Raw genomic sequence first — 60,396 nt, 5'->3', positions numbered from 1 at the left:
AGCTTAAATGATTAGAAAATACTGAATGAAATGCATGTTAATGGGTCCCATGTGCAAGCAGGAATCAACATATGATGTGCCATTTTGTCACCATGGTACCCATGTTTCTTTTCTTCTTTTTTTTTTTTATTGTGATGCCAATTAATGCTGTGATGTTTCACTTTCTTTGTCCCATCTAAAATTTGTAATCATAAATAAATGCACTGTTGGTGGAAAAAAATAATATTTCCCATATTTGGGAATCACTAACCAATTGAAGTGTTTCTTTAGGAAATGATGTTGACATATTTCCATAATTTGTTGGAATGTAGATGCGGTGCTCTGTGTAATATATGTGACTGAAAAAGGGACACACTGCAGGCAACAGTTTTGGCAAAGTCTCTCCTTAAATATGAAAATTTCCGTCTTGGTGTCAACCTTTGATCTTAATGCCACAAACTATACATTACATTTATAAATTTCCTCGCAGTTTTGCTAACAGCTGTCCAAAAAGAGGTTGATTGAGGGTAAAAGCCCACCCCTCATGGACAGTGGCGGAACCTATTGTGTTCAATTGCCCACACCAGCCCACAAAAACTGTTGCATTTATATATGGTACAACTTTAAAATTTTAGCGATTTACATATGAATGCCCCTTAAATTTTAAAATTTAAACTCTTAGTATTCCTTAGCTAAAAATTTCGGACTCCATGAGCAGACAGGCTAACCTGTTGTTGATGAAATGTAAAAATGTATCCTTTCAATTTTATCAAATGCTTCCAAATAGAATTCATTATTAATAAGTATTTAAATATCTTTCATCTGAAAAAAAAATGACAACGGCTTGTTCCAAATCGATCCCCGAGTTATAAATAGACAATGGACCACTCATTTCTGCGGCAAATACATTTATGGCGTTTAAGTTTAAAAGAGAACTCATCTATTTATAACATGGGGGTGGCAACCGGAGCTGAGCCAGAAATTTCTGGTTGAGGGGCAGTAGTACTCATACTTTAGATTCTGAAGAGGCCGATTCATTTAAAATGGCTGTGATGTATGAAAATGAAAATATCCAAATTTTGTGTGTCCATGTTGCCTGCACGAGCCCACACCTGCTGCCGCCCCTGGGTGAAATGGCACTCCTCCTTCTGCCAAACATCCTCTAGCGGAGGGCTGGGGAATAAGAAGAAACACCCATACATGCCCTCCTATATTAGAGAAACTGCCCTCGTTTAGAACGATTAAGTTAGGGAAAGAGAAAAAGAAAAGGGGCGCCTAAATGAAAATCTTCTTTGTGTCTGCTAGTGAAAAAGTTGACCATGTCTGCCTAAACAAGTAGGTCTGAAACTCTAAAGGCCGCTCAAGTAAATGTGTGTAAAAGCTTCTCTAGTTTGTCCCAGTGAATTTTGGGCACGTTCACGAGCATCTTGTGTTTTCCATGGCAGCCAAACCATTTTCTAGAGCAAGGGAATCACTACTAACTCTGACTTCTCTTTTCAAGAATTGAGATGAGGTCACTGCTGAATGACAAGATGGGTCTTCTCTTCCCTCACTTGTCTGGCCGTATAGTGATTTTTATGGTCCACAAGTAAAAGTATAGTGTTTGGTAAATCTGTCTCAAAGATTAAGCAAGATTCACGTAACATCAGTTCTAATGTTCTATGGATCATACTTACAAAGTATGATTCTTATGGTCCACAAGTAAAAGTATAGTGTTTGGTAAATCTGTCTCAAAGATTAAGCAAGATTCACGTAACATCAGTTCTAATGTTCTATGGATCATACTTACAAAGTATGATTTTTATGGTCCACAAGTAAAAGTATAGTGTTTGGTAAATCTGTCTCAAAGATTAAGCAAGATTCACGTAACATCAGTTCTAATGTTCTATGGATCATACTTACAAAGTATGATTTTTATGGTCCACAAGTAAAAGTATAGTGTTTGGTAAATCTGCCTCAAAGATTAAACAAGATTCACGTAACATCAATTCTAATGTTCTATGGATCATACTTACAAAGTATGATTTTTATGGTCCACAAGTAAAAGTATAATGTTTGGTAAATCTGCCTCAAAGATTAAACAAGATTCACGTAACATCAGTTCTAATGTTCTATGGATCATACTTACAAAGTATGATTTTTATGGTCCACAAGTAAAAGTATAGTGTTTGGTAAATCTGTCTCAAAGACTAAGCAAGATTCACGTAACATCGGTTCTAATGTTCTATGGATCATACTTACAAAGTACTTCTACTGCCAAACAGTCGTTTTATGGATAATGGTGATATGAGTGAAAAAATTACAAATAACCATCTAATTTTTAAATAAGTAAAAGATTAGTACTCGACTATGAAGAATCAACAATTGGGTGTTCAATTAAAAAAAAAATCATGAACTAGTGTGTTTGTTAAACTACAATGTTCGTGTTATGAAGTTCTAGTTGCTTACGTTTCTCCTCTTACGAAACGGAAGAGAATGACAACTTCTAAAGACTGGTCAGAGTTTATGTGAAGCTAAGACTACCGTCTAATCCTAATAAGCCAACCAATAAAAGCATCAGATACAAAGAAAATAGACTTGTAATGCACAAAAGCAAAACACCAAACCACAAAATATAAAGAGTTGGGTTATATGTCTACATCGATATCTCGAAAATTAAAGGGCAAAATTCGCTTTTCCTTTAAGTAGAGCTCTCTAAGTACCGTGCTTTTCTGCTTTTCCCAAGAAAAAGTAATCTACTATTTGGCTTGTTTCCCCTCATCCCCTAATTTAAAGGGACGAATATTCTACCCCTTCTTGCCCAATTAGTTTGTTCTGCATCCTCATATCCCTGCTTAGTTTTGTTAGTCAAGAGCCAAGAGAGGCTGGAAGAGCCTATTAGCTAATGCCCGAGGGGGCAGATGTGACACATGGTCTCTTCAAACCAAAGCTTTTCTGGGTAAGTAGGAAAAGTATTTCATCAACTATGAAACAAAATCTTCACCCTTCTCCTCACTTTTTTTAGGGTACAAGGCTTTTTTTCGGGTTTTCGAGGTAATGTCAGCGTTATGTATATTGATGCACAATCTTTTACAGCAGAGATATTTGAAATCATAGGAGCTCGGAATGGAGACTCCTGTTAATTGTGCCAAACCAAAGCTTTTGATCAAATCAATAGGTTGAACTCTCAATTTCAAATACAAGTATTTCCTTCACCCCTCTGGAGTCCTTGTACTTTGTAAATTTGCTCAATGGATACATCAATATTTTCACATTTCAGGCTTACCAAGAAACGAATCTTTGTCCTTTTACATAGGCAGGTCCATGGTCGGTAAAACTCTCCATGGAAGGTTAGATCTTCTGGCTTGACTTCTGCGGGTTTTAAACATATCATGACATTCATAACTGCGTGTATTGTGATGTGATCTACATGTCGGAAAACCTAGATAATGACATATACTACATGACTTTTTGTTGTGTATATTAGATTCCTAATTATGCCAATGTATAGACCACTGCTTTTTTTCTTTTCAAAAATTTAAGCTGCACGTCAAAAAGAGGTACACTATTTGTTGATTTCAGATGTAGATCGAATCTGTACGGTTGTTTTTTGTCAAAAAAATTAAGAAATAAAGTTAAAAGTTCACAGAACATCAATTTTGCTCAAGATCTGTATAGTGCAGGCAATAAAGGAAGGCAAGGGAGAGGATCAGTTCAAATATGCGGTAAATGGAGATAGGCCCTCAGCTTTTATTAGCGAAAAAGTTTTGAGAGTATGTACATCAGAAAAATATAGAAGGAGTCTGCAACCTTAATTTTTCGAGGGAGCTATAGAAGCATTCTATGTATGTATAAATATGGAGACCACTTCAAATATGCAATGGGTTTTTTAGTAGCACAAAGTATGGTTGTACACCAGCCGAGTCAAGCTCGAGCATGGTTAGATTGACTCGACTCGACTCATATATTGCTTAGCTCGAGCTTGGTTCGATCTCAAGTCAATAGCTAGAGTCTGAACTCAAGCCCGACTTGTTTAAACTCATTTACCAACTTGTTTAGACTCCTTTACCAACTACCCATTTGACTTGATCTTATTCATTGCTTTTAAGTTTGGAAATTACAAAAAAACAAAAGACAACCTAATTGGTTACTCGAGTTTGAGTTGACTTGACTCGCTGTACAACCCTAAAAAAAACTATGTAGTCTGTTTTCATGAGTTGTTGGCCAAAAGGAAAGGGGTTAGCTTTCCTTGTCGGTGGTCCATTGAGGCATCGGCGAATAACGCTTTCAATGATGTCGAACCCCTGACGCCACTGTAAAAGGAATTAACAGTGACGTTTTTGGCACCTTCTTGATGAAACTGGCCGGCACGCCGGGAGACTTCCGTGCCGCAGGAGATCACCTGTTTTCTTCCCTCTTCCTTCTTGTTGTTCTCTCTCGGTCCTTTGCTTGCTCTCATTTCAACCATTGAAAGGTTGTTTTATTGGTGAGTCATATGTGTAGAACACATTCAAATAAATAAAATTGTTCTTCCATCTTATGCTACCGAGAGATCATGCTAATACACTGAGCTTCTTGTTCGACCAACAAGCATGCTTTGAAAGATCTTTTTTTTCGAAGAAACGCTGTGCCACTTAGCAGAATGTTTCCATTCATCAACACCTGTTAACATCTCTGGATTGACAGTAATAGTCCTTCTTGTACTAATCTTTCTGCTAAATTAACAAATGGAAAGCAATAACAGATTCATCGCGGAGACCCTAAGACAGGATCAAGGCGCCAAAACGTTTATCTTCATCCCTGAGCCAAAACCCCATATCTCAAGGTTGTGACATCAAATCGGTGGAGAGTTTAAGTGTGGGAATGTGTGGGCAATTGCCCACATTGACCCATGCATTTTGGCGTATTGTTGCCTTTTAAAATTTAAATTTTAAACTATTAATGCAGCTTGTAGGGGCCTAACCCCAGCACCTTCCATTGAAAAGTATTAGTGTCCTTTAGTTAGAAATTTCTAGCTATCCGCCGCGCCTTCAAATCCTTATCAAAGATCCTCGATAAATTTCAGTCACTTCCAATCTCTGATTCGACGTAAACAAATCTCCCCTTGATATGTTTTGCATCCCAATGCAGACTTCTTTACAGCCGTAGCGCGAACACAAGTCCATCCTACGGTAAGGTCCTTTTTTACCGGGTTTGAGAGAGAGAGAAGCCAAAGTCTTCCATTTACAGCGCTTTTGATTTTGTGAAAGCCGTAAGTGGCAAAAGTTTACATTGAAAACACCAGACATGGTTTTAAAACACAAACTTCATCGTCTAAATTCTAAAGCAAGAAACATAAGGTTTGATTGGCACACTTTTTTTTTTTTTCTTACGGTGCCATTTTTTATGCAAGTTTGAAGCTGTTAGTAGTTTTGAAATACTAATTTAAGTTCCATTTTTTCATTAATCATAGTAATAGAATAAAGAATTTACTGTAAAAAAAAAATCACATGGGGAGGTCTGTGTGGAAATGATGTCCCAAAAAAAAAAAATCCAATCTAGAAAGAATCAGATTTTTGATGGTACAATAGAAGCACAGTACTGCAGTTTAAATTTTTCTCAAGGGAAAAGATCTTGAAATCTAAATGTGTTTTTGTTATGTCATTCAACATTAATTTTTTTTTCCTTCTAAACTATAGAAAATTCTCTTGATTATTGCAGGGCCCACCTATTGAACCAGGCTGCGCCTAACTCCCTCTGCAACCCTTCCCCCTCCCAAAAGAAAACGAAAAGATGAAGTAAAGAAAGAGCTTCGTTTCCCTTTTAGACTTCAATCGTAAAAAAAATTATTCCGTCAACTTCCGTCCCTTGAGTGAAGGAATCCATGAAAGTTGCCATGGCCAACTCGGGGGTGTTCCTGTCACAGAGGAAGTCAAAAGTTATGGCAGTCCTTTCCTGTAATGGATTCTCTTCAAAGAAAAAAAACAATGAAAAAGAAAAGAGAAGTTTGTTTCTTTGTTTTTCTTTTGCTTCTGAGAAAAGAATTGGGGCAGAGGCGAGGAATTCCATGGAAGGAAGATGACAAAGCCGTGGGGTCAGGGGTTGTGGACAAATTAGCCAACTTTCATGGGGCTGCTTCTTTGGTTTTGGTGAAACGACCGTTGCATTTAAAATTATAAAATAAAATTGACAGTTCTCTCTCTGTGTGAAAGTAACTGATCAAAACCGTGTGTCTTCATCACTCTCGACTTTTTTACTCGTTTATTTCCTTTTGCTAGTTCTTCCTCTCTGCCCAATGGTGTTGCTTCGAGTTTCACATCAATGCTGGAATCCCTGTTCCCACAATGTCAAAGATTTGCCAGTTTTATGATCCATTAGCCTTACATGTTCAGTGACGATGCTAAAAAATCATGTCACCCGCAGTCGTTCACAAAGTTTTTCACACTGTTTATTCAGGGTTAATTTCGACTTAAACCTTAATTTAAAAACATCAAGAGTTTGATCCTCGAGGTGCATTTTGATCGCCATAATATCTGGTAAGGGTCTGCCCAATCCCAATTTTTAGAAAAATATAATGCTTTACATGCTCCCGCACATGCCAACAAAGAAAAGAAGCATGTTTTTTTGCGTTTGTGTGTGTGTATATATTCGTAGTTTAGAGATGATCATGTACTTTGGATGGTAGCACAAAATTAATAAGAGAATTCAGGTGAGCAGGGTGTGAACCATAATCCAAAGAAGGCCGAAGCCCTCATCCCTCAAGATACGGGCTATGTTTTGGTGCTTTGAGGTGCTATCCTTACCATGCTTCAACTTATGCATCGGTGACTCTTCAGTTGCAGCATAAAAAGTTGGCATGCTTCAACTTATGCATCGGTGACTCTTCAGTTGCAGCATAAAAAGTTGGCATCCTGAAGATTTGAAATGAAAATTGGTCGCCTGTCAGGCCTACTTGATCCATTGTGCCAACCCTTTTGGATATAAAATCATGAACAAAATTGCTCAAAGTCGGTCAAGAAGATGTGAACTCTTTAGGTTGAAGGATTCATCAAAAGTTTTGAAGGGGTTAGACATCGACACCATCACTGAACGGGAACACAAAAATAGGGAATTGTCCACATGGGTTAGTGACAGTAAATCCATGTTGCTAAAAAGTCGGTGGCAGACATTTCTGTCGGTAACAGTATTGCAAAATGTTTCGCGTTCACTGACCAAATGCGAGCCTAAGCTAGTTAACGACAACCACAGGGTTTAGCTCTGCCTAGAAACTTGTATAATGACAACGAGAAAGCCTTATAAACCAAAGCTAGCAACGAAAAATCAATGTGTTGAGTAAAAGAAAAAATATCTAGGGGATCTTTGACAAGAATACATTGTAGCACTATACGGTCTTGTTTGCATTATCAAACATTATTACAGCAGTACAAATTTTTCCTACCGTGAAAAATTACTTATAGGCTTGTACCTTGTTCCTGACTAGCCAAGCTCAAGTAGGCACTTATGTTTTTAAATTTTATCCACATAACATTTTAATAATTATATAACATATACATTACATGCAATATAATTTCATGTGTGAACATCTATAATATATTAATAAAATAGCATGGCTGTAGCCTTACAATTTCAAAATGGATTAGGTGCAGTAAAAAACAAAAACTGTTGGAATTCAATAAAATAGCATGAATATCGCCATTTTAACATTATCTATTTTTTTTTTCAAGGCAACAAGTTCTAAGCCCTGCGGGTGCAAAGAAGTCTTAACTAAAATAATGCTCGTCTTTTGAACCTTTAATTGTTTATAGATTCCTAACTAACTGTTCCATAATCATAAGGGGCTACCAAAACTAAACAGGCATTTCAAAAAAAAGAAAAAAAACTACCAACATTAGATGTATTATCATAGCATATAAATTATATCTCATGAAAACAAAGTACAACTAGTTCCCAATCGTTCTTTCATCATCTTTTCTTTCCAATGATTCTTTCATCATCATTACAAACATTAGAAGAACATTTATTTTCCCCCTCCCAACGTGGAGTCAGTCATCCCAATAGGTACAGCATTTTGTGGACTATCTATACAAATCTGTGCGCATATAGTATAGTATAAACAGACAATCTGTCCCGGACTTGTTGATGCGATTTAGATCACTAAGGATATAAAGATATTGTACGAAAGCTTCAATCAATCTCTCTCTCTCATAGCCGCGGGAGAGCTCTTTAAGTATATACATTTAAAATTTAGCAGGCAATGGGCAGCATTCATAAGGTTTGATCTGTGGCTGCCCATTTGACAGCCGCAGCCTGCCTTGACTCTGATTCTTCGAGTCTTAAGATCTTATTATATACAATATGTCCCTACTGGCTTCCACGAGTGATTGCTTTAAAAAGACTTTTGAGTTACCGTAGCGCCTGAGTCTTAAGTCCAAATCCATGTTCTTCTTTTCCGCTGTAAATCTTGACAACCATCCATGTGACCAAAGTCGTGCTTACCCTTGTACCATAATGTTGAAGGAATGATCCTTGCTTTATCCTTCGGAATTCTTTCAGTTCGATCAAATTACGGGGCAGCCAATCACCGCTCAGAGTGTTGTTTTCAGCTGTCTATTTTTGATGGTCTATGCGCCGTCTATTGAAGGGTCAATTGAAATTTGCTTTTTATCTCTTTGTAAAAGGGAAGGTAAGAAAAGAACAATCTGCGCGTGGCTTTTGTTGGATGGCAAATTGCAGTTTGTTCTGGTCATTCTAAAGAGGGTTTAAGTACCTGGTTCTCTTTCGAACTTGACAGGAAAGATTAAACGAAAGGTTTCATAGAAGTGAAAAGACGGGCAATACAATGGGGAGAGGGAGAAAGAAGAGGCCGGGGAGCAGTTGGAGAGGTGGTGGTGGGGATGGAAAGGGAAATGATGGTGCAGAAGCAGGAGAAGGAGAAAGAGCAGAGTCGGTAGCAAAAGTCAAGGGTGGGTTATGACTTACGAGAGCGGAGAGTACGTAAGAGGAGCCACAGTGCGGCGTCCTGAATGGGAGGGGTCCCCATGTGCAGTGCCAACAGTCCCACATGCAGCCATAGCCTTCATCCGGGAACTTTTCACTTGAAGGAAAGGGGAAACTAAAAAATTATAACCCCCATATCTCTCCCTGTCGCTCTCTCCCTGTCTCTCTTCTCTCCCCCCCCCCTCCTCTTTTCCCTGCACAGTGTTCAAAAAGCAGCGCAGAAGCCATTGTATAACATAAAGGAAATCTCTTCCTCTCTTTCTCTCTCTCTCTTACACACACACACTCTCTCTTTTCTTACACGCGTATTGGTTCAGATTGGCTCGCCACGTGCAAATCCACATTGTGGACAGTGAAAACCTCTCTCTCTTTCTCTGTCTGCATTGTGAATCTCTGTCTCGACAGAACGAAGTTTCCTATTTCGTAAACAATCACCATTCCTTCTGCTGCATGTTGGTCTGAGAAAGGAGGAGGAAATAAAATATAGGTAACAGTGCAATGAGGTGAAGCAGATGGGTGGCAGTGGTGAATCTGGAAGAGCCACGCCTCTGAGAAGAGACATTGAACAGGTCCCCGGCCTTTCTTTTGTATTATTTCAAGAACTGCTGTAAAACTCCATCTTGTTCTCTGTACTGTTGTTCTTTCCTTTTCCTGGCTTTTAATGTTATGGGATGAGGTGAGAATATTCATTTATTTTATAGTATTCGCAGATTCGTACCGTTATGCCCATTCGAACTCTAGGAAATGCTTCTTCTTCATTGATGGTATTTTGGGATGAGAGTAATTCTAGGTGGGCAAGTCTCATTTTTTAGTATAGGGTACAATAAAGAGATAATCTTGCATGTCTTAAGGGGATTCAGGTTTACAAATGAGTCAGTTTCAAGTTAGATTGTTCTTTTATACTTTATTTTTTCTTATGCAGATCCATTTTTCATGTTATTTCTTCATTTTCTTGGGTATCATGTATGCCCAACTCGTAGAGATGGAGAATGGCAGCTGAGAGCTGACTTGCCATTCGGATTGTCAGGGAGAGTTCTTTTCGTATGTAAAGAGATAGACAGTCGTTTTGGTTTCTGATTATGACTTGTTTCACGTTGATACCTTAACCCTTTTCATTTAGGAATAAAAAGTTCATTAAAAAAAAAAATCTTGTCACTGCTATTGATCATATGGTTGGAAGCAGCTCCCTTAGCTGCAGAAAAGAACTACTTCAGAAGAGCAAAGCCCGTTGCTTCCGTGGACCGCTTGACTCATATTGGCGAACAAGTGGAAGTAGCTATGCCTGTACATGGCCAAAGGAGTTTGATCGCTCAAGATTCTCGAAGACGAGGTTAATATATATATATATATATATATATATATATATATATATATATATATATATATATATATATATATATATATGTGTGTGTGTGTGTGTGTGTGTAGATAGGAGCGAGAGAGAGAGAGAGAGAGAGAGAGAGAGAGAGAGAGATACGTGGTCCACTATCCTGGTTCTTGGAGATTGGTGGAATGAAGAAGGTTGATATGAAGTTGTCGCTCTCAGGATTTAAGTTGTTTCCACGTTGGCAACTTACCTTCTTCGTCATAGGTGTGTGTGTATATATATATATGTATACACAGTTACACACACACACACTGCACACACTTTCATATGTCGAATAAGGTTAGCTGTCAATGTATGTGTATGTATGTATTTATATATATATATTTATGTACGTGTTTATATATATATATATATATATATATATTTATATATATATATATATGTAAAGGTGGCTTTATTGTTTAAGGCTCTGATACTGACGTTTCAAGTTTTTACTTTTAATGTTTCTACTCTGGATTTCCTTTTTTTGTTGAATAGTTGAACATGAGCAGTTTGTGTCTTATCGGTGTAGCAACATGAAGTAATTTGATACTTCTGCTAATTAAGCATTATCATGATGCAGGCCATTATTGCCTTAAAGAAAGGTGCGCACCTCCTGAAGTATGGAAGGAGAGGGAAACCTAAACTGTGTCATTTCAGACTATCTGTGGTATTGTTCATCATGATGACTACCTATCTTCTTGTGGATATTAACTGGATGTGGTTATGCATAATTAATCGGTTTTTCTGTTGCATCTGGTTAAGTTGACTGTCTGAGAAATATTTAGGAGGCCTCATAAAAATGATTATTGAAATGTATTTTAAATAGATTATTTTCTGTGTTTACCTAAGCTTGTTAACAAGTAAGAACCTTCAATGTCTTTCTGTTTGTTACACAATCTCATGATGACTGACTACGGTGCATATGACACCTAGCTAATAATGGTTAAATCTAGAGCTAATCTAAGTTACTTGTCTTAGTTTCCCTTTCTCATAAAAAGTTTTCATGCAGCTTTTGATAGGGGGTTCCAGTAGTTCACAATCTGAGTTTGCTTTCCCATTTTTCCTGTTTGACCATAGTAACAGATCTTATTGATATTTTGAAATATTTACAATTTTGTTGTGTGATATTAGGAAAATAATATGAAAGTTAAAATCATGCACTAATGTAGGTTTTTTTCTTTCCCATATTCGTCATTTTCTCTCATTGTTTAGTGACCAAGAGTTTCATGAAATCTACTAACAATTCAAGATTTTTCATTGCCAATATATGGCTGAAATTGACACCTGTAGCCCTGATTTTGACATCAAGGAAATGTAAATGGAACCTCTTGTACTTCTCGTAGAATATTTGTACTGTTCATTTTGCACAAGTCATTCCTTTGAAGTTTGAACGAATTTAAATTTAAGAAGTTCAAGTCTTAGTAAGAGAAATGGACAAAGTTCTAAATGGATTTTCTTACATGTAGTAATCATCTTTCCTGAGATGCTTCATTTGATTATGTAGTTTCCTCTTGGAATTGACTTTGAAAGGTTTGCTTTCCTTGTGAAAGTTATCTCAGGAGAACTATCTCCCTTTTCTGTCTCCAGGATGAGAAATACCTGGTATGGCTTGCTGGCAATGAAGAGAAACATGTCAAGATAGGCTCTATTACAAATGTAATTCGTGGTCAGGTTGGAACACATAACTAGATTTACTTATGATGTAGATGAATCATTTGATGTATTTTAAAGTTTAGCACAAAATCAGCTTCTATTTTTTGGCCTATAGGTAAACTTTCAGCAACAGACTCGACCAGAGAATTTGTATCAATCGTTTTCGCTGATCTATGGGAATGGCCAGAAGTCACTTGACCTGGTAAGCTTTCACTTTATACTCTCCGAAAGACCTGCATAAACATTTTTCCTTGGCCTCGTATCTTATCTCCTCCTCTAATATAGTACTGAAGAGTGTTCCTGTAGTGTATGATGCCTCGTTTCTTTATAAGAATGTGACTTATCTCATGTGTCTGTATGAAAACAAAACCATGCCTATGCAGTTCTTGGAATTAACTAAGAAGTGTGATCGTGTAACAAAATCATGCATGAAATTCTGTGAATCTGGTATTTCACTAATGTTAATGAAATATCTGTGATGTAAAAGGTGGTAAACAAACAAGCTCTGGAAATCCTGTTGGAGTACATCAGTCAAGGTTCTAATGTTAGACCATTCATTTAGATGTACATAAATTTAGCATACTGTGGCATGTTGATGTTCCCATTATATCCAAAGCTTGCATATCCCCATTGAGAATGATTCACATGTATCAATTTCTGATAATGCACTAAGGTTACTTATGGTATATGGCCAGAAACTTTGCTATGTCGGCCTTCATAGCATAAAAATAGTGTCTCCATTTAGTGAGTCCAATGGAATCATTTCGTGTCAAAACCTGACCCAACCTTAGACACTCTAAGATCCTTTTTCAAACCTGCTCCCGTCTTGAGTCGATATACATGAATAGACACATCCCATTGCACTGGTCGGGGGGCGCTTGTAGTGGCTGAGGGGGTCGGAGACCAAGAAATGAGTTATTTATACCAAGCCATGTTCTTATGGCTAGATCCAATCTCCTGGTCCCTGCAGAAAGGAAAAGGAATTTCACGTTCTTCCTTTCATTTTCAGGAGGGGAAAATTAGGGAAATCCCATTGATTGCTGCTGTCTTCAGACCTCCTGGAAAAGCATGAAAAGAAGCTCGAATGGTACGGTCCCTCCATCGTATCCTGTAGCATCTTACCATAATAAACATCTTATCCTACATTAGAAAGTGCTACACTTCATCTTAGAAACACTGCTGATGTAATTTCAGGTCTTCAACAACAAGATGCTTTTCTGTCAATAATAAAGTTCTTTGTACCAAAAGGCAAAAAACCTTGGCCGATTGGGCCAGTCTATCCACCCATTGTTATTATATATTATCTTTTCAAATGTTGCTTGCTAGGTACTCTGATTATTTATTGAGCAGCTTCTTCTAGGGATTTACTTGGTATTTGTTGGTACACTGGGTAACCATGCCTTCTCCATGGATCAACAATGTGTTTATATTATTGAGATTTGATAAGTTAAGTTTATACAAAGATATTTATTTTCCTTCCTGCTTGCTCTTTTTTCTTTTTATAATTTTGATATCATGTTTTTTGAATTTGTCCAAGAACGGCTGTTCTTCTTTGGAGATCTCCCATGTACTCGATTACATGGCTTCCGATACAAATGATATCAGCAACAAATGTAGAGACGAGCAACTAGTTTAGGAACTGCATTTATCTTTCCTCCATTGCATCGAAAACAAACAAAAGCACCGTTTGTATAGCTTTCTACAATGTCATGGTAGATGGATCTTGCCACAATATATAATTTTCGAAGTTTTACTTTTCCAGTGAATTCTGGTAACTAATTTGCCCTTAAAATTCTTCTTATATCGCGGACAAGCTCATTTTAGTACATAAGATACCATATGATTGCAATTTTGACAAGGTTTCCAGTTTTATTATGTAAGAATAGAATGTCCTTCAACACAAAGGGAAACTCCCTCATAGGGGTAGCATGTCTTGTGGAATAGATATAAAGAAAAGGACATCATGTGGAATGTCAAGGATGTACCATTATACTCTCCTATCATGTCTGAAGCTCTTTCCCATCCTTGGTTCTTGAATAACATGATAATCAAGTGAAACCTTGGGGACAACTTATAGTTGTTGCGATGGAACCAGAAGTCAATTATGGTGAAGACCTATGCAAAATTAGCTTGGGTATTCTCCTGGTGAAATATAACCCTGCCTCTTAACGATTGGCTAGGGCATTCTCCTGTTAAAGACAACACATTTCACTCCAGAAATAGCTTATCCTGGATAAGCTTTACAAAGAATAAGGTACCCAAGATAAGTTGTCCTTGGTCTCCACCATCAAACACTCCCCTAGGGAAACCAGCCAAGGGATTTAGAAGATGCACCTCCCTGTTCGGCAAGTTTGACACATGCAAAAAGTTCAGCGGTTTCACCAACCATCAAAAAGAAAGAAAAAAAGCCAAACATTTTGCAAAACTATTCCTTGGTGGCTCCTGGATGTTGTAAACAGAAAGGTACTTCCTCACATATTACCTGTCTTATTATTATTGTTGTTTTGTTGTTGTTGCTGCTGCTATCATTATAATTCTAGATTTTTCTTTTTATTATTTGGAAAGATAGTCATGGTCGAGTTGCTTATGCATCGGGAGACACCCATGCAAAAGAAACATTTTTCAGCAGTATTTGTTCCTATGTGTATATATAGCTTACATGAAGGTGTGGCATTGCCATTCTTTTTTCCCTAGATATGTAAAGACAAGGAACAGGCAGAATCTTGGTATCTAGGTCTGAAATCACTGGTTTCTGGTTCAAATCATTGGAAAGTTTCTTCAAATTTGAGAAATGATGGAGGTGCTCGGTCTTACTCTAATAGCCCATCCAGCTATTCTCGAAAGAAGCATATTCCCGAAGTTCTCAGAGGATCAACTGAAGTTTCACAGGTTCACTGCCCATGAAATTTGAAATTATTATAGTCTGCTAGCACCAAGGTCCCAAACATATTGATCATTGGTTCATATTTGCAGGAAACTGAGCGATTGAAGGTACACAGTTTATGTGGTAGCCCTTTGGTATCATCCACAGGGAAGTGCTTCTCTGATGGCCTTCAGTTGTCCCCGAGGATCTGGTCTTTGTCAGAAAATGTCCCATCCCCTGTTATGGGTTCCTTAACTGATTACATGCTTCCAGGTTCTCACTTGGTTGAACCAAGCTATCATGCAGAACAGACAAGTGGAAGTACAAAAGGTGAAGGGTGTCGGATGAGCTTGTCTAGTGCAGTTAGCTGTGCCAGCAATGCTTATCTGGTTGATGAAAAGGACAACCTAAATGATGTGTTGGTGTGGGGAGAAGGGATAATGGGATCCATTTTAGGGGGTGCACCAGTTCGAGCATATGGCTCCTTTGGATTGCAGGCTGATTCTTTATTTCCAAAGTTACTAGAATCAGCCATGACATTAGATGTATTTAGTATTTCTTGCGGAAAAAATCATGCAGCACTTGTTACCAAGAAGGGGGAAGTCTTCTGTTGGGGCAAAGAGAGTGGTGGCAGATTAGGCCACAAAATTGACATGGATGTATCTTGTCCAAAGATTGTTGAATCCCTTTCTGATATAAATGTACAGTCAGTGAAATGCGGAGAATTCCACACTTGTGCCTTGTCACATTCTGGTGAAGTTTACATGTGGGGTGGATTTGGTCATGGTCTTGATCCTTCAAATAACAAAAGCAACAGGAACATTTGGCTACCCCTTAAGATACAATTGGAGGGCATCTTCATTTCAAGCATTGCCTGTGGGGATTGTCATACAGCCCTTGTTTCTTCTTCTGGGAAGTTGTTTACATTTGGTGAAGGAGCTTTTGGAGCTCTTGGTCATGGTGATCTTAAAAGCAGTGCACAACCAAGGGAAGTACAATCCCTGAAGGGATTAAAGGTAAAATCAGTGTCTTGTGGCCCATGGCATACTGCCGCTATAGTGGAAATTCATCACAACAATTCAAATGTTAACCCTTCAGGTGGGAAGTTATTTACATGGGGTGATGGTGATAAAGGAAAACTTGGGCATGCTGATAAAGAAAGGAAGTTGTTTCCCACCTGTGTGGCATCACTTGCAAAACATGACTTTCTTCAAGTTTCATGTGGACGAGCAATGACTGTATCATTAACTGTTTCTGGCAGAGTCTTCACCATGGGAAGTTCAGTTCATGGACAGCTGGGGAATCCAAATGCAAAAAATGGGACTATTGCATGTGTTGACAGTGCATTAAAACATGAGTCTGTCAAAGAGATTTCCTCAGGTTCATATCATGTGGCAGTTTTGACATCAAAAGGTAATGTTTACACATGGGGAAAGGGTGCAAATGGAAGGTTAGGATTGGGTGATGTTGAAGACAGGAACTCCCCATCTTTGGTAGATGGACTCAAAGATAGAGACGTTAGAAGTATCAGCTGTGGGTCAAGTTTCACTGCAGTGGTCTGTTGTCATAGAACTATTTCAAGAAATGATCGATCATCATGCTCTGGATGCAGAATAGGATTTGGCTTTACTAGGAAGAAACATCATTGCTACAACTGTGGTTTCACATTCTGTCATGCATGTAGCAGCAAGAAGGCTATTAATGCATCTTTAGCACCAAACAAAAGTAAGCCATACAGAGTATGTGGTTCATGTTTTGTTCAATTAAGGAGTACTACAAGTGCTGAATCTGCTCAGGAAACACCTAGTTCCGAACAGTATTCTCTGATGAATAAGCTGTCCATTTCCAGTTTAAAACTTCCCAAGTCAGAAGCACCATTTGCAATGTCACAGATATTCTCTCCAAGGATTTGTGGTCATGAGGAACTGCAACGTTATGAAGGGAAGAGCTCGAGGCATGGTAGAGAGGTGGAATTGCTTAGTCCCTTTGCATCATTCTCCTCTGGTACAAAACGATGGGGGCAGGTGAAATGCCCCAAGCATTTTACTGCATTTAGAGAGGTTTCCACCCTTTCTATCTCTCATTCCAAGAAAGAAGCTGTTGCACCTTCTCCTTCATATGAGAATAGATGGCAGAGCTTAATCCCAAATGCAGCATACCCAACCTTCCAAGGATTTGAAGATGTGAAAAAAAAAGATTTTACTTTACAGCTTATTGAGGAAGTACAACGACTTAGAGTTGAGGTAAATTTTCTTATGCAACAGTTAGCACTCATTATTGTCCTTTTTCCTTTTTTTCTTGCTTAGTTTAGTTTGTGATTTACTGGAATTTTACGATCCTGAAGCAGTTATTTCTTATTTTTCTTTTATTCTTTTCATCTTTTCATCTTTGTTTTGATCTTGGGGCATGAGACTCAGGGGTCCTTCTGATTAACTTTTAAACTGGACCTTTTTTACATTGTGAGATCGTAAAGCTTTTGTGGCTTTTCCTGCTAATTATAATTTTCAGAATTTTTATAAACAAAAAAGGTCTTCCTCTAGAAGTTGTGACAAGAAGTTTACAAGAATTTAAGTGAAACCAAGTTTCCAACTTGGCGTCCAGTTAACCTTCTGCAGGCGACCCTTCTAGTCTTTGTCATAATTTCTTCTTGATTCATGATGCTTGTTGGTGACTGGTGCAAAGTCTCTTTAGCCTAGCCTTTACCCTGTTTCTTGTTTAACTTTTACTGATGATTGGTGGAGAGTTTGCTTCGTATTGTTATTAATATGAGGCTATATGAAAGAGCTACATGAAGTCCTTTCTACACCTATAACATTATTCTTCTCTTCAGATGGTATTTTAATTATTCTCATGATATTGGATTTTTGGATAGGCCAAGAACCTGGAGGAACAGTGTAAAATGAAAGATGAGAAAATTCAGCAGTACAAAAAGGGAATCAAAGAAATTTGGTCACTTGCAAGTGAAGAAGTTGCAAAGTGTAAAGCAGCGAAAGATGTCCTTAAAGTATTGACAGCTCGAGTAAGGCTTTTCATTGTGTGGTTTTAGCATTATCTTGCAACGTGACTTCTATTTTGATGTGATTCTGATGTTCAGTATAAACAAGTCTAACTTTATGACTGCCTATTCTGTGTTAATTTTTCTATGACTGACCATGTCTGACACATCTGGTGCTGCTGGATCCAGTAAGGAAGTTTTGGCACATATGGCTGTACCAGAACCAATTCTGACCCAATAGCAAATGTATTCAAAGGTTCCAGATCTGGCCAGTTTGTAACCCTACTAACATATGGTTACATATCACTTTGCATCTTCCTGTTTTTAATTCCAGAAAGAATGAAATGTTGATGAATTTCTTGTGAATGTTCTGTTTTTATCACTGGCAAGGTGACTCTTGCATGATGCTATGCATGATCCTGGATTGGTGATCCTATTCATCTTGTTCAGTCTTTGACCTTCAAGCATTATGCATCTTTCCTTCAAGCATTATGCATCTTTTCATGTATCCATCCAACCCTTATTTGGTCTTCCTTTTGCTACTGCCTTGAACTTCATTACTTTCATATGCCTTCTATGTTATACTGTTTGTAATAGCTGGCCATGCCTGATATGAGTTTACTTGTTGCTTGCTCTCTATATTTGTGCATCATATATTTCTGTCATGTGATGAGAACTTTACACATGCAAAGGAAAAAGGTGTAGCATCTTGAGGGTTATGGAAACTTTAGACTCACACTTCTTAAGCTGATAACATCAAGCTTAATTGTCTAATTTTAATGAAAAAAAGCAGTATAAAGACCAAATTTTCTTAAATGACAAATCTGTAAGGTTTTTTTGGAGTTTGTACTCTTCTTTCCTTTTTGGTTTCGTTGGTTGAAATTCTTTTAGAATGGGGGATAACATTCAAGGATTGTCTTTGGAGTAAATTTGCTAAATATGATGCCTTTTCATGTATAGTCACAAAAACAATTAGAAAGTGATTCTGATAGTGCTACTTGTTTTTCCTGCACTTACAGGTGGACATACCAGACAAATTTGCAGGTGAAAAAGAAATTAACATTAGTAAGAGGCTTTCATCTCATATGGAAGCAGAGATCAGCGATGACTGGTCTCTCGAGGATAACTTACTTTTGCCATCCATTCTGGAACATATGAACAATAAATACAGCATCACCTATTCATCTAATGACTGGCCCATAAGTGCATCTCCACTGGATATGCAACAGCACGGTACTGCTCTGGTTAATGATGAAGAGCCTGAGAACAGGGAGCACAGCCAGAATGGCAGAAAAACATTGAAAATAGATGATGTGCATCCACCGTTCTCAGAATGGGTGGAGCAAGATGAGCCTGGAGTATATATCACACTCATGGCCCTACCAGATGGCCGGACAGACCTCAAACGTGTGAGATTCAGGTACTTTTTTTATGGATGCCTGGACCTATATTTTGTATTATAGGTTTCCTATAGATTTTCTGAGGTCAAGATGAAACCTCTGAAAACAGCTCCAGGACACTGGTGCAGACCCCTGAAGTTTAGAAAGCTAAGTTGTCCATTGATTTTTTTCAAAAGTAGCCTCCATGGCTTTCTGAGATTGATATAATAATGATCCCATTACATTAAATTTCTGGTTCTGTCCCTCTTTGCAAAGGTACCTTCTTTCTTACAATGTTGTTACTGTGTTCCATGTTGCAGTCGAAAGCGATTCACCGAAGAGGAAGCAGAGATCTGGTGGGCAGAAAATCGGTTAAACGTGCACCATAAGTACAATGTTGTAGGAACTACTAATACATGAAAAAACAAACACCTGATTCTAGATATATGGTATTCAGATAAAGCAGTTATGCTGGTAAGAAGATGTGATCCGGGCATTTCAGATACTGGTCTTTCTTAAACCAGCAAGTGCAAAAATATATTCTTGCTCATTCACATTAACAAGTTCAGTACGTTGACAGCAATTTTTGGGTGTAGTGATAAGGGAGCAATTAGAATGAACTCCCATGGCATTGGTACAGCAGGTCTCTGAAACCAACACCCCCTCTTTTTTTCTGTTGGTTTTCCAACATTGTTGTAACATAGGATTTCCATAGAAGAAGTTCTCTGCTTTGTACATTGATTAAAAATATAATGAGCTAAAAATTGAAACCTTGTACAAATTTCATCTTGTACTCTACTTATTAAATGATAGCTATACAGAGCTTTTCTTGTCCAATTTTTGTTCGGATCTGACTGCTTATTTTATAACTATCATGCATCTCCAGTACAGTTGGCAAACCTGGTGCCTGGCTTTACTCAGATCGCTATGGGATCGATGAAGTACTGAATCAAATGAAACCGAATTTTTGGTAACTCGTTTTTAGATTGATTGAATCAGTTGAACTAATTGTTGATTAAGTATTGTTTAATGTCACAAATTTGTCATTGTTCTAATTTCAGTATGAGCACATTCGTGGAAATAGTCATGTTCAGATTTCAGCTACATATAAATGAAAGTTTGGACATAGAACACATGGAACACCACTTCCATGCATTTTGAATTGATATTCCTCGGAGCTTGCTCAGTCTTCTCTTTTTCTCCTTGAACCCTTGTTGGTTCTCGTCTGGAAGGCAGAGACCGGTACTCCTTTCTCCTTTTCACCTCCTTCCTCGCAAAGCATTTCATCAATGTTGATCCTTCCTCCTAAATGGGCACCAGTAACATCTTGCTTCCTTATTTCTCATTAATTGGCTGAAATTTGGAGGAGCACCACCACCTGCTTAGTGCCAAGGGGGCCTCCTTCTCAGCCCATGTTTGGCCTCTTTCTCTCACTTTCGTCTCTTACTTATGTTGCTGCCATTTGTCTATTTTCTATGTTTTCTTGCTTTCGTTTGTGTCTATATCTACGTTGTCAATGGGATTCACTGCCATTGGATGGTTTTATGTATCGACATTCTAATTTTTGTTTCCTCATATGCTTATGCTGGTTACATTGGAAACACGTCTGTTCTACTTGAGAATGATTGGATGTTCTACTTGAATATGATTGCGTATTTTCTCACTTGTTTGAATCATTGCTCACCGAATCCAGTTTGGAAGTTCTCATGTAGCTTTCCTCTAGCCAATGGAAGATATAAAGTTTGTTAAGATTAAGCTGTTGAGCCGTCATGATATTGTTTACAGCTGCAGAAGAATAACACATCAATGAGTCGCATAGCATGAAGAAGACAACAGACTCTTTGTCCAGCTCTATCATGTAAAATTGCATCTAATATCCACATGCATGCTAGACATGATAAGCAGCAGTAGTACTTGTGTCAATAGTACAAAAGCAGTTTGTACAGAAAATAAACTTGGTCCGAGCCCTTCAAGCTGTAGGTCAATCTCGTGCCATGTATACGACAACCACTTCGTCAGGTGTTTGAATCTTTGGTAACTGAATCATATTGACAAGCTGTGAAGTTCCTTGCTTTGTGAAAATGCTTCATCTTATTCTTTATTCCAGTTCTAGTTTCTTGAAATATGATCAAAGAGTTTCTTTTGGCCAATGACTGAGTTTCATCTATAAAATTTAGTTTGTCTATTAATTTGTATACACCATTTATTTTCTTCTTGATAAATCTTCAAACTTTCCCCAAATCTAACTTGCATAGTGTCAGTGTGAGCTCAAAACATGTAAGCATGCATCTGGAAAATTCACCTACCATTTGGAACGCATATAGCCAATAACTGGTTATGAATTGGAATCTAACCTTGAAACTATTTTATTGTCAGCAACAACTAGCATTCAGCATGATGACTTTAGGAGTATAGCGGATAAAGTATAGGTTGTATCATGCAGCTTTCAAGTCATGCATGTGTCCGGTATATGATGCCTATTGATACCTGTTGAAACACATGCATCGATGATTTTTGTTGATTAAGGTCGTATTACATCGTGTGCAGCTTTCTTCAAATGTATGGTTTGAACTTTGAAGTGTGTGAAAAAATGATTTTTCAAGGTTATAAAGGACAAACTTATTTAGGGTGATAATATTTGTTTGACTATATGCTAGAATAAACCCACGTTAGTGAGATGTGAGAATCCAAGGTAATTTGAGGGACTGTACTATGAAAGAGGTGAAGGGGATAATGATCCAAACTTATGGCCCATCTTATACACTGGAGAAAATGAGGATCAAACTTAAGCATGCAAGACTGATTCTATCTATTATGGATGAAATGGTGTTTACTCCTGAATTTAGATGGAATCTTAATGCTGTGGTTCAGAATGATGTGTGGGTGGAATACGTACAAAAATATCAGACTGTAAATAAATTGCTTACATGTAAGTATTATGAACATGTTTTGGAGATACTACAGTGGGAGACATTAAGAGTGCTGTATCAAGCCAACAACAAACTCTTTTTACAACCGCAAAAATGACACTCCTCATTAAGGTGATGTATGCAATCTTGGCTAACACATGCATATTCACCAGCTGAAAATATTTCTCAAGCTGAGTCTTCCACCAATACAAGAGGATCTACCAAAAATAAGAGAAAGAGTAGGCAGATATGGCATTTATGACTGGCTTGCCGACATCATTGAATAATTAAAATAGTTTACACATTTGGCTCCATTTAAAGTACAACAAACTGTGCTCAATTTTGTCTGGGTATATACAAAAATGGAGAAATTGATGCTATATTCTGTGCCTCAGAATTTCTGAATCCTTAGGTAAGCTAGAAAATGCAATCATATTCCTCTTGGTTCCATGAGATTTGAGGGCTTCTTGGATGCAAATGAAGCTTGAATGATGTTTGGTACGAATATACTGTTTGTTATAACCATGTAATCGTTGTTTTTTTGTTGACTTGTGAGTTCTTTTCATTAATGTGTGGCTGTCATTCATTCTTAACTATTTTGAATTGTTGATGAGCAATTTCAGTCTTTGTTGCGAAAACAAACTCAAATTTATCCTCACCTTAATTTTATCATGTCATAGGTGTTATTCATGAGATTTTTCACATTTAAATGTTATGATGTCTTTTTCAGGGTGTAGTAATCTATGTGAAAAATGGCATTTATGACATGATTTCTATGATGATTTATCTTATCTGTTTTGTGTTTGTGTATATATTTTAGTATGGAGTCTCTAAACTGTGGCTGTTTTGTTTTCGTGTATATATTTAAGTATGGAGTCTGTGAACTGTCGATACGCGGATATGATGATTTGTGTTATTGTCATGGGACTTCTTTATGTTTATACTTTGTTTCTTTCGGATTATGTTTATACTTTGTGCTGTGTTTTGTATTGTGTATATGTGTAAGATTGCCAGTTTACATGCTTATTTTTTATCAGCTAAATATGTAATCTTGAAGTCTGTTAGTGTTTTTATCATATGAATATATGAATGTGATCTGATTTGGGCCTTTGGCTCTTATGATCTTATTTTAAAGTCTGTTTGTCGCTTGCTTTTTTGATTTTATCAGGTTTTGTTTATATTTATCCGTTAGTGTCATTTTATCATATGAATACGAGGTTGTTTGTTTAAAGACTTGTTGTATATTTGTGTATGGCCATATCCTGTACCCATGTTTTTTGAAACTATTCTGCACCCTGGGCACACCCATACCCATGTGACATAATCTGCAAATTGTCATTGATTATATTACAGGGCATCCAAGAAATTATTTTGATCTATTGAAGATGGAATGTGAGACTTCTACTACTATATAACAACTATATTTGAAATGCTAAGGCATGGTACTTCTTGCATAACGCACATCAAAGAAATCATGGTTGAAGGGTAAGTCACTAATTTTCCTCAGACTAAGACTTGATCAGCTAAACGATACACAATTTTTCTTTCAGCATTTCGGGCAAACTATTAGCAAGTACTTCATCCTAGTTTTGAATGTTACACTACATATTGCTCATGAATACTTGAAATGTCACAACAATGACAAGCCAGCAAGACTTAGGGGGCTTTTATGCTTATTCTGTGATTATTAGGTGATGTGTCAGCCTCAGGTCAATAGTCTAATGTATGGGACTTGCAAGTTCAAAAAATACATGGTCATGACGAAAATATGCTCCAGGTGGGAACGACTAGCTCCCGTTTCTTGTTCTGGTCCGACAACGAGGACGCTGCCCTTCTCTTGTTGTGGAAGGACTGTAGCCTGTGGTCCAACCCATGGATCCCGGGCGGCCCCTGCTTCTTCTTCTCATCCACTCACAGGGGCGCGAGACCTTTGTGGGCACGTTCTGTAGCCCGAGCGCTGAACTACGCTCGGGCACTTTTCACTCCGCAAGCAAGAAAAGCGATTTATGTTTTGTTGATTCAACCAGGACGGGAAAGGGGTCAAGGAACGGTTCATTAGGGCGGGGAGAGAAAGCGGATAGCAGCCAGTTAAGTTTCAGATGCTTCATTTGGAGGTTTCAGAAGTGGGGGTTGTTATATTCCTAGCCATAATTTTCAAGTGCTGGACATTTATCTAACTGAATGTGATTTGCACCCAGGAACATTGACTTATATGTGGTCGACAAATGATTTGTTAAAATTCCTTTCAGTCGAAGCTTTTTCTTCTTCCTGTTGTTAAAAGTAGCGCATGATTGTTAAGAACAACACTTCATGACCACTTCTTTTCATTAAAATGTTTTATGTTAATCCTGAACTATTGCTTTCCGCTTAGTTTTGGCTGACACATTGTTACTACTTACTTTCAGGTTGTAGGTGATGCGTGATGAAAGCTTGCAGCAGAAACAAAATGTCACAAACTCAAGGGGATTAGTCCGGTGCGCCTGATTTCATACAGACTGTCTTCCAGGATTTTTTTATTGTATGTTGTCAGAATTATGTAGTTTCTTATCCATCTTTGAGATTTGGGTAAATGTTTGTACAGTTGCAATTTATGTCAAATGAAAAATGCATTTCAGCTATTAGTTTATATAAAAAAGGTTCTGTATTTTCGGGTATCTCTTTTGGCTTTCTTCACAAGCACACGTGATGCCGTCCTGGTTGCAGCCAACTTATCAAACAATAAATAACAAGTGAGCACAATGCTGCATAAGGAGATGTTTAGTCAGGACGTTTGCGGGTATAGCTCTATCTCTCGCGCGCACGCGTGCTCTAAGAAAACGTGCTACTGAAGGAAGACTAAGCATACCGACCAAACCAACTTAAATCACACATATTGTCACCAAATCACGTGAAAATGGTAAAGACATTCAGTTTCAAACAGCTTTTGCAATTTTCTTGGAACGGGTTATATTTTATATGAAAACACTGTCAAATAAGGGGAAAACAAAAATGGTCAGTTAAATTAATAAGAATGTAAACTACTGATACGAAAGAAAAAATCCACTGTTCCTGTTTTTTCAAACTAACAAAATTCACTTTAGACCTCTATTTGATAGATTTACATGAAAAGTATGGTCTATATTAAGAAGATCACAAAAAGGTAGCCCCTTTTTAGAATTATGAGTAATAGATAAGCCTGAAAATGAAAATTTTTCAAATGGAAAAGGTACTTCTTTCTCCTGTTTTGGCAAGAGAGAAAAGAAGCAAACACATGATTTTACATAGTTCGAGCTAAAAAAATGTCATTGTTACGGTGAATCTGACTGCAGCTAAAAACCTTAGAACTTTGGGGAACGCTGATGATGTTTATCACCTCGACTTTGTTGATCTCTGGTTTCATCGAGGTTGTCTCTCCAAAGTCAGAAGGTTATTTTCATTTCCTTTTCTTCTTATGTAAATTCTTTCCTTGTATATGTCAACGCATATATTGCGAAGACGTAGACAGGAATCGGATTTATTTGTAGGCAAAACCAAAAACGCCCCTAGCTGATAAAGGCACTGGCCAACCTGCGTCACTCAATCTTGGAAGTTCTAAGATTTCTGTTCCTACCTTTGGCTTTCCATGCTAATAGCTGATTGTGGCCCCTTGAAATGGTAACTACCATGGATGAGATGCATAGGGTAGGTAAAACCTTTACATGTTCCATGGTACCATCAAAGCGCAACTCAAACATCTCACTTTCGTTACAGAAGATTGGTTTGCTGCTCTCCAAACTAGTCCTGTTTTCAATGGTCCATATGTAAGATTAGAATCTCATGCAGTTTTAACTTTTCCGCCTGATACTAGAACGGCAAACTATCCATGATATGTTGGCGAAAGACTTCAATATTTTTGCTAGTTGCTATTGGCATCATGAAGCAGCAGCCTATTCGTTTTTACGAAGTTATTGTATTAGATCATCATAAGACTGCACTTGAGATGTTCGGAAAAGATGATACCTGCGAGATCGACCTCCAAATAGCTCATGCCATTGAAGTTTTCTAAGAAGATATGAATCCGATGGACATTCCTGATTTTCATGGAGTGATATCACATTTGTTAAATACAGCGTAGTTCTAAACGCAATGCTGTTTCGATTTAACAGATACCTTGAATCTCACATAATAAGAAAGTCATACTCTCAAATATTTTAAAATATAACCAATATTTGTGCGTATTGGATTCACCATAATTAAAATCACTACAGCCTTACCAACAACTGCCTGTGGGTTAGCAATTGTCGACCCATAGACCAAATGATTTCTGTTGTGAGCTATCCAGGGCATAGTTAAACAACCTTCCAATAAAATTAACAGTAAGAAAAACAGATACCAGAGAGTTAAAACAAAAATAAAGAAAATAAAAACTGATCGCAAATTTCAGCGATCAACCTTATTTTTCAGAACACAAAAATAATCTTATGCTGCAAACCCTTAACAATTTCATTAACAGTTACCGTTTGCTTATTTACTTACATCAGACATAACAAGGAAAAGCTTGTATCTCCATACTGCTATCTAAGAGAGACACATATATTGCTACCAATCATATAGAGGAATTAAAAGGATCCATAATCGACCAAAAGAAGAAACAGATGTAACAAATAATTTTAAAGATCATATTTTGAAGCTTGTAGGAGTTGATTCTGGAGTTGGATCATAACCCATTGGTTATCTGAGATGATGAATATACATCCACCACCAGGCACATTCAGGATGGTGGCAGTGACCTTGGTTGCAAGGAGAAGCATCCCAATGTTTCCCCATGCTGCATAGCCCGTAATTTTTTATGTGTTGTGCTCTTACAAATCATCAACTGATTAGTGATATGGTTCTGAGCTATGCTTTCAGAAACAAAGAGATCATATGCCATTGATTTCTTGAATTCCAGACTCTGGGCCTTAAAACCATGGTTGGAAGCCTGAAACTGCTGAACAGGTGGAATGGGTAGCCATTAATCCAATGCCTCCTCAAAGCTAGTTTATTAGCTGGACTGGATTAACATAAAGCCAGTAATGACTGTCTCCTGTATCCATGATCATGCAGGAAAATCCTCCACAGACCTCTCTTTTCTTTCTCAAGCCATTTAAAGGAGGAAGTTGGAATTTGAACTCTCATAGAAGCAGCAATAAAACCAAACCTGAACTGCCACAGCTTGAAAAATCAGTTCAGCTAGGAGCTAATTTGGTTCAGGGAGCCAGGCAAAAACAAGAACTTATCTGTGATAAGTGGCACTGGCAAAAAAAGAATTCATCACCCTTTCTACTGCAAATAACTTAACTATAAAGTATAAACATATGACTATTTGCCAGGATGAGGATCGGTACTTTTCCAGCAAGCTCAGTTTGTGTTGTCAAACTAACAAGATACACCAGAAAGACTGAAGCCATATGCCATTGGCTTCTTGAATTCCAGACTCTGGCCTTAAACCATGGGTGAAACTGTTCAACAGGTAGAATGAGTAAGACTAACTCCTCTGGCTCCTCAAGCCAAGCTCATTATCTGGAGTAACATAAAGCCACACTCGTGCCAGCCACTTGCTTTCCTTAGACATAGTCGTTCTGATTAGCAAAGACAAAAATCAAACAGGTAGAATGAGTAAGACTAACTCCTCTGGCTCCTCAACCCAAGCTCATTATCTGGAGTAACATAAAACCACACTCGTGCCAGCCACTTGCTCTCCTTAGACATAGTCGTTCTGATTAGCAAAGACAAAAATCAAGTAATATGAAAATACAGTCATTCTCCTCTGTCTCAACAGAAATACATGCAGTAATTTGTGTTGGAAACTGCAGCACATACTGCCATTTAAGTTGTGATGAAGAGCTCAACAAAAACCACTAAACATAGGTAATGAAATTCAGGAAGCACCATGAAGAAAAAAATAAATAGTCAGTGGTTTGATGCACACATATGCAAACACATTATATTTGAGATTCTAGGACAGGATTAGATAGCAAACTAGTAATACCTTGGAACAAGGCATGCCCACCAATCCAGCAGCAAAGCCACCATGAGAATAATGGAAGACAAACGTGAGATACAAAATAACTGGAACTTTGCACATATTTATACAACCAATTGGCGATGGTATATCCAGAAAGCTTAAACTATGCTACAATACAAAATTCACAAAGGAGATCAACATAGAAAATAAGATGAACATTTCATTGACATCTCAAAATACACATACCTTAGAGACTCTTGTTGGAGGACCAGATTTAGCAACATCTCTGCCAAAAGGCTGGCATCGCATGCTACAGGCCATTTCGCATAGAACAATGACTACCTCTATTCCTTAAGGATGGGATGATTTGATTTGGACCCACAGCACAGAATATGTATGAGACTTTCATGTTTGAAAACCTAAGAAACAGCTCAAATTATGATTCCTCACTGTATAAATCAGACATTGTAAGGACTTAAAAATCAAGAATTCAAGTTTTCCCTGCTTACAAAATTTATTCTCTTTACTGTAAGAACATGGTTATTGGGTGGATACATGAAGTGCAGATGGTTTTGCAGAAAAAAAGAAAAAAACTCTGGATGTAAAATGTAGCTAAGCTGCATTTCACTCAAGTGTACAGGAACAGTTCTCATTTCAAGATTCATTTTGCAAAAAGGCTTCATCCAATAACTTATACTTTCATAAAATAAATTTACCAAGAGTTGCTATGCAAAAGCATTTTCTAACAAGGCCTAATTGTTTGGCAGTTGGAAACTTTTGGACCTGAGAGCCACAAATAAAAACTAGGTTTTACCAAAGGTATCCATGATTTCTGAGGCCGATGAGACTTCCTTAAATGTACTGTAAGTAAACATGGATTGATGTATAAATTCCAAGTGCAAACCCTATCTAATGGATTGCATGATAGTAGTAAGTTCACAATACAGTATTGCAAATTTAAAACATTATGTTCAAGTTGCCTTAACATTAAAAGATCTGAGAACAGTTAAAACAAACAAGTTAACCATGTAAGCAGAGCAACTATTTCATCATACATTTTGAAAGAGAAAAAATGCTGATGTGATTAGGCACAACATCTATGTTTAAATATCATGAATATTGCTGAGAGTGATTCTGTTTATTTTCAAGTTCATTTCTTCGACCCAATACCATTACAGGTGAAAAACAACAATTGTGATACAATACAATCACCGCCATCATGGAGCATTATTCCAAAGCAGATAAAGCTAGCTATATTGGAAAATCAGAAACCCTGTCCAGTTCGTGCAGATGTAACATTCAATAAGCAGTAAAATGTTTTTAGTTGGCAGAATAAAGCAGGTGATCATGATTTCCAGCACCAATAGTTGCAGGGTACAGATACTTGAAGGTTACATCTCCAATCATTGAACACTAAGGAATTTCCTTTGGGGCAATAATGCCAACAAAGTACAGCTGGATTTAGAGTGAATTGCATTGCACGACCGAAGGTTACAAAATAAATAATTAGTTACATCATAAACTACCTGCAATGGCATTGATTGAAAAAGGAATTGCTTTGGAAGGAATAGAAGAGGCTGCTTCATGAACTAGTGGTAACTGGTACGGTTACAGAAAAGCAAGCTTACAACATTAACTAGCAGTATGATAACAGCATAGTACTGCAACTAGATTATCTAATGGATTACATGAACAAGTGTTAAGATTACAACAAAGTATTGCACGTTTAAAACATTATGTTCAAGTTGTCTTAACACTAAAAAATTGGAGAACAGCTAAACAAAAAGGTTATCCTTGTACAACTATTACGTCATACATTTTGGAAGACACACAACACCCATAGGGGCACTATGTTTAAATATCATGAGTGTAACAACCCGATTCCTCACAATCTTCAATACAGGACTAAATTTTTGAGTTGTTACAATGAGTATAGCTGACAGCCATTCTATTTTTTTTCGAGTTCATTCTTTGACCCAATATGATTACAACTGAGAAACAACAACTGGGAGACAATAGGATCACAGCTATCATGGAGCATTATCCCAAAGCACATAAGCCTAGCTACCATGGGAGCATCATAGGCCCAGTCCAGTTCAGCCAGATGTAACATTCAACAGGCAGTAAAATTTTTTAGTTGGTGCAATAAAGCAAGTGGTCATGATCTCCAAGTACCACTAGTTGCAGGGTATAGACACTTGTAAGGTTACATCTCTGATCATTGAACACTAAGGCATTTCCTTGGGGAAAAAATGCCCATGAAGTACAGCTGGACTTACACTTTACAGTGAATTGCATTGCGTGACCATAGGTTACAATACGGTGATTAGTTACATCATAAACTACCTGTGATAACATTGATTGGGAAAAAAAATGATTGCTTTGAAAAGAATAGAAGAGGCTGCTTCTTCAATTAACCAGCCACCAAACCTTATTCAGAATCTGTTCCTCTTAACCTCTTCATCACCACCAACTGCACAGGTCGCTCGCCCTTCAGCTGCTTCCAAAAGAGGAAAAATGGAGACGATAATCTTCATATGCTTTGTTGGGATTGAATTATCAATGCGTTTAACATGATTTGAGCAGCTGCTTCATAAATAGCTGTATTATAGTGCATCCCGTCGGTTGTACATCCTGGACCACAATTATGTGTCACAGATCCAACATCCAGCAGCATAAGTGGACCTCCTGATTGCTTTAAAAGCCTACTTTGGCCAACCTCTTTGTTATAATCCTCACACACCCTATCTGTCATTTTTTCCCTCTTTTCCTGTGTGTTCAACATGGAATTGATCAATGTCGGCATACCCAGCCAAAACATATGAGGTGATTTCACGGAGACGGACCCAGAAATTGGTCCATCACTTCCAACTTCAGGCGTAAGCGGCAAGAGAGAATCCAACAACCTTCTAAACAGTTCCAGTGAAAGACCATAATCCGAAGAATTTGTGTAATGTAACATATGCCACAAGCCAGATCCCATGACCAAAACATCCGGATATTGATGGCTGATCTCAAATTCCTTCAACACGTTAGTTAAATTCGACACGTACGGTGCCCAAACGAAATCTACCTTCACACCGTGATCCTCAATCACCAAGTGATAATCGCTATGCCGTTTAAAGAGATCTCCTTCAATCTCACTAGTGGACTCCAACATCACCATCAGCAATGACAGGACGAACAACCGAGCTTCCGAATCGCCAGCAACGACAATCCACGACCCATTAAGGAGTTCCATTGCATCCAATCTACCTAATTTCAGAAACCCGCATCGGGCAACAGATTTCGATCTGGACCATCCCCACGAAGGAGACCAACTCGAAGAATTATTCGACGAATTGTGTGGTACTTCAAGAGGCCCATCATGGGCATCCTCGTTCCCAAGCTCCCAGTCGATCTCGTTAAGAAAAGAAGCACAAAAATCTCTACTCTCTACAGCAAAAGAGAGCGACGATACGATATCCGAAACGGACGGGAAGTAGGGAGTTAGATGAACACTTACGGCAAGGGTAATGAAGAGCGCACAACTGAAGAAGAGAAGCCTGTTTCTGCTGAGATGCCAACCAGCCATACCCATGGGAACGAAGACAACCAGACAAGCAGCTAGGATGCCAATCTGAAGGGCACCCACCATCTCTATTTGGGATGGTCAGATTCTGTTAAAAACACGAGATCATCTTGTGGGGATTATGAAGAAGGGAGCAATGCTCAAGTTCCTTTGTTCCAAATTGGCTTAAACCATCATATGCTAAAATGGCAAGCCAAAACCCAAGTCATAAAATGAAAGGGAGAAGCACAGAAAGCAACAAACAAACAGAAAGAAACAGATGGAATCGGAACTATTCTGACAAGAGATGGAAGAACCGATCGGGGACGAATTTTCACGCTAACAAACGGATAAATTTCAACATATGGGAAAATCAAAGAGAGGTGTGCTCAATCTGGCAAGGTGAGAAAAGGAGGGGAGGGTTAAGCAAACCAAGAGAGAGATAGCGAGAGTACAACTTCCGATGGGTAGGGCGTCACTACTGTTCTTAGAGAATTTCTGTTTGGAGTAAGACGTAATTTGACCATAATCCCAGATAAAAGCCTCCAATTTCAGTCTTTCATGAGGGAGAATATCTCAGGTGAACCCATTAAGTGTTCAGGCAAAACAAAACGATTGTGATATTCTTTTCATAAGATTAAAATAAATAACTTTTTATTGTAGAAAACTGTGCAAAAAACTAAATTGTTTACATACGTTTTGAAAAAATAAACTTGCTCCTGTTTGTAAAAGGTGATGAGGTGAGGCGTTTGGTTGAAGCGTACGCGTTGCTATTTTAGGAAACATTAGTTTATAGTGTTGTAAGAATTTATGTGTACGAGATATTTGACAATTCAAAGATAAATTCTTATGAAGTCAACTGTGTAGATTATACATTGGACATAAATTTGTCTACAAGTTACTTTTAGGAAGGAATTCTTCACTTTGCATGAGCTTTGATTAGCTCGAACAACTTAATATCATGAGAGATTGCAATTTACGTGTAACAAATTTATTAGGACCAAAATTTTTACCTAGGTCGGAACCAAATCCCATATGAGAGAATCCAAAATTCAACTATGTCAGAAGTAAATCGACTTACGAAATCAAATCCAATCCGAAATTTTCTGATTTGGTTCGGGAATCCAAAGGTGAGAATAACGGGTCGAGTCGATCATGGATCATCCGATCAAAACCGACTCCTTTGCATCCATGGCCTGATGAAGCGGGAGTCCAACGCTGCGAAAATCGAACCGCCCAAGCGGAAGAAAAAGAAGACGAAGAAGGGGAATCCTGAATGGCTGGAGGACTGCAGAAATCGGCCGTTCTTTACCACTATCCATGTCCGGACGGTGCATTTGCCGCACTTGCTGCTCATCTTTACTTCTCCTCCTTTGGGGACGACTACCCTGTTCTGTTCTTCCCAAATACGGTCTATAAACCTCTAAGGTGTCGCTCTACATCTCATGCTCGTCTTTTTTTATTGTTAGGCTGTCTCTTTCTTCAGATTTCCCCCTTTTTTTTGTTTCTTTTTTACCATGTGAAGGTTTTCAGTGCTGTAGTTCAAATTAGCTTGATGGGTTTCCGGAACTTCAAACTTTGGTACATGATATGATGTTTGAAATTGGATAACGAGATTTGAGAGGAAAGAAAGACGGAAACGTTTAGTATATACTGAGCTTGCAACAATGAAGCTACTGAGCTGCTATTGATCTTGGTATGATGCAGCGACACGCCATAGTGGCATTTTTGAACCATCAATGATGAATTCATGTAGATAACTGTGAAAAGGGTAAGTTAAGCTCAGCGTCGATTCAGAGCGTCTGGATAAGGATTCTGTTCGAATATATGGTTTCTAAGCAAAAGGTTCCAGAGCAGATGGGCTTGCAATCGAATTATATTTCTTAGCGATTATGTACCTCGGAAGAAGCATATATTTATTTTGCCGCATTTAGCACTAATTTTGGTGGCATACTTCGTTTTGTTCGCTGTGGTAAAGCGGCTTAAGATGTCAGACAGTTGCAATTTCAGTTATACCAATACAATACTCGTGCACAACTTGCTTCAGAATGGAAATACATTGAAGTGAAAAATGAAAAGTTTTGAAACTTTTCTCAATTACGTTATGAAATACATCACCCATTCCTATCAGCATTTCTGAAAGATACTATTTTGATTAGAATTTTGAATTCTTTTAGCACGTCCCTGAAAATTTGAAATGAGATCGTCAATGTCTATCACCCATGTCTGTTGATACCGGCGTTCAGTTTTTCATCTAATACACCACAGTCTCCGATTCTAGCTGCTTAATGTTCTGTCAAGCATTAGCAATGAAGAATTATACTTCATGAGTTAGGTACATGCAGTTCATGATCAATGTATTCTCAAGTACATTGGACCAACATGAACTAATTGCGATAGTCAGATGAAGTAAAGAAGCTTTCTTTAGAAATGAAACGCCATAATATTTCATTTTGGAGGGCGACTCTTTTGGTTTGCTTCACAAGAGTACGTAACTCTCTCCCATTGTGGTGAGAGAGAAGAAAGAAGCAAATGCATGATCTTGTATAGTTTGAGTTAAAAGATGTTATTTGTTACTGTGCATCTGACAGCTGCTGAAATCCTGGAACTAGGGATCACTTGTCTGCAAGACTAGCTTGATGAACAGCTACACCACCCAAATGCTATTTTAACATGCTTACGTGATAATGGCTAGCATACCCATGTTAGTACGCAGTTTTTAGACACAAGTATGCCAGACCAACTGGGTGAATTTTGTATTGGGTCTGGGTCAGATCCTGTTCAATCCAAAATTTTAAACAATGAGTATATTTTTGTGATGGTGATGGTTTTATTATAGACATTTTACTTTAATTTAATGGAATTGTATGTATGAATTGTTAAACTTATAACTATGTTGTTTTTATGCATTATTTATTAACTTATGATTCGATCAATTTTGTGTCTCACTATATATATATATATATATATATATATATATATATATATGCCCTACCATATTTTGTACCCGCATTTTTTAAAATTGCGGTGTCCAAACCCATATTGCTATGCCTATACCCACCTATGTGACACCACTCAGATATGAGTTTAATCAGTTTTATGTCCTTTTCGTTCCAATTACTACCTTATTTGGTTTTTTACATGTGACTGTGCAATCTATCTCAGCAGTGTGTGTAGCTCCATCTTCAATTTGATCATTTTGTATCCATCTTTTGACATGTCAATACAGACAACTAACAAGCAAAAGCATTTGTGTCTCTTCTTTCAGGATTGATGACCTTCCCTTAGGTGATATTGATGATGTTTACCTCCTTGACTTTGTTGGTCCACCTGGTTTTGTCAAGGATGTCTCTTCAAAAGTCCGAAGGTTGTTTCGTTTCCTTGTTATTCTTATTTTTAGCTTTGTTCTTGTATATGACAAGGCATATATTCTAAATATATATAAAGGAATTGGATTTATTTGTAGAAAATGCAAAAATGACCCTAGACGAGGGCACTTGTCAACCCGTGTCACTGAATTCTTGAAGACCTAAGATTTCTATTGTTGACTTTGGCTTTGCATGCTAATAATTGACTGTGGCTCTTTGAAATTGTAAACACTGAGGATGTGATGCATATGATAGGTAAGATTTTGCATGTGCTATGGGATTGTTATCAAACTGCAGCTCAATCATCTCACTTTCACCACAGCAGATTGATTTGATGCTCCCCAAACTAGTCCTGTTTTGTCCATATGTAAGATTAAAATGTCATGCAGTTTGACTTTTTAGCCTGATACTGGATTGGCAAACTATCCATGATATGATGGCAAAAGCTTCCATTTTTTTGTTAGTTGCTGCTGTTTTCACTATGCGATTGACATGATGAAATGACCTATTTGTTTGTGCAGAGTTATCATATTAGATCATCATAAGACAGCACTTGAGATGTTCAGTAAAGATGATACCTTCTCGCAGAACATTATTAAGGTCATAGACATGGAAAGAAGTGGCGCAACAATTGCTTTTGACTTCTTCATTGAGAAGCTTCACGAAAGATACAAAGGCAGCCTTTCCCCTGATACATATCTTGTGAAGATGTTTCCAGAGACTGAACTTAGTAGGGTTACTCAGCTTTTCAAGTATATTGAAGATGCAGACCTTTGGAGATGGGCTCTTCCAGATAGTAAAGCATTTTCCAGTGGGTTGAAAGATATCAATCTTGAATATAACTATAGGCTGAACCCAAATTTGTTTGGACAGGTTATTTAACTTTCTGAAGTTCAAAATGCATTTGTAGATAATGTTCACTTGTATTTGGATGTTCTTCACATGGACTTGGTAGGAGACATCAAAGGATCTCTGGGACTCATTATTTAACAATTGACTGATATAGGGTTCTCATTTTCAAGGCTTAGTTATGTGTAGATGAAATGAGGAACTCCAGTGATAATAGTCATTGTGCTATTCACGTATAATATGTGCAGCATTCATCACCTTGTATTTGAGCATTGAAGATCTACTAATCGAAACAATAGGAAAATATTCTTGCCCCTTGAAGAGGACCAGAAGATATAGACCTGAGTAGCTGACAGAGAGATTGTAGCATGTTGAAGATATGCTAAAATGGACCATCACAATGATAGGAAAATAGAGTATCAAGTCATAGTCGTTGGCACTTAGTTGCATTAGAATTAAGAAGAGTCAAAATATACTGTAAATTGGTTGCATAGACTATAAACTGTTTTATGTTTTTTTACTTATTTTACCATGTTCAGATAACCTGATTTTCTTCTGAAATAAATGAATTGGATTTGAAAGTTCGTAGTTTTGGTTGATACTCTTAGACCTTGAGAAATGAAGTTGTGCAAAACTTGCTGATGCTATTTTTCCTTCAAAACACCATTTTTGGCAGTTGCTATCACTGGATCCTTCAGATATAATCTGCCAAGGCAAGATAAGCTTATTACACAGACAAAAGTTAATTGATGAGGCTCTTCAATCCTCATATGAAATCTCACTAGGAAAAGGGCTACATGGGAATTGCTTGGTATGTGCCTTCATTTCCTTTTTCACATAATATTTCTTTTGGATGTGATGGTTATTAAACTATTATTATGCTTGTTCATGAGCTTGTATTGGTATCCAGTAAAACTTTAGTACTTTCATATGTGACGTGAAAACCCATATTGACATTAAATTTGATCTTTATGAATTTTGGGTTTGCAGCGGTAGAGATGATGCAGTGCATTAGAAAAGAGATAGATTAATGAAGGCAAAATGGACAGGGGAAACATACTAATAAGTAATAAGAATACCACTAACATAGGAACATACAAATAGGAGTACAACTAGCATACTATCGAGTATCAACCAAGATGGTCCAAACTGAAAATCTGAATGAGAAACATGGTCTTGAATGGAGTTCTGACCAGGAGCATGATTCTTGACTTGACTACATAATAGGACCCCTCTCTCTCTTTTCCTCTCTCGATATATATATATATATATATATATATATATATATATTCACCTGGTTTTTGCTAAATGTACATAAGGTGCAGGTTTGAGTAGGAAGTGTGGCTACTGGGACAGATTGTATGATTCAAGGATTTAGATTTGAATGTTCAATGCATTGGCATGAAGCAGCTTGTTTACTGAGACAGATTTAAATTGAAAAAATTGGATGTGTGCATGACAAATTGGGATTGTTAACAAAATGTGCAATTTATGAATCCCATCACATGGGACAAATTCTAGTATAATGGGCAACTGAATGTAACTCGGACTGTTACCGGTGCCTATAACAAATATAATATTGTTTTTTTTGCAGTACCAAGTTCATTTGATTCAACTTGCTGTTGTGAGATCCATCTTTTATTTATATCCGAATAATCTTGTAGGTTTTTTTCCATTGTTTCCAAATGCGAACATGAATGCAATATCTGGCAGGAAGTTCAAGCATATTCTTATATAAATCAGTCACTGAATTTTCATATTTATTTTCTTATTCAATTTGTTGGTAAGTTCTAATTGTTGAGTTAAGATATTTGTTTGGTTCATGACAAACAGCAGTTGTTTTGTGTATTTATTTGTTTTTTTTGTGTTTTGTATTTTTATTTCTTGATTGCAAAACTAAGTCGCTTGATATTGTTGCTGCATATGTTACATATGGCAAAGCATTCTTCACTGCAGATAATACTGACTCTATTTGCATCTTGCTGTTGCTTATAGGCTGTCAATGCTGACTCTATTTCAAATTTGAGGAGTGAGCTTGGGAATCAGCTGGCTGTCAAAAGCTCTGTTATGAAATTGAGGTACTTCTTCCAGCATTGGCCCTATTTTCGATTAGGTCTTCGACATGTCAATCTTTGGCTGCTTTATCAAAATGTAAATTGTTACCAAACTAGCTCATTCATTTGGCTGACTTGGCATCTGCAAATTTTGAGTCCACTAATCCTTTTTGCCTGATTGTTTGGTGTTTCTATACATATACAGGGGAATTGGTGCAGTTGTTTACGGAGTCCCAGAACTGGAGGATGGGCACTTGCTGAAGATAAGCCTTAGGAGTGTGGGTTCAGAAGACACAACAGTCATATCACAGGTTGGTCATATCTTTATGGTTTCTCATTTGCTGGTATTGGTAACCATTATCTGTATTTTGTAACATTGAAAAGACTGTTAGTTTGCTAAGAAGGTTGTTCTCAGATGTTTTGCAAATATACCATTCCAGATAGTTGATAATCTGTACTTCTTGGTCCGGTTAAGAAATCACATTTCATGTCTAAAATTTAATGATTTTACTTGTGCTGCATCCAGAAATATGGAGGTGGTGGTCATCGGAATGCAAGCTCATTCATGTTGAAAGCAGATGAGTTTGAAAGATGGAAGGTGCATCCAGTGGCTAAATTCAGGCCTTCAGTTTCCAAATGTTCTCTCTTATACCGGTAAAATTTCTAACTTTTATGGAACAGCACGAAAAATGTAATCATAGAGAGCAGGCACCAGAAAAATAAGAAGAGCAATGGGGATAGGAAACAAATAGCAGATGTAGTCTCTTGTGGAACAAGGTTAATTATGTTGTATAACACCATGTAGAGAAGCTCATTTGTCATTTTTTTTATGCTAATATAGGTTTTTGTGAAATTATGTTGCATAACACCATGCAAAAAACCTCACTTGTCAAATTTTTGATGCTAGTAGAAGTTTTTTGCTGGTCTTAATCTATTCAAAATGTGATACTAGAATAGTTTTTGCTGATCTTATTCATTCCAGGACATGAGCAACCTCTCTCTCTCTCTCTGGTTAACAAAATGGAGGAATATCCCGTTTTTGTGATAATCATCACAGCTTATAAAAATATATTGTAAGATGGGATATTCTTCCATTCTTGTAATCACATTTTTTGTAGGATTTCCCATCTTATAGTCACTACAACTTATAGAATACCAACTTGTCCGTGACATGCTTGCAATATTGTCTAGTGATGTTTCAAATGTTTAAACATTAGCGTTCTTGTACTGTGCTTATGTTCCACTTGTTGCAGTTGTCTTGTGATTGCGTGCACTTATTGGAGCAAAGTCTTCCTGTAATCTTTTAAACTTCATGGCTTGTCTCTTCTTCAGCACAAGGACAAAGTTATCTCTGGTTACACAAAAAATCTGCTCTGTTGTTCTAAGTAGTTTTCAGGGTTGCACCTATCTTGTCATTGTCGACCGTCCTGTAAAATAAGATCCAGATTTGGTGTTGAGGAAAGGTTCAACCTGCAATGGGGTCAGGTCTGTAGGCCATGATTGTTATAAGGAGTTGGGTGTAGTTTACCAAATTTGTACCAAATCAGGGTTTTGTCTTTGTAAGTCTTATAGAGTTCAAGTATGGTTGTTTCTTCCTTTGGTCAGGATGGGTGTGGATCCTGGTCTAATCTCTTCCCTCTGACCTTTGTCGAGGCATTCACATGCCTACCATGTTGGGGGTCTGAACCATGCGTCTGTTTGTCCTTTTCAAATGAAAAAGTTGTTTTTGCTCACTAACACAGTGTAAAACCCCAAGGCTATGACCCCGACCCCTAACCAGCCGCTGACCTAACGAGCTATGCCAAACTTAGAATGCATGGCCTTGAGCTTCCTTTGGATTATCCTTGGAATAAAAAAAAAAAAGATAAATTGGGAAGCTTTTACTAGGGGTGAATTTTAAGGCTTTCTTAAAGAGGCAATGAGGTAAGTGGGACATATAATCTCGAAGTTGGATGTCTTCTAGACAACAAAGAAGATGAAGGTAGGGGCACTGAGCCGTTCACTTTTCTCCTTTTCTGAAACTCCTGGTTGTGCTGGTTTAACCTGTCATACATGTGAATCCTCATCATCAATAGGATGAGATCACTTTGAGCTCCATGACAGAGATCTTAAAAGTTGACAAACTGTAATATGCAGTTAAACTGTAGAAAGAATTGAGGAAATTACAAGCAGGCATTAGGTGTTGTCTTTCACTTATTTTGGATAATCTCTTGGGCTGCTTTCAATAACAAGTGCCATACACTTAACCTTTTTATCAATCTAGAACTTTGATAAAATATTTCCATTTCAAAGAGAGTTGGAACACGTTATTTTCATTTCTAATGGTGGTCGTCACAAAGTTTTAGATAGCTTATGGAAGCTTCTAGAATTGAATGCGCCCTCAATGCTGTCCATCAAGCATGTAACGATGCCCGCATGCATGCATCACGAATCGTGCGTCATCCAGGTGTTTATTGCCTTCTCCAGTTAAGCATGACTTGCGAGGATGGAAAGCATCATCATCATCATCATCATCATAATCACATGAATCAAATGCATGTGGGTTCCCAAGGGCCCTTACCTCCTTGCCTTCAATCACATGGCTAAGGTGAATATGCCCTTGTATAAATTCCTTCCCCACAAGTCCCAATGAACTCACAAGACAAGGAATAAAGAGGGGGTTGGAAAGTAAGGAACCTTGCCGCTTTATACTTTGCTCTTTATGTGCGCATTGCATTGGACCACCAACTGGGTTACTGCAGCCTGAATCTACTGGACAACTATAACGCCTAGCAGAACTATGACAGCCTGAATCTAAGGAAGCTAGTTCCTCCCTTTTTTAATATTTTAAACTTCTTTTGACGTTAATTTCCCTACATTATACGCTAAATAAGATTAATCGTGTTTTATGTAGAGCAGCTTTCTAGTTAAACTTTAAGCATGAGGTCACCATTACATTGGGCTACTTGCTTTTTTTCACAGATATAGCTTAGGCGACCTCGCCTTGGTGCCCTTCGTAACTCCTTTATCACCACATGCTCTGTGTTTGTGGTGGTAGATTGGGCTTGTTCATGCTTACCTTTGGCTTTGAACAATAAGGTCAAATTAATTTTGTTTGTTGGGAACATGCTAGGAAAGCACAGCGATATGAATATCTCGAGCATCTTTACTTGTTTATTAAGAGAATCTCAAAGAAAAAAATTTATATATAATAAGATCTGGAATGTATAAAAGTTTAGCAAATGAATAAGGAGATACTATACTTTTTTTTTTTGTTGGTACGTTACCAACGGATTGAAACTGTGGGGTTCCCTTTGTTCTTTCTTTTAAACGTCCATGTTGTTTTTAGCATAATATCGTCAAATGGAAGATGAAGAAAGTGGCTAATGATGATGATCATTAGTGCTTTATGGGCTTGAAAACTTATAGCAGGTCATTTCATAGGTATTAGGCTTGAAATGACTCTAAGCGAATGGAAATGACTTGTGACCGATTGGATGCACCACATGGCTGTTTTCAATTTTCATTTCAAATAGACTATGAATCAAAGTATGTAGTAGTATAAGTTAAACATAAAGATTTTGCAAACAATTAGCATATACCAATTACGAAAGATTCTTCCATATGTTTGATGTAAAGCTGTTTTCTAATATTTTTCATGATTGTCTTACACATAAACAATCAAAATGGGAGTTAATATAATCACCAATAGATATATTTTTCCGACGGAATCTTAGTTCTTTAACCTCAATTTATCACTTTCAACCATTTCCAACGCAATAACCGAGCCCACAACTCTAAAAGATTAATCCATCATTAATGCGTATTCCTAATTCTTATGCTTCATCATAAGAACCAGATGGTAGAAATCACAAATTGCTTTAAATGAGTGACTTGGCAGATTAAATGTCCTGCTCACCAATTTGATGTACCTCAAATATAATGTATAAAGTTGCGAGTTTACGATGGGTTTGAATCAGTATGAAATGGATTCTCATTAAGATATTCAAGCCAAGTTTTATCTGCTCACGTGGATACATAAAGTCCCTGTTCTCCTGATGAATTTCTCTTGTCAAGCGTAAGAATTAGGTTTAGGTTCAATTAAGTTCCAGGGAAAATTATTTCTATTTCAAATGAGATGAAAATTTTAGACCGTGTAGGTTGAGTAAACAGGAGGAGTATTTCATCATACTGCCTAACAATAGAGCCGAATCTCTAGAGTACCATGCCTGCTTTCTGCTTCAACTTGTATATTAGTGCTTTTCTTTTGTAGCATAAGAGACTGTCTATTGTGTCAATCAGTCTCGGCCCTGTCTGCCCTTGTACCGACCCATGCATTCATAATATAAACTTGTGTTAGCTTTCAACAATGTAGTCTAACACGATCATACACCATCGAGAAACTTTGTGTGACAAAAAAATGTAAATTGAGAAGCTTAGAAAGCATTTTTTTCTCATGAGTCGAAGAAATTTAGCGATGAAACTTTTTAAAGAACACGCAGCACAGCAGGAGTTGGGCTGCGCGCATATTTATAAACTTGCTTTAGATTTATCACAACCCTGTTAGAGTTCACCATTTTTCTAGTGGAAAATAGCTCTTTTAAAGAGGAAATGTATTTGTCATCCACCACCCTTTTGGACAAAATAAATTTATGCACACCACATTGTGAAATACCGATCGAGTCGTCCGTATGAAGTAAGCTAATTCAGATGTATGTTCATATCTATTGAATTTACGTATTGCATGAACCATGTTCGTGGCATTAATTTACATAAACTCAGCATACTCAATTTTCATATTACTCTACATGGTTCTTGCGTAGCTTTGGCTCGAGCTTGGTTCCATATATCTTCTACTCCGAACTTTCTTGCATAAGCGGTACAAGTTTCGAATACCTTTAGTTTGTTAATTTCCAGCTCCATCAGTTACCACAGTATTCTCCCTCTCCCTCTCCCTCCCTCTTTCTCTCTCTAAACTAATTTAAATTTAGGATAAGCGCTGCATGGGCGTGTAAGATACTGCCACTTGTAGGTTCTTGAAGCAGGTTACAACACATGTTGGCATGTGTAGGCAATTGCCCATACAGTCCAATAAAAGTCCTTTGCTCAACTCCAAATTTTTACATACTTAAATATAAAATGCCCTTAAAATGTATGGTAAGTTTCTCTCAACCAATTATGTCTAGCTCCGCTAGTGTCTTTGACATTCAAAGGGATTCAACGTACCAAAGTGCATCAACATTCTTTTTTTTTTATGGGTTGTTTGGTAACAATAACAGTATATTACTATTTCATGTACCTACCCCAAAAGATTGGTATAAACTTATAAAACATTTTAACTTAGTGTTTCATAAATTTATCTTAATCTTTTGAGAAGATACATGAAACAAATCTTTTGAGAAGATACATGAAACAGTAACATACTATTATTGTTAGCAAATAACTCCTATATAACATGAGCTGGTGGTAAAAAAGGCTTGTGTCATGCAAGAGGCGGGGTCGAACCCGATGCGCCCTCAGATATTGTCGCCACACGCGAACAAAACGGAGTATAATTGAATCGCACTTAGGTGGGTTTGGGTGGGCAAAAGGGATATACGTGAAGTAAGTAGTTAGGTTTTCCTCCATGCATTTGTAGAGAGAGAGAGAGGATGTGTTGTTCATTCTTTTATCTCCTAAAAATTGGAAAGTATGGATTGATTGGTGGAAGGTGCTTTTCTGAAGTCGGTACCTCGATTCGTAGCTTTCTTAAAAAAAATAATTACTTGGCACTTCCCGTCTCATTTTAATATTAGATAAAAGATAAACAAAGTTGCTGTTTAGAATCTTACACATTTGAATAATACTCACTGCCTTACCCTCGTTTGAAGCCAAATACAGAAATTCTTTTTCCACGTTAAGCCTCCTCCGCAGCCAGGTGGGTCCAGCGGTGCACCCACCGAGCAGATACTCCCCTCCTCTCATTAATTTAAAGGGTTAAACTTTTTCCTCTTTTCAATTTACAGTCGCTGTTCGAATTAGCCCAAGCTAATTTCATTGCTTAAGCGAAAAGTAGGGATGGAAGTGTCAATAGCTGTAAGGTAAGGGTGCACATGAAAAAAAAAAACCATCACTTTTTAAAGCATAATGGGAAAAGGCCGTCGGTTGATTGGCAACAAGCCGAGAATTAAGAAAACATGAGCCCGGCCGTTTTCTGGGATTAAGACCCAAAATGTTAAAACTTTGGATCTTAATAATATCATGCAAAATTCTGAAACATAAACTAAACTCGAAAATGCTACACCCTTAGGAGCGATTTATTTTAAAAGCGTAAATTAATTCAAATTTTCTTTGTAGGACTCCGCATACAAGTAAAGATATCAACCATAGTAGTTTTGTTCAAGCAGTGGCTTACATACTGGTATATACATATGCTTGGCTTATATATATATATATATATATATATATATATATGTGTGTGTCGAAGAGCTTAAACATTAGCGATTAACTAATTGTGACATCATAAAGACTATCTTTGTCTTGTGTGCATAAAACAGGAAGGTTAAAAAAAAAAAAGTTGCCCTTCGCTTGTTCTGTTCAAGTGCTGCCATGCACAAAAAGGAAAAGTGCACATGTTGTCACCGTCAGAGTTATAATGGGCATTTGATTTTCCTCCTCATTCATTTAAAGAAGTTGGCATCAACGAGCAGTTTCTCTGATAATCGTAAAGCAAGAATAAGCACGAAAAAGGAAAAAGCACCAAAGTGCGTTGATAAGAAAATAAAGAAAAAGAGAAGAAAACAAGAAATGCAAGTAGCCGCAAGTTGCTTTCAGCGATTTGGACTGCCCATATGTTTTCTTCTTATGCCACATGTGAAAAGTCAGTTCTGTCTCATTTTCATCACTGCAGATTATATATATATATATATATATATATATATATATATATATATATATATATATAATTAAAATTGGTTAGTTCCCTCTATGGTCAAATATATATTTTTTGTGTGTTTTTAAAAACGATCATAAAAAGTGCATTGACGACAACAATTGCATGACTATGGTTTTTTAATGACAGAATGCATTTTATTTTTGTGATGTTTTTTAATGACACAAAATAGACCCGTAAAGACAACCAGTCAAGTGTTCACGTTCAAGAGAGAACGAAGGGTACGTGGAAAGGGACAGTGTGGGACCGGAGGGAGGGGTCTCTGCCAACTAGGCGGGTCCCACCGGAGGGGCCCAACGGCCCTTCGGAGGTCGGCGTGGTGGCGAGGTCGGCCTCCTTTCTGCTCACTCTTTGCGGTGAGGAAGAAGGATCCCGTTCTTTGTGCTAAACCAATAGTTACACGCCACGTCCTCAACAATCAGAGGCCGGTGTTTGCGGGACCCGCTTCACCACTTGCAGTAAGAAAAGAAAAAACAAGAGAAAGAAGCAAAGGCAATTTGAATCCATGAGCTGAATAAACAGAAAAAAAAACAAAAACAAAATAAACATTCCGTTGTTCAACTGTTCACATGAAAAAGCAAAGGAGAGAAAATAAATGTTCAAAATAATTGGTAGTTAAGTTGGAAAGCAGGAAAATAAATGTTCAGAGGAAGGAGAAAAAGTTGGGTTGGCGATGGCGAATGACCTTTTTTCTCTCTCGCTTTTTATATAAATCAGCCTACCTTCTCCTTCTCTCTCCCTCTCCTATTCTTCACATAACAAACAACATAATTCGTTTACAACGAGTCGAAGCTTCGTCCCCTTCACACCTTCCCCATCTTCCTCTCTCCCAAAGGCATCCTCTCTCTCTCTCTCTCTCTCTTCCCTTGTGCTAAGCAATTAGATCCTTGATAATTGCAGATTTTTTTGTTTGGGTGAGCATTGGGAGATTCAAGAGAAATCCGCCGCTTTCTCTCGCTGCAACCGTCAGAACGTGTGAGCGCAATTCATGGCACCAGTCACCCTTCCTCCTGGCTTCCGCTTCCATCCGACTGATGAAGAGCTGGTGGCTTTTTATCTTAAGAGGAAGATTCATGGCCTCAAGATCGAGCTCGAGATCATCCCCGAAGTCGACCTCTACAAATGCGAACCCTGGGATTTGCCAGGTAACCACTTCATCCACCATAATCTTCTTCTTAATTGTGTTCATGCACAAACCGATGGTAGCCAGGCAGACTCCTGCCTGATTGTTGCGCGGCAGAGCCTCCTGGTTCTCGAGCTGTCGGCTGCCTTCAACTTGAAAGTCCTAACTTCGATTCAGTATGATAAACAAAGTGCCTGGGCCAACACGAGCTTCTGTGATGATTTCTTGAGGTCAAAAGAAAAAAAGCTCCTTAGCAGTTACCACGATCACCTTAGTTGGTCGTCTTCAAGAAATTGGATTTCAAATGATGAATTCACATAATGAGAATGTGGTGCAACGTAATTACACAAAAATCGTGTCATTACACTAGAAAATCAAATATTGCTGTATTTAAATAGTTTTCAATTATATAATCATGCAGAAGACATCTCCAAGATTCTGAAACATACAAGTCTATACTTAGTTTGGTTTATTAATTATTCACATAGCTATTAAGACAGTGTAACCTACAACTAAGTTTCTACACATGATATTAAACGTTAATATCAATGTGTTATGTACAGATTAAAAAAACCCCATTTAAGTATGAAAATACATTTAGAATTTTCGCTTTTTTGGGGTGTGGGGAAGTTAAATTTTTGGTCCGCTCTGAGTCCTAGAGGTGTTTGAATGCTTTTTCTTTTGCCGCTTCTATTCGCGGAAGATGAATAGTTTGGGGTTGCTTGGGATATGATCAGATGATAGATTCACTACTTTCAAGAAAACAAAAGAGGAACCAATAATTAAATTGGTATAAGGTAACTTTTTTATCTTCTTGGTCTTAAAGACATCTAAGGGAAAAAAAGGCTTATGCCTGCAACTTTGAAAGTTGCAACTCCAAAACCAAAAAACTCGTCAAAGCAAAGTGCATGCATCCTAGCCCGTCGTAGCTACCCTTAGGCCTCCCTATCTCTATCCATATACATATTAAAAAATTGGCAGGTACGAAACCCTAAAATACCATATTCATAAGGAATAGTCTTAGCCGTTCATCTTTTTAAGATTGGTGGTTGAAAAAAAAGCAATAAAATCAAGTAGTTAACCAATATAATGATTAAAATATCTTACCTCACATTTTTCCTTTATTTTTTAAAAGGTGGATGATTCATCTGGTTATTATGGGTTTCTTACCTACCAATCTCTCTCTCAAGGCTCCAATCAAACTATAACTTAAATTGCTTTGTGCAGAAACTGCATTCTCACAGTCCAGTAATCTCCAGCAGAATGAATGTTTGTAACCTGAAAAGTTACATGCATCTTAAAGGAAACATTTTTCGATCATGTTGGTGTTGATTTATTTTGATTGGGTTGTTATGAATGTATCAGAGAAGTCGTTCCTGCCGAGCAGAGATCTTGAGTGGTACTTCTTCAGCCCAAGGGATCGGAAGTACCCGAACGGGTCGAGGACGAACCGGGCGACACAGGCTGGGTACTGGAAGGCGACCGGGAAGGATCGGAAGGTGAACTCCCAAATGCGAGCAGTGGGGATGAAGAAGACGCTGGTCTACTACAGAGGCAGAGCCCCTCACGGTGCACGAACAGACTGGGTCATGCATGAGTACCGTCTCGATGAAAAGGAATGTGTCGGCGTCTCGGGGATGCAGGTCTCCTCTCCGTCTTTCTCATTTTTTGTACATGTATGAGCAGGTTACTTCCTTTTTAGATTATTTGAAGATCGACTGTTGGCTCAAAAAAAGTTCCAGTGATCAGTCTATTACATTATTGATTCAAATTCTCATATTTGTTGTAGCAGTTCAGTGACCTAATATTCTACATTCTTGGGTTTTCTTCTTGTTCTTGGGTTGGACATGATGACCAGGACGCCTACGCACTGTGTCGAGTGTTCAAGAAGAATGGAAATGGCCCTAAGCCTGTTGGAGATCAGTATGGCTCAGCTCTGAACCCCAGCTCCTCTGCGTGGACTGCCAACGATCACTCATCGACATTAGAGGTGTCTGAGGAAAGGGGAGACGACGTCGAGAGCCGGAACTACCGCGGCTTTGCTGCTGATTCCTCCTCCTCCGAGTTGATTCATGGAAGGCCTGCACAATTGTATGGCAACTGCCAGAGGAGCTACAATGCCATGGAGGGTGGTTGGATGCAGTTCCTCTCTGATGAGGTGGTCAGTCCGCCCACCCCAACATTTGGTGGATATAGAAGCGACCTCCATGGCCACCTTGAATCCAAGGTAAAGCTCACCTCACTGGTACCTGATTTTTATTTTGTTTTGTTGTTTTTTTTTTCATGGGAAATTTTATGAAGTAGTAATGAATGAGTTTTTCTTTCATTATAATTTATAACGTTAATATTTATTTGTGTATCTTGTGGTCAAAAGGCTGAGGATGAGTACTTAACAAGTACTTAGATTGCCACCCCACAAGAACCAATGTTCTTCAACTTTTTAGGCGTTATAATAAACAAAGCATGCTTAGTTCTTGCTTTTCTTAAGAATATATTCTGTAGTTAATTCTATAAGAAAGCTTTTATGCTAGCTGTAGAGTATGTATTGTATTATGAGAAACATTTTGATGATATCTATGCAACATCAAATGGGTGACATGCAAATGGATGGGATTTGAATTAAATCACAAAGTACGTGCCTTTAAAATAAACAAATAAATCGTATGTTGATTATTTTTGCATTAGCTTGTTTAACTAATACTAATAATTCATGTTTAACTATACCCAAACTATCATTTTTATTATTGAATATTTGTGCATTAACGCTACAAAAGTTAATTTAAGCAAGATAAACATCGCTGTGCTTGCAAATTTGTGTATATTTATCATGTTGTAAATGGTAAAATAGCAATTTTCCACCCACCGAAGAATTTACATGACAAAAACAAACTTACGAATTTTTTTCCGTTAACCATGGAAAAAATTATGTGCATTACAATAATATAATAAAACAGCCAGATGTGCTTTTACTTGTTGCTATTTCCAAGGTGCGCTTTTGAGTAGAAGTTCCCATACAGGGTTTAGATCTAACCACGGTAAAAACCCTAACAGCATGTTTGACCTATTTGCAACTGTTTAAAATATCAAAAGCTATACAAAACAGGCACCCAAAAGTATGATCTCAAAGTACGTAGCGTTAAAATTACAGTAAGCCTATTAGCTAATTTGTCCACGTCCATTCTCTTCTCTAAATTTGTGCAGGCGGAAATAGCAATCGAATGTGCACGCCTACAGCATCGCTTCTCGTTACCACCTTTAAACGTTGAAGAACTTCCACCAATAGACATCACCCACATGAAATTTCCAGATATCGGGATATTCCAGGAACATGATATTGATCAAACCAACAACACTAGCTGCCAGAATGAAGCAAATATCCTGCAAGAAATATTGTCCATGGCTTCTACTTCACATGAGATGACATCCTTACCTAGTTACTCTGATCTATGGGTGGGAAACTACCCAAATTTAGATGAAATAGTTCCTCCAAGTGACTCACAGAAGTTCATGAATGAAATCATAGATGGGAAATTCGAGACAATGACTAACCTAAGCACTCAAGGGTGGACGTCGAGTTTTTTGGAAGACGTGCCCATCCAAGAAGAGCAGGTGAGATTGGTAGAAATTTCAAAAATGGAAGAGACTCAGGATTGCTGTATCCAAGCTAGAAACGACGGATTGTTTGACTGCAGAGACGACGGCAACAGAGTGCTAGATGTAGAACCCGAGGTAAGTGCACTTTCTTTTACCTCTTTGTGCTTCTTAAGTCCCACTTGTTTCCGATGAATCTTCCTCCTTATGGGTGAAAATGGCTTTTACATGAAATATTCGTTTGTGCATAATTATTTTGCTCTTCATACGAAATGCACATAAACCCATCTAACAAAATTGATGCTTAAAGCTAACCAGTGATTGCAGAATTACTTCGGTGGCAAAGGAACATTGGTACCATTGATCCCCTTCGTAGAACATAGCCACTTTTCACGAGAACAATCTGTCCATTCTAACAATCACCACTCCAATAGCGAAAGTCGACTGCTTTTTGATAGACAGAGGATGTATCAATTGAAACGAGGATCACGTACTTTGTTTCCTTTATAAGTGCAGTTGGCATCCTGACAGAGACTCACCTGCACTTACTTTAGTACTTCCTTGGTGGAGAAGAGTAAGTGTATATATTAATTGGTGTGACTGCTCCTCCTTTTTGGGGCCATCCGATTATGATCACGAAAGCAGACTTCTTTCACTGGAAAACTAGGATTGCTCTTGTTGGTGCTGGAGCAAAAAAACACTACTGTTGAAGGAAAATCAACGCTATTCCCTCTAATTAACGATGAACTAAACATTCCCACCAATGGGATGTCAAAGCCTCAATATACATTAGGAGAACTTTTTCTCCCACCAAGATGAATGTGTCACATGAAAGATACATGCCTGTTTCATAAATATAGCTTAAGATAACTGTTGGCATCTCCAACAATTAGGAGCTGTGTTTTTGATGATTTTGACTGATAAGATGAAGCGCCCATTGGCTGCCATTCACTTGAATATATGTCGGCAGCGCACTAGTGATTTGGCATATCATCGCTTCTACTCTTTTGGATATAAAGTTGACTTTGACGTGACAACAACCACTCTTTCTCTCTCTCTCTCTGAATGCACCATGATAGATGAATCTTGAGCACAGATCATGACATGTAATATTTCCACCTGTGAAAGCTCAGGAGAATCATGAAATATTTAATGGTAGGACCAGGTCATGTTCCATATTTGATGGACAAAAACTACTACATATGAAAATGTTGGATACCCAATTTATGTAGGAAGAAGAAAAGCAAAGTTGGTGAAAGTAAAGACAAAAATGAAAAGAAAAAAAAAAGGGAGGAATCCTATGTTAGCTTATGACGCGGCGAACCCTAGCCATGCAACCACCAAACTTTATCTTGGCCGTCCAAGTCTTCGACCTTCTGCTGCGTCTACCAAACTGACGGCTAGGATGAAAGTGATGTAACTTCAATGATCTGGTTATCATTTCATCGTTCAGCTGATGGGTGCAGGCATGCATGCGAACACACAACACACAGAGTGCCTGCAATGTAGACCCAATAGCTTTTCACTATTCTAAATTTGGTCCTTTTGGTACTCATTGATCCTTTATGTAGGTTACTGTAGAGGAGCAGGAGACAGTAGGCATGGAGAGCAACACAAGCAATGTGCACCAATACGAAGATAATGGTGAGTTTCTGATTTTGTCACTACATTTCGTGTTATATTTCAATACTCGGGTCGATTACCCGAGTTGAGAACTGCCTCCTTCTGTGGAAACCTGGAGGAAGACTACTCGTGTACTCGATCAAAGTGGAACTTTTCAGGCTGTTGTAGTCGTTGCTTGATAGAACATATAAATAATGTTTTACACTCTTTGAAGAAAATATAGTGCATGAACAGTTGTTTTCTGAGACACTACTGTCACTAATTTTCTTCAGGTGAGGCAAGCCAACTCCATCAGTTCCCACACAATGATCAAGATTCCTCCTTGAATGAATACTCTGATAGGTTTTTAGTTGAGGATAGAGATGGGATCTTTGAGGTGTTTGAAGATGTGAAAGTGACCCATGCTCTCTTCATCTCGAGCAGACATCAGGCCCAAACTTTTTTCCACAAAGTGGCGCCATCAAGCATAGTCAGTGTTCACTTGGATGTGGCAGGACCCATAGATAAAATGACTGCAAAGATAGAGACTCAGGCAGCGAGCGCTCCTGAAACCAGAACCATATTGGGAAAGAAAGGCTTCTCATTTTTCAACAAATTTGGTGGATTTATGAGAGACAAGATCAGGGGTTCATTCAGGAAGACGAATGGAAGGATGAGCTCCCTCATGAACATGCTTGGCGTTGTCTTAGTTTCCTTTGTAGGCTATGGCGAGGCATCACCAAAGAAGGACGCTGCGAAGGAAACGAGTAAAAAGATCGCTGGTTCTCTTAAGAAAAAAAATATTGGCGGGTTGTTCTTTGATGGGCATTTTTCTTTGCTCACGCTGGTGCTGGCTCTCAAGGCCTTCTGCTTGTATCATTACTTGACATTGATATTCTCTCGTTGAGTAGGTTTTTTTCTCTTCATGTACCATAAGGGAGATGTTGATCCTGTAACTGGGGCTTGCAAATTTAGGCCTCCTATTCTGTCTTTTAGGAAGAATAAACAATCTACAATTGTAGATATTTGTTGTATAACTATCTAACAAAGACAAATATTTTATGGAAATGTCGATTCGTGGAGAGTACTATTTAACAAATGTAGTTGTGCATGATCATTGATTTGTATTCCGACATTCTTCAAAAGCAGAGCAAATATATATGCCGAAAAGGAATCCTCAAAAGGATATGAGTTGTTTTTCTCTTCAAGATTACTCAGCCGATTAACTAAATCGTGGATAACCAATCTTTCTTTAAGCAATGATCATCTGAAGAAAGAAGTGCGCGCTTTACGAACGACTAGATATAAACACTATTCTCTTCTTTACCATATTGCGATATGCTAGATACTGTGCATGGCACTGCTTATGACAACCGGCTCCACATGTTGGTTTAACTCTTTGAGATATTCAAGAATGCCAACCTATGGTAGACCCCTGTGTGTGTGTGCATGTGCTCTATGCACGTACGTACGAGTGTGTTAGACTGAGACTTTATATTCCTATGCATATATTGCACATTTAAGACAGTAATTAAGTCAACTTTGGATAATCAAAACCAATTAGGCTTGAGTAATTTGCAGGATCAGTAATTGCTGCTAATATTCCTGCTAGGGTTGGAAATAGAGCTGTAATTCCTGGTACAAGAACAGGTAGTCTAGAGAATCAAGGAAAGGATCATCATCTTCACCAAACATACTCAAAGTATATTTATAGAAAGATATAAAGGTCTTGATTCGTAGACATGGAATCTTTTGCAGCTTGCGATATGTAGGAGCGAGGAAGAAGGTAAATATTTCAATAAATTAATGTGGGAAAGTTAAGAGACTAGCAGAACATGTAGGAAAATATATGAGTAAAGATGCAGTGGGCCAAGAGCAAGAGATGTGATTCTGTGGTAAATTAATGTCATAGAAAGTTCGAAAAACTCATATTTTTTTCCCAAGAAGAAGACCAAAGTTTTCTCTGCGTACATCTTTTTGTAACAATATTTATAAAAAAAATCTTACATGCATATATCAGAACAGAATCTACCAATTTGAACGTCAAATCAACCTTGCTTAACAATGACACATACCAAGTTCACATTGAAAAGCAACCTTTATGGCAGGTTAAGATGCAGCTGTCAATTAATGGAGAAATGCTTCTGCCTCACATCTAGGGATACAAATGGCTCGAATCCACGGTTAATTAAAGTTTTGCATTCTTTGACCGTTTCGGGTCCACGTCTACATGTATCTGAGGCCGACTTGAGTATCATCCTTCTGCATCCGCAACTTACAGAAACTACACAAAGCCGCCCTCCAAATGTCAGTCTACAAATAACATGAAAAGTAGCTTATTCTTTTCTTCATAAGCTGTTCTTCAGGTAAAGTGCCGACCAAGGCATGGTTTCTTGAGTTAATTTTTCATATATGGTCAAATATATCGTGTATCAATATTATACAGTGAGGAATTTCTTGGATATAATACAGCAAGCTTATATATCTAGGGAATATCTCGGAAAAATTTCGGCAATTTTTTTTTTTAAAAAATAAAGCATTTAATAAATCATAAAATTTATAAAAATAATAATAATACAAAAAACACATATAATACGCATTTTTTCACTTTTTTATTTTCTATTGTTTTTCTAAAAAAATGCTTTTAATTGCTGGTTTTGTACATTTGACTTATTTGTCAAGTATCATACCCATTTTTTTCGAATAATACGAGTTTTGTGTGACAATAGTACAAACATGCATGACTCATTGTTGGCTTTTGTCTGTAGATCTAGATGCTTCGTATACACCCGATAATTAAAGTAGTTGCTTTTCTCGTTTTTATCAGGGAAAAGTATGCATTCTTTTGAGCGGTTTTTCTTATGCAAAGGTGCTAAGGAGGAAAATTATGTAGCTTTAAGCTTAACTTTTTCATAGTAATGGCAGCATTAATTATCTGAAATTGAATCAGAGAAGAAGTGCATAATGTACTGTTGCAGTCTTAATTCTACAGTCCCTTTGTGGTCTGTGAGATAGTATTTCTGGACTGAAAATGGAGTTGGCAGACGCCAACATTTCAATCCCATTGGCAATATGCCTGCAAATAAAGTCAATATTGAAAGTAATCTTATATCTTTTGCTTTTCTTTTGTCAGAAATATGCCTTCAGTGGTTATATTGTCCAAGAATAGAGAGGACAGGACTTGACAGATGGATTAAAGCAGTGCTATGTATCTGCTCTTAATTAGAGGATTTCATAAGATATTCTATTCTAGTCCTTTATGATCTATCGCTGCACTGTGTGGTCAAATCGCCCCTTAAATCTTAGAGCTTCTCTGTATTTATCACCAATCACACACTCGTTTTGAAAGGGAACCGCTTGATATATGGTTCCATGGATGTCACATTAATTACTAAGATGCATGATTGATATTATGAGCGGACACCACATACATGCGATCAGAGAGAGAGACAGAGAGAGAGAGAGAGAGAGAGAGAGATGTCTTTATTACATAATGTTAATAAGAAGACGAGGAAGAGGCAGGTAAATACACTCCCAAATACAGAAAATTAGCCAATATTAATACACAAAGCCAGGAAAAAAAAAAGAAAATGCAACAAAAGGTAGGGAAAAAAAGAAAGAAAAAAAATAATTGGTTCCCTTTTAACAACGGGGATTGTAAACAAGAATACTTAATTTACAGTAGATATGAAATAATCCACGGCAGACACCTCATATGTTAATTAGAGCTCAACTTCATCTTAGGCGTCGATGCCTGTCACGCGCGAAGAGCACCAGGCATCCTCCATGATGAACTCCATCCATGCATCATCATCCTTGTCATCATCCACATCGACACATGATGATGACCCTTCTGGCATCTGATCAGGAGACATGATCTCGTGCTCTGCCATTGTTGCTGACGTTGCTGCTGTTGTTGCCGCCACTGTAAAACTCTGATGGTCTATCAAATTTATGCTGCATTGCCCTTGTTCTTCCATGTCCACGCACACTGCGTTCTTCTTGAATACTCTACACAATGCATACGAGTCCTTCAAAAAAGAAAAAGGAAAAAAAAAATCTGTCAAATAAAATCCTAGTTTCAAAATTTTCAATTCTCAAAGAACAGAAAACCTTTATTTTTTCAGAAGAAGTTGCAACCCAGGTTCTTGCATGTAAGCAGATGGATCAGAATCGCCCCAACTGTTCGTCACCTTTCTATCAGTTTCTAGCACGACCCACTTAAATCTACTGAATGGAGATGGCGGCAAAACATTGCTGTTTTTCTTTGAAAAAGAAAAAAAGGTACGTGCTAACACAAAAAAAATAAAATAAAATAAAAGAGATGGCATCTCACTGTTGAGAATCTAAAACCCCAAGAAAATGTCCTACTTTCAATCTTTTTAAACTTATAAATTTGGCTTTATATTTTAAATTTTTGTTGTAAATAATTAGCAACAGGATGGTGAGAAAAAAATTAATGTTTCGTTTTTCAATATCTCAGTAGATTTTTGATGGGAGCATTTAACCTTTTAAAAGTCATATTTGGGTGGGCCATTTACAGTAGTAGGTGAAAGTTGTGGTAATGAATTGGGGTCTTTCCTTATGTAAATTGCCTTTTTCTGCATGCCCCAACTTATCTTCTGAAGGAAAAAAAGGTAACGTGCATGGAATGCTAAGACATGGAAAAAATGGTATAATCTTCTTTCACATTCGAACTAAATACGGCTCAATAATTTATATATACAAAACTGATCTCATCTACCCTTTTTTTTTCCTGCCGTTATCATATAGTTAAGAATGTCAACTGAGATCTCCTGCAGATCACAGTTCTTGTTTATATATAGCTCTTAACTTATAATTTTGCATTAATTATCAGGGAGACGATCGAATGCCACAGGCGGAGGCGGTAGGTTAAATCACAGCAATAAGATACCATTTTGTTGTGCCGTGAAAGGCCAAACGTTCCACAGAATGAGCCTGGATGTAACCCTTTCTGTTCTGCTACCTTGAAAAATAAAAAAAAAGGCTCGAATTTTACGTAGAAGTAAGGAAAAGTTTTATTACTGCAGAAGTAAAAAAAAAAAAAAAACATTTTTTAAAAAAAATTGGCACATTAAAAGACATTTTGAAAGGAGAAGTTCTAGAAAGATCCATCGTATCGGAAGTACTGTACTCGCCGATGAGATGGAGAATAAAATAAAGGGATAAAGCTGGGGCGGTGGGCAAGGCCATGCACGCTCCGCATGCTTACGTAGCTTCTCGAACAGTAAAAGGTAGGTTCCCAAACTACCCTCGCCTGCCCCCAACAACAAAAAAAAAAAACAATTATAAATAACAATATATAATAAGTAACGAAATGATCAGAGCGAAAAAAATAAAAAGTCTTTTTGATATTATAATGAAAATAATTTTTATCGTTTTGACCTTGAAGAGAAAAAAAGACTAAAATCTCGTGATTTTAGATGGTAATGAGACAACTGAAGGGAAATAATATCAGCACGGTATGAACATTGTACATTATTTCTACCAACATAAGCAAATGACGGAATGAAGACTTGTATCAATATAAATAACAGTAATAATAAATTACCAACTTTGCTCCTAAGGTTTTTGATATATAAAATATCAGGATCCTAGAGTTAAAAGACCTAAGCAGTCAAAATTAGCTACCAGTTTGATAACTTGGGCACATGCTGGAGAAAGCAAGCTGTTGGCTATAAACATGCAACTTTTCCAAAGGAAAAAGAGTCCATATTGTTTCGTTTAGTATTCAAACTTTGATCCCCAAAAGATCGTTTTCAAGTTCAAAAATCAAAATAAAAGCGCACGCGTTCTTCAAGCGCAGAATCGAAAGCATGTATATATCTCCACCTGCCGTCTCCAGCGTCAATATATATATCATCATGACCTAAATTATATATTTCAACTACACCTCGCATGCAAGAGGCTAAAGAGGTTAGTAATATATATATATATATATACACACACACGAATTGAAAAGGCTTTGCATTCCAAAAAAGGGATAGACAGAGAAACAGTATAAAGGATTTAATTAAGAAAAAAGCAGAAAATTGCATGACTATTTTTTATGAAGATGACGTAAAAAAGCAGGTCGTTGTGTATATAAAGTAATGGATAATCTAATAAAAGCACCACTTGCTTTTATTAGAATAGGAAGCAAAACCCACGCTTGAACATTTTATTTAGATTCAGTTAGCAAGCCACTTGAATATCGAATTATCAAATAGTCAGGTAGGTAAAGAACGATAAGCCATGAGCGAAGCTCTTTCTATAGTGTAAAATTCCAGAAAATTAATGCAAATATGTGACATAGAAACTGCGAAATTCAACACTATTTGGATGCATGTGGGACCGAAGTCCAGGTCAAAAGATTTCCACGGTAGAGTTTTATATGAAAAAAAGTGTTTAACATAAACTTTTCTAGTCTTCACGTATAAGATCTTGTTAATTTCCTTTTTCCTTGAAAAGAACAGGTGTTTTTGATCGTCTAACCTTTTCTTTTAGAAGAAGAAAAGCCTTTATTGATCATTCGGAAAGAATGGAGGCACTTACATTCCTACTGCAATGGGATAATTCTTGGGATGAGTTATTTTCATTCTTCGGACGACGTGTGTTCTTTCAATCTTAAGCCAAAATTATCAAAGATCATTGTTAGGGAATTAATGAGCGGCTTTTGCTAAATTACGTCACGGTAGTTAATTCGCACACTCATTTTCATCTTTTTCTTTTCATTAATTGACCATGTACGATTCATCATTAGTGCTATTGCAATTTAGAAATCGACCAAAATTAAGATTTGTAAGTAAGATAGTAGAGTTGATTTTTATTATGGCATTCCACTTGTGACGATAAAATGCATATAATTACATGACATTGTGAGATAATAGATTTAATTTTGAGAAACCGTCAAAAAGGACACACATTTAAAATTTTGGCGATAAGTGAATGGGTGTTAATGAAAAGGGAGTTGTGGACCTGGATGCCTGGTGAGTCCTCGCACTCCTTGTCATCAAGTCGGTACTCGTGCATGACCCAGTCGGTGCGCAGACCCTGAGGGGCACGCCCCCTGTAGTAGACCAGTGTCTTCTTCATCCCGATCGCCCGGTTCTGATAGTTTACTCGCCGGTCCTTGCCCGTGGATTTCCAGTACCCCGCTCGGGTTGCCCGGTTCGTCCGGAACCCGTTTGGATACTTTCGGTCCCTCGGTCCAAAGAAGTACCACTCCGGGTCCCTGCTAGGCAAAAATGATTTCTCTGCACATTGAAAATGAAAACTTTAATAATATGAAAAAACTAATTCAGAGTAATCGATTTTTTTTTTATTTTGACTATGGTCTATTACAGTTGCTTCATTTAGCTACATTATCCGTTTGTAGTGTTATTCACTTCGTTGAGTGAATTAGTAGTTTTTGTTTGTAATGTACATTGTTAGCACTAAAATAGAAAGAAATTGCTTCCTGATGGTGTTATTATAGTAACAATTTGTTATTGTTTCATGAATTTATCTCAACTTTTAAGTTTACTAAACATAATTTACATGATTCTATGAATATGCTCCTCGTTACCAAACAGCGAATAATTGAAGGGTAATTGAAGGGTCAGTGAAAAGAAGAAAGAAAAAATTAGTTTACTACCCCATTGAAAGCTAGTGAAAGGAATGAGATCCAGGTCATGTTCTAAAAACCAGAGGGAGTTGTTTTTCCAGGAATGTTCGTTTAAAGAAAACAAAGGTCATATAATATGACGTTTAATTTCTCATTTTAAAAAAGGCCGGGAAGAAAAGATATTGGTCTTACTGCTAAGGTACAGCAAGAACAATGGCAGCCCTGAGAGGAGCTGCATTGGCATCAACAAGGAATGGAACATCCATTCAGAACAGTCTGAGGCGCGTCCGTGCTTGCCTCGCATTCTGCGGACGGCGAACCAAACGACAGGTAGGTTAGTAGAAATCCTCTAATTTGAAGTCTTAGAGAGTCGGTGATCAAATATTACTGGAGAGACTTTGCTGCCAGATAGAAAGAAAAAAAAAAATAGAGAAAATAATAGTTCTGCCCAGATCAAATCAAATCATCCGCAATAGAATATGCTGATGGTAATGGGATTTTAGCTTCGTTTTCTTAAAAGAACTCGACACAAGAAGTTTAACAAATTGAAATTACCACAAACAATATCACGTGTTTAAACAGTTTAACAATTTTTAATAAATCGCATTTATAATTCAGCATAAACAGGAAGCGACAGGGACAAAACAAACAGAGAAGATGTTAAAAGCATAGTTAGCTTCGTTACGACATATTAACAACGATTAACGATCAGTTTTATACGATTAGTTGTTAACAACAGTAGAAAAAGTGTATAAATATTTCTAATTATCACAATCGATGGCATATCTGAACTCAGTGATTAATTTGATGGGATCGGCCACTGCTCAACTATCGACCTACATGCATGGAAGCAGAACTCAACTGAGATCCTCTGTGGCTGTGTTTGCATACGATTATTAAAGTGGAAGGGATAAAAGAAGGGAAGAAAACAGAGAAAATGACCTGCCAACTCCCACGGCTCGCATTTATAGAGATCGACCTCAGGAATGATGTCAAGGTCGATTTTGATGCCATGGATCTTCCTCTTTAGGTAGTAGTTCACCAGCTCCTCGTCTGTTGGGTGGAACCTAAACCCTGGAGGTAAGCCAATGGGAGCCATGGCTTCAGAGACAGAGAGACACAGAGAAAGAGAGAGAGGGAGAGAGAGATGAGAGAGAGGTGGATGCTGCAGGTAGAGAGAGGCAGCGTGTTGGGAGTGAGATATATAGAAAAGCATGCAGGACAGAGAGAGACGTAGTTTTTATTCAATTTCTTTTCGGGAGGTCACGCTTTATCTCTTTTGCAGATTCTGTCAAGGAAACGTTCTCTGCAAGCCCGTTCTTTCTTCCATGATCGCGAGTTATTCCGGCGATCTCCTCTTGAAAGTTGTTTTTATTAACCAGTACAAAGGAAAAAGAGAAATTCTACCATTCATACATATATATAGATGAAGTAACACATCTTAAACTGGAAGGATATTGGAAATAAGAACCATGCAGGAGAGGAGAATTAGGAAATAGTGAAAAAAGAGATGGAGCAAAGTATGGGGCGTAAAGAGAACATCACAAGTCATAAGCAAAGGCTTTGAATTACTACAGTATCTTGGCCCTCTGCCCTCAGCAGTGACTAAGCTGAACCGTTTCATGTCTAAATGAGAACACACTTTCAGCCCTGACTTATTTTTTACATATATATAT

The 60,396-nt window shown here is 37.6% G+C and overlaps 5 protein-coding genes across 12 annotated transcripts; 3 read left to right on the top strand and 2 right to left on the bottom strand.

Annotated features, from left to right (window-relative positions):
- Positions 1 to 8,770: 8,770 nt before the first annotated feature.
- On the top strand, positions 8,771 to 24,756 carry LOC116247748 (PH, RCC1 and FYVE domains-containing protein 1-like). 6 transcript variants are annotated; one of them, XR_007572482.1, is made up of 13 exons: positions 8,771 to 9,503; positions 10,884 to 10,970; positions 11,891 to 11,974; positions 12,072 to 12,158; positions 14,651 to 14,845; positions 14,930 to 17,062; positions 17,692 to 17,838; positions 18,834 to 19,234; positions 19,514 to 19,836; positions 20,085 to 20,163; positions 20,255 to 20,435; positions 23,456 to 23,587; positions 24,508 to 24,756. XR_007572482.1 is itself a non-coding variant. In XM_031620047.2 (9 exons), exons 1-9 carry the CDS (start codon positions 9,447 to 9,449, stop codon positions 19,611 to 19,613), a joined length of 3,291 nt encoding a protein of 1,096 aa, XP_031475907.1. In that variant the 5' UTR covers positions 8,771 to 9,446; the 3' UTR covers positions 19,614 to 20,070. The 6 variants fall into 6 exon arrangements, 1 of the variants encoding a protein (XP_031475907.1); XR_004170895.2 differs by having other exon boundaries at positions 20,080 to 20,163; XR_004170894.2 differs by having other exon boundaries at positions 20,080 to 20,163; positions 20,255 to 20,607.
- Positions 24,757 to 30,174: 5,418 nt separating this feature from the next.
- On the bottom strand, positions 30,175 to 32,173 carry LOC116247964 (protein ALTERED XYLOGLUCAN 9). Its single transcript, XM_031620459.2, has one exon. The coding sequence runs from the start codon at positions 31,702 to 31,704 to the stop codon at positions 30,601 to 30,603; it is 1,104 nt and encodes a 367-aa protein (XP_031476319.1). The 5' UTR covers positions 31,705 to 32,173; the 3' UTR covers positions 30,175 to 30,600.
- A 596-nt stretch (positions 32,174 to 32,769) lies between these two features.
- Positions 32,770 to 39,625, top strand: LOC116246698 (uncharacterized). The gene is made up of 8 exons (XM_031618520.2): positions 32,770 to 33,045; positions 34,886 to 34,984; positions 35,507 to 35,858; positions 36,511 to 36,645; positions 37,830 to 37,912; positions 38,094 to 38,199; positions 38,415 to 38,542; positions 39,142 to 39,625. Exons 1-8 carry the CDS (start codon positions 32,894 to 32,896, stop codon positions 39,185 to 39,187), a joined length of 1,101 nt encoding a protein of 366 aa, XP_031474380.1. The 5' UTR covers positions 32,770 to 32,893; the 3' UTR covers positions 39,188 to 39,625.
- Positions 39,626 to 45,563: 5,938 nt separating this feature from the next.
- Positions 45,564 to 52,188, top strand: LOC116247051 (NAC domain-containing protein 86-like). 2 transcript variants are annotated; one of them, XM_031618998.2, is made up of 6 exons: positions 45,564 to 45,943; positions 47,287 to 47,564; positions 47,780 to 48,148; positions 49,123 to 49,650; positions 51,084 to 51,156; positions 51,408 to 52,188. In XM_031618998.2, the coding sequence occupies exons 1-6, from the start codon at positions 45,787 to 45,789 to the stop codon at positions 52,019 to 52,021; spliced, it is 2,019 nt and encodes a 672-aa protein (XP_031474858.1). In that variant the 5' UTR covers positions 45,564 to 45,786; the 3' UTR covers positions 52,022 to 52,188. The 2 variants fall into 2 exon arrangements, with proteins under 2 accessions (XP_031474858.1, XP_049931745.1); XM_050075788.1 differs by having other exon boundaries at positions 51,559 to 51,737.
- Positions 52,189 to 54,582: 2,394 nt separating this feature from the next.
- On the bottom strand, positions 54,583 to 59,883 carry LOC116247052 (NAC domain-containing protein 86-like). Of its 2 annotated transcripts, none has more exons than XM_031618999.2 (3): positions 59,663 to 59,883; positions 58,093 to 58,370; positions 54,583 to 55,145 (listed from the first exon to the last, which is right to left on the bottom strand). In XM_031618999.2, exons 1-3 carry the CDS (start codon positions 59,817 to 59,819, stop codon positions 54,855 to 54,857), a joined length of 726 nt encoding a protein of 241 aa, XP_031474859.1. In that variant the 5' UTR covers positions 59,820 to 59,883; the 3' UTR covers positions 54,583 to 54,854. The 2 variants fall into 2 exon arrangements, with proteins under 2 accessions (XP_031474859.1, XP_031474860.1); XM_031619000.2 differs by having other exon boundaries at positions 54,583 to 55,125.
- Between the last annotated feature and the right edge of the window lie 513 nt (positions 59,884 to 60,396).

The sequence above is a fragment of the Nymphaea colorata genome, chromosome 2 (assembly GCF_008831285.2).
Source record: "Nymphaea colorata isolate Beijing-Zhang1983 chromosome 2, ASM883128v2, whole genome shotgun sequence".
Taxonomy (NCBI): Eukaryota; Viridiplantae; Streptophyta; class Magnoliopsida; order Nymphaeales; family Nymphaeaceae; genus Nymphaea; species Nymphaea colorata.
The sequence above is the reverse complement of the archived record's forward strand: the minus strand, read 5'-3'. Positions and strand labels throughout refer to the sequence as shown.

Coding starts and splice junctions, on each gene's coding strand:
- LOC116247748 (XM_031620047.2), top strand. CDS start 9,447: ATGGGTGGCAGTGGTGAATCTGGAAGAGCCACGCCTCTGAGAAGAGAC. Junction 9,504..10,883: donor TGAGAAGAGACATTGAACAG/GTCCCCGGCCTT, acceptor ATCATGATGCAG/GCCATTATTGCCTTAAAGAA. Junction 11,975..12,071: donor CAAATGTAATTCGTGGTCAG/GTTGGAACACAT, acceptor TTTGGCCTATAG/GTAAACTTTCAGCAACAGAC.
- LOC116247964 (XM_031620459.2), bottom strand. CDS start 31,704: ATGGTGGGTGCCCTTCAGATTGGCATCCTAGCTGCTTGTCTGGTTGTC.
- LOC116246698 (XM_031618520.2), top strand. CDS start 32,894: ATGGCTGGAGGACTGCAGAAATCGGCCGTTCTTTACCACTATCCATGT. Junction 34,985..35,506: donor GTCTCTTCAAAAGTCCGAAG/GTTGTTTCGTTT, acceptor TTGTTTGTGCAG/AGTTATCATATTAGATCATC. Junction 36,646..37,829: donor GGCTACATGGGAATTGCTTG/GTATGTGCCTTC, acceptor TGTTGCTTATAG/GCTGTCAATGCTGACTCTAT.
- LOC116247051 (XM_031618998.2), top strand. CDS start 45,787: ATGGCACCAGTCACCCTTCCTCCTGGCTTCCGCTTCCATCCGACTGAT. Junction 45,944..47,286: donor CGAACCCTGGGATTTGCCAG/GTAACCACTTCA, acceptor TGAATGTATCAG/AGAAGTCGTTCCTGCCGAGC. Junction 48,149..49,122: donor ATGGCCACCTTGAATCCAAG/GTAAAGCTCACC, acceptor AAATTTGTGCAG/GCGGAAATAGCAATCGAATG.
- LOC116247052 (XM_031618999.2), bottom strand. CDS start 59,819: ATGGCTCCCATTGGCTTACCTCCAGGGTTTAGGTTCCACCCAACAGAC. Junction 58,371..59,662: donor CGAGCCGTGGGAGTTGGCAG/GTCATTTTCTCT, acceptor TTCAATGTGCAG/AGAAATCATTTTTGCCTAGC. Junction 55,146..58,092: donor AGGACTCACCAGGCATCCAG/GTCCACAACTCC, acceptor TCTTTTTTGAAG/GACTCGTATGCATTGTGTAG.